The 69,615-nt window shown below is 40.6% G+C and overlaps 8 protein-coding genes across 11 annotated transcripts in view; 7 read left to right on the top strand and 1 right to left on the bottom strand.

The window, feature by feature from the left end:
* Positions 1-591, top strand: part of rbm24b (RNA binding motif protein 24b) — a 4,186-nt gene extending 3,595 nt beyond the window's left edge. Inside the window, exon 4 of the mRNA XM_080039742.1 lies at positions 1-591. This exon is cut by the window's left edge and continues 57 nt beyond it. Coding sequence (XP_079895868.1) covers positions 1-301 — 301 coding nt within the window. The 3' untranslated portion in view covers positions 302-591.
* Positions 592-2,934: 2,343 nt separating this feature from the next.
* grinab (glutamate receptor, ionotropic, N-methyl D-aspartate-associated protein 1b (glutamate binding)) lies at positions 2,935-8,495 on the top strand. The gene is made up of 7 exons (XM_080039463.1): positions 2,935-3,072; positions 3,644-4,198; positions 4,307-4,419; positions 5,013-5,213; positions 5,586-5,714; positions 5,795-5,938; positions 8,085-8,495. Exons 2-7 carry the CDS (start codon positions 3,700-3,702, stop codon positions 8,235-8,237), a joined length of 1,239 nt encoding a protein of 412 aa, XP_079895589.1. The 5' UTR covers positions 2,935-3,072; positions 3,644-3,699; the 3' UTR covers positions 8,238-8,495.
* A 4,668-nt stretch (positions 8,496-13,163) lies between these two features.
* Positions 13,164-14,209, top strand: LOC307259618 (speriolin-like protein; the record flags this gene model as incomplete). Its single annotated transcript, XM_080039558.1, has 4 exons — positions 13,164-13,173; positions 13,291-13,503; positions 13,592-13,716; positions 13,877-14,209. The coding sequence occupies 4 exons, from the start codon at positions 13,164-13,166 to the stop codon at positions 14,207-14,209; spliced, it is 681 nt and encodes a 226-aa protein (XP_079895684.1).
* Positions 14,210-15,235: 1,026 nt separating this feature from the next.
* smpd5 (sphingomyelin phosphodiesterase 5) lies at positions 15,236-20,170 on the top strand. Of its 2 annotated transcripts, XM_080040167.1 has the most exons (9): positions 15,236-15,386; positions 16,450-17,187; positions 17,296-17,676; positions 17,809-17,884; positions 18,001-18,141; positions 18,262-18,351; positions 18,452-18,515; positions 18,648-18,807; positions 19,561-20,170. In XM_080040167.1, exons 2-9 carry the CDS (start codon positions 16,555-16,557, stop codon positions 19,666-19,668), a joined length of 1,653 nt encoding a protein of 550 aa, XP_079896293.1. In that variant the 5' UTR covers positions 15,236-15,386; positions 16,450-16,554; the 3' UTR covers positions 19,669-20,170. The 2 variants fall into 2 exon arrangements, with proteins under 2 accessions (XP_079896293.1, XP_079896292.1); XM_080040166.1 differs by having other exon boundaries at positions 16,450-17,676; positions 19,561-20,169.
* A 517-nt stretch (positions 20,171-20,687) lies between these two features.
* On the top strand, positions 20,688-28,690 carry malsu1 (mitochondrial assembly of ribosomal large subunit 1). Its single transcript, XM_080040107.1, has 4 exons — positions 20,688-21,012; positions 27,489-27,664; positions 27,753-27,834; positions 27,955-28,690. Exons 1-4 carry the CDS (start codon positions 20,733-20,735, stop codon positions 28,107-28,109), a joined length of 693 nt encoding a protein of 230 aa, XP_079896233.1. The 5' UTR covers positions 20,688-20,732; the 3' UTR covers positions 28,110-28,690.
* A 6,043-nt stretch (positions 28,691-34,733) lies between these two features.
* Positions 34,734-35,529, top strand: LOC307259589 (peptide YY-like; the record flags this gene model as incomplete). Its single annotated transcript, XM_080039531.1, has 3 exons — positions 34,734-34,897; positions 34,995-35,084; positions 35,505-35,529. 3 exons carry the CDS (start codon positions 34,734-34,736, stop codon positions 35,527-35,529), a joined length of 279 nt encoding a protein of 92 aa, XP_079895657.1.
* Positions 35,530-36,436: 907 nt separating this feature from the next.
* On the top strand, positions 36,437-46,189 carry pals2a (protein associated with LIN7 2, MAGUK p55 family member a). 3 transcript variants are annotated; one of them, XM_080039131.1, is made up of 14 exons: positions 36,437-36,618; positions 37,978-38,058; positions 38,562-38,659; positions 39,336-39,454; positions 40,328-40,480; positions 41,184-41,333; positions 41,499-41,726; positions 43,160-43,291; positions 43,485-43,587; positions 43,703-43,774; positions 43,890-44,051; positions 44,154-44,356; positions 44,438-44,566; positions 45,021-46,189. In XM_080039131.1, exons 3-14 carry the CDS (start codon positions 38,629-38,631, stop codon positions 45,195-45,197), a joined length of 1,659 nt encoding a protein of 552 aa, XP_079895257.1. In that variant the 5' UTR covers positions 36,437-36,618; positions 37,978-38,058; positions 38,562-38,628; the 3' UTR covers positions 45,198-46,189. The 3 variants fall into 3 exon arrangements, with proteins under 3 accessions (XP_079895257.1, XP_079895259.1, XP_079895258.1); XM_080039132.1 differs by lacking the exon at positions 38,562-38,659 and having other exon boundaries at positions 36,439-36,618; positions 45,021-46,188; XM_080039133.1 differs by lacking the exons at positions 37,978-38,058; positions 38,562-38,659 and having other exon boundaries at positions 36,438-36,618.
* Positions 46,190-46,989: 800 nt separating this feature from the next.
* Positions 46,990-55,130, bottom strand: gsdmeb (gasdermin Eb). The gene is made up of 10 exons (XM_080039243.1): positions 55,046-55,130; positions 54,452-54,664; positions 54,128-54,320; positions 53,216-53,390; positions 52,540-52,660; positions 52,300-52,419; positions 50,139-50,266; positions 49,877-50,060; positions 49,661-49,734; positions 46,990-49,535 (listed from the first exon to the last, which is right to left on the bottom strand). Exons 2-10 carry the CDS (start codon positions 54,654-54,656, stop codon positions 49,308-49,310), a joined length of 1,428 nt encoding a protein of 475 aa, XP_079895369.1. The 5' UTR covers positions 54,657-54,664; positions 55,046-55,130; the 3' UTR covers positions 46,990-49,307.
* Positions 55,131-69,615: the final 14,485 nt, after the last annotated feature.

Raw genomic sequence — 69,615 nt, 5'->3', positions numbered from 1 at the left:
CCATGTGCAACCTTCTGCTGCTACGGCAACAGCTGCTGCTGCCACTTCCCCATACCTTGACTATACTGGGGCAGCGTATGCCCAGTACTCTGCAGCTGCCACCGCAGCCGCCGCCGCTGCTGCATATGAGCAGTATCCCTACGCAGCCTCCCCGGCACCAACAAGCTACATGACTACAGCAGGGTACGGATACACTGTCCAGCAGCCACTCGCCACTGCTGCCACCCCAGGAGCTGCTGCTGCTGCCGCCGCCTTCAGCCAGTACCAACCTCAGCAGCTCCAGACGGACCGCATGCAGTAAAACCATGGAAACTACCTTAAAGGAGGCAATCAGGGGAGGTCGGCTCCTCCCATAAAGGGGGCAAAGTTAGGAGGGGGAAGACCGTAAGGGCTGAAACATGGCTGTCACTCCCTAAGTTTTTACTTAGCAGCCCATCAACCAAAGATACTGATGAAAATCACCAAAAATTTCAAGACAAATAAGTAATTGCTGTATACTTCATTCAAGTTAAATCAGTATTGTGTAATGATTGAATATACAAATATATATACAAATATTTAATATTACTCGGCAGGAAAATATTTAATGTTAATTGAAGTAGACTCACTGTATTTCAACCATTGCTGAATTTTGTATTTATATATATTGCAGTGGAATTTATAGAAAATTCCGAAGTGCATTTACGTTTAATGATTAGGTTTCTTCCCCACTTCTTTGAAAACAAACCAAAACACAATGAGAACAGTATGTTATGTTATCATGCAGTTTTCAGTATTTCATAGTTTTGGACCAGTAATTTGTTTGGCAAAGCTATGCAGACATTAATACAGAAGTCAGTGTTTAGTTAGGATAGATTTCTTATTTTTAATATCTGTTTGGCGTGAGATAGATTAGACACCTCAGCTAGTTCCTTTTCAAAATGTATTTTCTTGGTTGTTTGTAGGACAAAATGCCAAAGAGACAGCCGAAACTGGTAAAAGCACTCCCTTTTCTTCCATTTAAAAAAATTGCATCTCATTTAAGCTTGGCAAAGGGGGGAAACGCTTGTTGAATGTGAATCTTTGACAAAGTATTTCATAATGTGCCTTTTAAATTATGCTATTTATGTATTTATTATGGAGCCTTACAATAATAAACCCTTTTTTTCTATTTTGTTCATGTGAGTATAAAGCCGACCATAATAGAACACGTCCACATGTGCTGCTGCGTAATGATCATGTGGTGGATTTTTAAATGGGGCTTTACAAAGCAATACACTGTGTATAAAGAACAAAAGATGAGTGGAAAGGAAGCAATAAGTCCAAACCATTTGACTGTTCCCTGTAGATTTAATGTTATTGTCTCAAATAGATGCTTAATTATTTAATGTTGCTTTTTATACATGACCAGTTCGATAAAGGACAGGGTGAAAACTGTTAACTTTTAAAGTTTCTCTACATTTGACGTCATTGGACACCAGGTGTTTTCTAATGCAAGGGCATCTTTTATTTCACCCTGCATTTTGTAATGCATGACTAAAATAATGCTAAACATTTATTATTTGAAATAAAAGGAAATTTACATGCAACTTTTTTAAATCTTTTTTTTTTCTTGTGTTTTTCTCTTGTGTGTTTTGTGAAGCTCACAGTCTGCCAAGTCCTGAGGATAATATAGAACTTTAAAGGTGGCAAAATTAATGCACATATAGGCTACTGTAGATCAAAACAACTGCCAACAAGTCGAAACTGACTGGAGGTTCTGTGTGTGTGCAGGGGGGGGGGGGGGGGGGGGGAGCATAAGGTGAACCAAAGCTATTGATAGTCACAAAGTCTTTCTTTAATTAACATCCCTCGGCAAGACATGTTTTTAAAATTTTTTATCTGTGCCTTTGTTTACATTAGAAATTAGGATGTTTTTTTTGTAATATGAATCAGGTATGCTGGGTCTCCAGAATAGGTGAAGTCCCTTGTCCTACATAACAGCTAGCTGTATTTTCGTCTGGCTGTGCAAGACTAAACATTAGTCAAACTGTTTGCCAGGCTCCCCTTGCTGTGAACAAGTGAAATCAATTGAAAAATCCCTGAATAACCTGAAAGTTGTTTGATATTTTTGCAATGTTTAAATTCTGGGAAATTTACATCTTTAAAATAGAAATTAAATGTAGTTGGCGATTATGGTATTCAATTATTTTGACAAAAAGAGATTGTGACAACAAGCATTCATTCTCCATAATCGCTGACTCCACCTTTGACACTACAATGTATTGGCCCAAAACAGATGAAATGCACAGTCACACTCTTGGACTATGGTTCTTTGAGACCCCACAGTCCTTTACCGGTTCTGTTCACCGGCTTGTAATAGTTCACCAATCTACAAGCCTGACCACTTGTTTGGTAGCCTACTACAGAGGAGATGCAGGCAGCTGCACATTCAGGATCCAGGCTGTTAGGTCTAGTCAAATGCTGGTGGTGTAGCCTCCCGACACCTGCTGGTTCCTTTGGGACACTTCTTTCTCTTCCTAGTAGGCCTTCTAAATTTCATATGAACATGCACACTGTTCCCTTTACATACGCTTACCCCACCGACATTACCACTTGCAACACCACATGAAGTTATGTGCATTTGACTTTTGATAGTGACGCATTTTGTGCACCTCTTAATTAAAGCTCTCCGAGTAAACGCCAGGGTATCTTGCTGCGTTCAGGCCATACCGGAGTGTAGTAATTGCGAGTTTCAGACATGCGTTCACGTACATAGATATCAGGTCCACGTTAACTTCCTCGCAGAGCGACTTTTTGTGACATCTCCGATAGGCTGTATCCGAATAGCTGCCTGTAACCAAGGACGCGTAGTTGTCATAAGCATATAGGCTAGCTAAACGCTGCTATTCCGTTGACATGAGCCACTTTCCCACTTCGACCACCTTTCCCGCACGACGCGAACGCTTCGCGGGGGCGGTGACTTCGGAGTTTACTGGAAGTCGCAGGGAAGTAAGGCGACTTTATGAAAGTGGGACAGAACCTGCGATAAAATACAACAATAATTCATTCATAGCAACCCATCTGGATTTTGACACTTTGTTTTTCGACAATGTGAGTAGTTTGTTAAATAGCCTACTTTTCTATGTTAACTAGACTTTGTTTCCGTTTTCTCACGATGTTGGCCAGCCTTATTGTTTGGTGAAACAGGACCATATGTGTTGTAGCTTATATTTTAATAAAAGCACACCTTCAACCCGTTCTTTCATCAAATTATTCACAATGTGTGTTCCTTTTTACTCTCACAGGCTGTTGAGTGTGGCTTATGTGAACTAAATGCCCGTGTCGAATGTGTGGCCTACATTTAAGGAAGTTATAGCGAGAGGCCCTGTGGGAATGTTGTTGTTCATAGGCACATTACATCTGCGGAGCCCACATTTTTGTTTCGCAAGCAAATTAATGTCGGGTTAAGTGGTATCACACCAAACAATAGCCTATGTGCAATGTATTTAATAATTGATGTTATTCAATAATGATATCCCGGAAGTGAGCTTAGTCATGTGACCTCGATGACGTTGTGGACTTCATTGTGGGTGTCTGTCGGCCGTCATCATCTAGCGCTGAAGCTGTTCATTTTACCTTAAGAATCGTTCGTATGACCTCTCTTTATTTAATAATTTTTTAGATTTATCCCAGCGACCCATCTCTCCAGCCGGCCTCTGCTCCCGATCAGAGCCCGAGATGACCACCGAGAAGACGCAGTACGCTCCCGTGGAGGGGGGGGCCTCGCTCCCCGGGCAGGCGTTTCCTGTCGCATTTGACATGAATATGCCAGTCCCAAACACGTTCGGAGGCCCCACTGCTGGTGGTTTCCCTTTACCCCCAATGACTGCTTTCGGATCAGGCATCTCTGGAGCCACCGGTGGTCCCCCTCCTTACCCACCTCCGACTGAGTTTGGTCCCTGTGTAGCTGGGGCTCCTAATGGTCTCCCTCCTTACTCACCTCCGACTGCTTTTGGAGCCGGTGGTCCACTTTCTTACCCACCTCCGACGGAGTTTGGTCCCTGTGTTACTGGGGCTCCTAATGGTCCCCCTCCCTACCCACCTCCGACTGATTTTGGCCCCGCTGTCCCTGGAGGCCCTGGTGCCTTTGGAATGCCCAAAAACCCTCTAGGCGGCTCAGGATATGGCGACAACCCCTCTGCTTCACCAGCCCAGGGCTTTATGGGAAACTTTAATGGTTAGTAGTATCATTAGTAACATTGTGGCATTAAAAAAAATATAATTTGGGGATAAGATTCGCAGTGTCATATAACCAATGTGGTGTTTCTGGTTGTTCCCACTTCAGATGCTGTTTACCACGGCGAGGAGGACGATCCCGATCCGCCACCCTTTCATGAGAATCAAGACTTTGAGTTTGGATTAGATAACAAGAAAATAAGAAGAGCCTTTATTCGAAAGGTATGCAGACAGTGTGGCCGAAGAATATTTAACTTGTGCAGCATATACCTGGGTGCATGGGGGCCATTATAGGTGGCATTTTTGCTTTGTGACATGATTTCTCAAATGTAATTTTTAAATCTTAATGTAAATTGGTTGGACTTAACAACAAATAACATACCTGTCAGATATATTATAATTTTAACAGTTTCTCAACTCCACCAGAAAAAGAATCTATCATTAATGCAATATAAACATATATGACAAACGATTTTATCCATATGGACACCATATGATCACATTATTTCCTTCCAAAGCTGCAAAATCCTGCTAATGTATTTGCCTATCTTAATCATATACAATATCTTGATTTTTTTTGTTTGGATCTACATCTACGGCGTGCAGCAATAAACAATCATGAGATGCACATGTGCAGTAAACGACGATATTGTAATGTGGAAAAACCCTTATGAATGTTTGGTTCCATACCAGATTTGATTGAAAGTTTTTCCTGCTAACTAACCAACAAACAACCTCAAACATAAACTCCTCTGTGGAGTTATGTACTTTGATACAATAGTGTTTGATGCCTAATCATCCACTCTTGCTTGCAGGTGTTCTTGGTGTTGACTGCTCAGCTGACGGTGACGTTCAGCTTTGTGGCTGTTTTCACCTTTGTGGAACAAGTCAAGGTGTTCGTCACGGTGAACACCTGGACATACTTCGTGTCCTATGTGATATTCTTTGTGTCGGTGTGTGTGATCAGCTGCTGTGGAAGTGTGCGGCGAAGACATCCTTGGAACCTGATTGCCTTGGTAATAAGCACGCTCAGACTTTTGTTATTACAAATGAGGAAACGGAGGGGAAGTACAGCCTTATCTCATCTGGAGCATTGAGCTGTAAATGTTCAGACCTTCCAGTTTATAGATCACTTTTTTTCCTATTGTCCTTTGATTGGAAAAATAGAAATGGTATAAACAACAACACATTCTGATGCCTGACACTTTGTGTTATCATGACGTTTTCAGCCTAATGGTTAGATATGACTTAATTGTTCTTAAAAGTTAACATCAGTTACTGTTGTAACTGCTAAATGATTTGCCATTTGTTGTCTGTGCCACAAAAACTGCACTCCAGTCAACCATATGCCGCAGCAGGACTGACGCGTTTCTGTTTCTTGTTTTCAGTCCGTCCTGACCCTCAGCATGTCGTACATGGTGGGGATGATCGCCAGCTTCCATGACACTGACTCAGTGATCATGGCGGTGGGCATCACAGCAGTGGTGTGCTTCACAGTGGTCATTTTCTCACTCCAGGTTGGTATCTGTCAGTCCTCGCCTGTCATGTACATTGCTCACACTCTGATGTCACCGTAACCATAATGTCCCTCCCACAGACAAAGTACGACTTCACCTCCTGTCACGGAGTGCTGTTCGTCTGTTTGATTGTCCTGATCCTCTTCGGTCTCCTCTGCATCTTCATCCGCAACAGGATTCTGCACATTGTGTATGCTGGACTAGGAGCTATGCTCTTCACCTGCGTAAGTCAAACACATTGATTCCCACCTTTGCTGTATTGGCCTTGTTTAAATTAATTCAGAAAATATATATACTATGCATTTTTTATGCACTATTTCCCCTTTTTTAATTTATATTACATAACCTAATATGGTTGCTATAAATTAAACGCCAAATAGCTGATTGTAAGTTATACCTCTGTTTAGATTTTCTTGAAAGAATGCTACCTCTTGACACTTTCTTGTGACATTTGATAGTCTGGCTCCACGGATGTTGTAGAAAGTTTAGATCAGGGGTTCTCAAACTTTTGATAGCTGAGGGCCAATTTAGGAACCCAACATTGGACCGAGGGCCGCCGAAGGAAAAAAAATTATAAAACTGAAATAATTTCAATGGCCAGCGTCTTTGCGTCTTTACAGTTTACATGTATTGGTCAGCATTCAATACTGTGTAATTAACACATTTAAAGTAATAAATGAAGGGCTACACACATTGGGGAACACACATTAAAAGCGGGGGTCTGGGGGATGTCCCCCAGAAAAATTTGAGGTTCGAACACTTCATTTTGTGCATTTTGGTTAATTTTTATGCAGTAATTTGTGTCTTCTGTATTTATTTATGGTGGAAATGTTAAGGAAAAGACAACTCGCTCCCATTGACACACATCTAATGGAATATAAATCAAGGCACTGAGGCATTCTGTATTGCATTCAAATATTTATTCTACTTTATTGTTCAAAACTTTCTACACATTGAAAACGTATCACCTTTTGGAGTGTTTTTTTGTAGGACTCACTACTCATGATGCAGCAGCAGTGTTAACTATTATGACACTATACATTGGAAATAAACAGGGTGGGCTATCAGCAGTCAACTAGGCAGATAGTTCCATGGCTATCAGCAGCTAGCTAACGTTAGTTTGTTAGCTAAACTTTAGGCAAAAGAGTTAGAAACCAGATAATGTTAGCATCCATCCTTAGACACTTGACCTAATCTAATTCACCTTGAATGTGAGAAAGTGCATCGTATTGGGCTTGACAAGCTCACTATCTAACAACTTACATTGGGACCACTACACTGCCTGCTGCACTGCGGGAGGCTGACCAGCCGTCTGCAACGAGAGGCAGAGGCCAGCCGAACTTCGCAAGTTTAATAAGTGGGGAATGAATACAAACAATTAGGAGGGATATTTAAGTGTTTCGACCCCTGTACTGTTTTTACTGTTACGGGGGACGCATCCCCTCCGTGCGTTTCAATAAAAAAAATAAAAAAAATATGATATATATATATATATATATATATATATATATATATTTTTAAATAATTCATAATTCAATGCGGGCCGCCAGATGGCGGCCCGCGGGCCGCACTTTGAGAACCACTGGTTTAGATGATTGTGATTGGTTTAAAGAAATGAAAATGGGCCAGCCCGCTTTTACCCAAAACTCAGAAATGATATAGCATGCTGCCAGACCATACTACGAGCTGTAGTTTGGTCTGGCTGTGCGGGACTAGGCATTGGACAACCTAGTGCGAGGTAAAATCTAAGTTTTTAACTAAAAAGCTTCAAATATGTTCACTACTACAAACTTTCACCCTCAAATGGCACTACAGCATACACGTCATAATTTTAGTGAACCCTGGAGGGATTATGAAGGTCTGGTATTTTTATTTAAAACCAGGACAACCTCAGCATTAATTCATTACCTGTTGACGGTTTTCATTTCAACTTCTTTCCGAATAAATAATTCCTATTGAAAACCGTTGACTGTGGGGAGCCATGGTATCCTGGTGGTTAGAGTGTCCGCATAACCCCAACGTTCAGGGTTCCTTTTCCTTCCTGTTTCTCTCAGCTGGTTGTGAAAATGTTATTTCATTTTGTTTCTGGAAAGAGTGCTGTTGAGTTTTTAAATGTGTTTTATTTTTCCACCTCCATTGTTTTGGAGATGCTTGGCTGAAATATCAGTATCTCAAAACCCAGGGAAATACAACTATAAGTATAGGTAGATAGTATTAGTCATTTTTAATGTTCTGCATAATTTTTTTATCAATATATTAATTTGGTTTCCTTTTTCCAACAAGAACAAGAAAAACAAAAAAAATACAAAGTACAGCCAAACTAAATTTAAAGGTTCTATCATTTGTGTGTGAATTCCTTCCATGTTACAGTTCTTGGCTGTGGACACGCAGATGCTGCTTGGCAACAAGGAACTGGCCCTGAGTCCTGAAGAATACATCTTTGCCGCTCTCAACCTGTACACAGATATCATCAACATCTTTCTTTACATCCTGGCTATCATTGGACGAGCAAGGGGGAGCTGAGCAGGAGGATGAACAACAGATTTTAAAAAATGGACACAAATAGTTTTAAGTTCTCGTCTAGAAGTGAGTTCACATAATCCTGATTTCTTTCTTTTTTTAACTCTGTCTTGTAGAATGCATTGATCACATTGTTTTTTTTTGTTTTCTTCACCTGTTGTAAATTGCATTTTTTATTAAAATATATATAGAGAGAGTCTGTGTTGTAGTTTGGGGGTTTATTAAAGTTTTATGAGGTGTATGACCTGTTGTGCAAAAATACATTTTCCGTTTGGACAATTCTTTCTTGGTAAATATTTGAGCTTTTCAGCAGGAGGGATTTGATCAGTTGTCATGGAGATGAATTGGTTGACATGTGCTCAGTGGCTGTCTTGATTCCATTCCGTTGCATTTGTAGGACTTTTCATTAGCTTAGTGGTTTAACCTCTAGAAAAAGAATATTAAATGTACCTTGACTTGAGTTTGTTTTGTCAACCTACTTTGGCCATGGTCTAGATTGAACTTTCAAGCTTAATCTGTGAACCAACAGGGATGAGCGGTGCTACAAAGTGCAATGGATGAAATCATTACAGCTGCTGTACTTGTATGTCAACAAATCCATCACTATGACAACTGAGCAAATTAAATCAGCTAGTAAAGCCTTGTGTGATATGTTTGAAATCCCTAGACAAAGCTAGTGAATGAGAGCTTGGGTTGTAATTATGTCCGAAGTTTACAAATAAGATACTTGTTTACGTATAAAGCTTTTCTAAGGCTAGTCTCTGTCCTAGTGTAGTGGAGTGAAGAATTCTTACAGAATCTTTTTCCCGCCAAGAGAATCCTGTTCTGTTGTGATTTGATATGTGATTCTGTCAGCAAAGGTTAGGGGCATTTGTGGCTCAGCTGTGAAACTGGGAGCCCCAGAATGGACCTGGAGCAGACTGTTGCTGCCTTGTGGTCTGAAAACCAACAACTGGGGAAGGAGAATGATCAGTGGAAGTTGATGCTAAGTGTTTTCAAGGAAAACCAAGACCTGAGAGCCAGGTTTCAGAGCTTCAACAATGGCTGTACCATGGAGGAATTATCAGGTATGGAAAGTGCTTTTCTCTGTCACTATATGGCAGCCAGGGTGCAGATCAGAGTTGTCAGGGATGTGGGAAGGAATTAGAATATACTTGAACTTGAAATAGGAACTAGAATTGGGTGTTAGACCAGAGAAATAGTTGCACTCCTGTGGTCATGTCAAGTAAATTGTGAGCATGTACAAGTATAGACTTTCAGCTTTCAAACATAAACATTCCTGATGGATAAAACTGGGTATTAGTACAAGAGGTTAGTTCCAAAATATAAAGGAATTGTGCATTTTGTGATAAAAGCATGACATTTGGTACACTTATAGCCAAAGGCATTCTCAAAAGATTTGGATGTGGAGCCATCATGAATTTTCAACATGGCGCCCATGGCAGCCATTTTTCAAAATGTCCGCCAGCAACAACTGTTTTCTTATGAATTATGGATTTAATATGATATTTCAGACTTATTTACCATTCATACTACTTGGTAAATGTCTTTTGGATAGTGGAACATTTTCATTGAAAATTCAAAATGGCCGCCAACTGGTTAGATATGGATGATCTCTATGTTTAATTATACATTTATCTTGATGCAGAATTTGAATTGGGAACTTTGGAATTTCTAAGAATCTTCTTTCTATCTCAAAATACTCATGTTAAGCAAGGGAAACCTAGGGTCTATCACAGGGAAGACTTGTCACACTCGCCTTCACAGACACAAAGGGCTGTGCACTGTAAGTGGGATTTTTTGCACTTACACTGCCCAACACAACCCTTCTTGCATTTGCATGAGACAAGTTCATAACTTGACTGGCCTGCATCTGGTAGGCATGTCCAGAAGGGTTCATAGTCCCCCTCAGGTGACTTTGACCAGCCCCATTCGCACGGTGAAGGTAGTTCTGGTGTTGACACCAGGACTGTACCCCACACGTGCCCTCCTTGGTATACAGCTCTCTTAACATGCTCTTCTAGGGCAGCCTTGGTAGGGGGGATTGTTTGCACATTGTGCCTCTTTGCAAATAACTTCCTCCTTGCCGTATTGATTTCTGTACATGTGCTGGTTCGGTCATAGACTAAGATAACAAACCTCTCAATTGTGGCCATTACCTCCTGTGGTATGTCATCTGGGGCTGAAGACACTTTCAACAGGGCATGTGTAAGTTCTGGAAGCACAGACCATACAGCCCATGCAGTCTTTTTCCCATGGCCAACAAAGCTTGACACAGTGTCACAACCCGTCAATGCATGGAACACTGGTAGTGCACATGCTTTCTCGGGCCTGAGCTCTGCTGCAATTTCATGGGCTGCCAAATATCGAAAATTCTTACCAGTACCGAAAGCCAACCAAAGCTCATCCTCTGGTTGTAGAGTCTGAGCCACTGCCACAGCCAGCACCACAACATCAGTATCAACTGTTTGAATCATAATTTTGTGGTGGCCGTTTCTTGCTGCATGGGCTACGTGCAATAACATGCGACTATCCGTTTCCTCATGCGTGCAAGGAGCAATCGATGTCCTATCTGGGAGAGGTGGCTTGCTAAGGACTTCCATGTCACTTGTGATGACAAGCTGTTTATCCTCCTGCACAAACCATCTGAGCAAAGCCTCCGAGAGAAAGGCAAACAAGTCTTATTGCTGTCAACTCTAAGAAAGTTTTGCCAGTTCCTGGGAATGGCTGCATCACCTACCACACGTCTCTGAATTCCAGTGCCACGCTTTGCTCTCGTAGCAGCTTTCAGAGAGTCAGACAAGTAGCGGTCCCACACCAGATCAAGCCTGGACACAGTTTCAAACTTTCTGGTCAGATATGGAATGAAGATCACATGGGCATAGTCATTGAAGGTGTTTACTGAACTTGGTTTCAGCATCTGGATGATGGCTGCCCCATTTACAATGGTGCAGGTAACCTTTGGACTGTCAGAGTATGCACTGTGAACTTGTTCCAGGCATGGAAGCAGATCACTCTTCACTCCCAGTCGGAGACCTCCCCCATCAGAAAGCGCTGGTGGACATGGTTGGTTCTCGTGTCGAAAGAACTCCTCTAGGTTTCCATCTCGGGTCTGGCAAGCAATGAATAACCTTGAAAAGAGCTCCATGTCCTGTTTGAGAGAGACCATTTTCTGTTTCGGTTTTGATACTCTCCTCACGGTTGAAGTACCAAACACCAGAAGCTTATTTCTTGGTATGGTGTTGTCCACTGTCTTTGTTCTCTCAACAAGGCGTTCTTTGGTGAAAGCTTCAAATTGGTGCTCTCCTATCTGCTTCACCTTTCTGACTACCTCAGCAGCTGAAGGTCCAGCAAGTTCCTTTGAGTGGAGAACAATCAGGTCCTTGCTTTCCTCTTCAAATGGATTTCCAAAGTGTGACTATTGTGGTCACCATTTCTGAGTTAGAAGGAAGCTTCTGGCCAATTGTAAAGTTCCAAATTTGAATTCTGCACAAAGAAAAGGAAATAAAAAATAATACTGGTTTGACACCGAGATCACCCATATCAGACAGTCATAAAAGTGATGGCTGCAATCTTGAAGATGTCAGCCATCTTGAATATTTAATGACACATTTAGATTATCCAAAAGACATTTACCAAGTACTATGTATGGTAAAGAAGTCTGAAACATCATATTATATCCATCATTCATAAGCGAACAGTTGTTACTGACAGCCATTTTGAAAGATTGCTGCCATGGGCGCCATTTTGAAAATTCATGGTGGCTCCATATCCAAATCTTTTCAGAATGCCTTTGGCTATAAGTGTACCAAATTTCATGCTTTTATCACAAAATGCACGATCGTTCTGGTTACCAGCTGCACTATATGTAGTTGTTTCTTTGTCAAAATGAAGGTGTGGATTCATGCTATTATGCCTACACTGCCCATGTGAGCATTGCAACAGGTTACCCTGTGACTGTAACTTTAATTTTATTATTTTTGTAAATTTCAGTGCTTGAAAAGCTTTAAAGCATAGCTTGGCAAACTACCAATGACTTCATGCTGGAAGAAGTAGAACTACAGCAAAGCTACACAAGGGAGAACTTAAGCTATTTATAAAAAGAAGTTCAAGAAGTTGATGATCAAAGTGATATGTGATATAAAATAACACAATATAATACATAAAAGTCACATGCCAGGAAAATAAATTCAAAGTTTATTGCAGAAACTAAAAATTGCCCAATTGTTCTTCACAGGTCATATAACATCATTAAGTTTCAGTAATTAACTACACAAAATAAAGGGAAAAAAGTACTTGAATCACTATGCAACTATGAGGTTAAACTACCAGTAAGCTACTGCAAAATGTAGTACAAGCTTAATTACATGTAGACTATGAGTGAGTAGTGAACTACTCACTAACACAGATGCGTTTATAATCTATAGAATGAATGCACTTGGTTTAAAATATATTTTGTATTGCATAGTCTGATAACCACTCACTTTGTTATGTATCTTAAAAATATACACACAATTATAAACCTTGAGAGAGCACTCGTGAAACCCAAGTTCACTGCCAGGTAGCCAAATTAAAATATCAAGCTTAAACAAATGGGGAACTGTGAAAGAAACAAAAGTAAGAAACTAGATGAGCATTAAATACACAAGTCACAGTAATATACAATAAATAAAAAGACGAGTCAAGTATAATCAGGATTACCTCCCGTATGCTTAAAAGATTTAAAATGTGTTAACCACTCAGCATATTTTATTTTAAAGAGCAGAAATGTAGCAGTACACCCAGGCCAAGAAAATCTTTCAGTCAATCCTAAAACATATTGTGTGTCAGTGCAGAGGCTAAAACAGGCGTCTGCACACCTGAAGCTGTTTGATACATTTTAGATTCAGAAAAGTGAAAGGGATGTTGGGATAATCGAGGTGCTAGAAGATGAAAGCATGTAAGGTTTCTGTGTCTTTAAATAATCCCCTCTCTCATGATAAATTACACATGAAATCTTCTTTTTTGATGAATAAAACAATAAACATGAATAACATCTTCACTTTGTTTTCATCAGTTTGCTCATCCCCTGTAACAAGACCATCCGGCCTGTGGCAAAAGACTCTGGACGAGAGACACTTCAGAAAAGCTTTGCAACAACCCAGACAGGAACACAGATCCTCATCCCCCGTCGACTTAAGGTATTTCGTCCAAAACTCGATGCACACGAACCCAAGTGACAGAACAGAGTCTGAAAGCTGCCACGCGGATATTCCTCCTGAGATCAGAGGTGAGTGCCCCCAACAAGCGCCCTACACAACAAGCGCCCCCAAAACTGATTTTCCTTTGTTGATTTTTTCAAATTCTTTCATTTAAAGGTCCGGTCAGGCTGCTGGGAGAGATTGCCTATCAACTGGACAGGAGGGTTCTGTCCTACATATTCCAGGCCCAAAGGAGGCTCTATGGGTTCACACTGCTCAATATACCAGGGAAGATAATGGAGGTAAGAGGACCACTGATTGTGGACAGTTCAGGAAAAACCTGCTGTGCACTGTACAGATAAGAGATTACATCTGAAAAAGGTGTAAACCTTTACTTGTTCATAAAAACAATACGTTCTATGACGCAGAAGGAAGTCACAAGTCATTCTTCCTCTTTTGCAGGTAAGTGCCCACCCGCTGACTGGAAAGGTAGATGAAGGCTATCGGCTTCATCTGGCCAGGAGGTACGCAGACCTCATGGAGAGGTTGAACCAGCTTGGGTATCAAGCAACACTTCACCCTCCCTTCACTGAGTTTATCGTCAACACCTATGGAATCCTGAAGGAGAGGCCCGGCGAACATAGCAGCCAGGCGATGGACTACAATAATCCGGACTTTTTAAAGAAGCTGATAATGACCATAGCACCAAGCAAACTTCAGAAGGACCTGCTGCTGGTGCTCAACTGCCTCTGCAACATGGCCGCGAGAGATAGAAAGCAACTCATCCTTTGGTAGACTGTAAACAACAACCAAACTGGCAAATTCGCACCCCCCCCCCCGCCCCCTTTAAAGTCGGACGTATACACTGATAAATGAAATGATATGATGCATTATTAGTGTGGCGTTGGTTTTGTGCTCCCAGAAAAAACAAGCCTTCCTATAGTTGGTTAAGACCACAAATGAATATGATGTTGCTACGTATTTGCTTATGTACACTTTGCATGGTAAAACTGCAGGCAACTTTATTGAAACCATAGACATAGAGCATTCAGTTCTTCTCAAACTGATTTAATATAGGCCTACAAAGAAAATGGTTAAACCTGTAAAGAGACATTTTGCAGTGGTGTATTCAACCAAGTCGATTACAAAATAATGGGGCAGTATTATTTCATTCTCATTATGGACCTTCTTTTGGAAAGAGTGCTGTTCAGTTAACAAGTGATTAGTCTTGGGTTGGAGTAATATCACTTGAGAGACTAAAGTCTATCATCAGGAGTTTATTATGGGCCTTCTTGTTCACTCACTACACTATCCAACGGTTCCAGCAGGTGAAATAATCCTTATTATTAATGTATTGTGCAGTAGCCTTGCTACACATGCTCTTGTTGCTTTATTCTCACTATGCAGGGCATTTCTGGTACAAACTGCATGAATGTGAGTGAAAATAACAACATTCTGACAAAATAGAAACAGACAGATTTTGCAAGAAGCATGATAGGCTACTCTATTCATCCGCAAAGGGATATTGTATTGTTGCAGTAGGCTAACTAATAATCCAAAATCAAATGGTACTATGTGTTACATAATACAAAAAAAATGGGATATAAAATATTTTAAAATTTTCCCTAAATCCTTAATTTAGGCCAATAAATGTGGTACTGCTTCCCGCCATTACTGCATATTTATCTGAAAATACTATGCAAAAATAACATTGATAACAGACTGCTACTGTTAACAGGGTGTACCCATACCACCAGGTAAGGTCACGCGTCCGACACTATGACAACGCCTTGGGGGCGTGGCTTTGGGAGCAGGGTGCATTTATGCCATTATGCTCTTGAAGAAATCTCCTCACTGAACTATCTCTCCCGTTGAATATTTGTTATTTTAATAAAACATGCATTGAAGTACATATTAGTGGTTGCTTGCTGTGCGGGTTCACCAGGCGGTCTGTCCCGGCTCTTGTGCTAAGGTAAGACCATCAGGGGCTGCCACGTTAGCTGAACGCTGCTACGTAAGCTAGCTACGCAAACACCACAGTGACCACGCAACGTACATTGTTAATACCGGACGTATTAAGTATGAAGTTTCACCAACCAGGTGCTATAACAACACAGCAACGTTATGCAATCGTTTACTCCCAACGTCAATATAGGTTTGAAAGGCTAAATCGTTTACAGTGAGCTTAGCTGAGACCCCAACTAACCGTCCACCGAGGAGTCTCAATGAAACAGAAAGGTAGTACTACATGACAGTTGAAGTTAGGGTCGTCAGCTTTGAATGGGGTCTTTGCATGAACATATGATGGACCTATTATGACGATTCGGGTGTTCCAGGCTCTTTATATGTCCATGGTTCCAGGTTTTAAACTTCCGGGTTCTGTTCTGTCCTATTTGGTCCAGCTTTAGTTCAGGAGTCAGTGACAAAAGTGCGACTGGGAGTGAACGCTTGAACAAACTCACTTAAAGGGCAAACTCGAACCAAAGTAGTTTTTACATTATGGTGTGACTTTTCATAGCAGAATATATAGTATCCAGAGTCAGACCCCTTGAATTTAAGTCACTATATCACACGTTGTGAAAGTAGGAGATTTAACTTTAAAACATATTTTGTTTGTAAGGTTTTACCTTTGACACACCCAATGACCCAAGTCTATGACTGATATGTGCATTGTGAATACACATGACTAAGGTGTGGTGTTCAAACAGGCTTTTTAATGCAGTGTCTTCTCACCAGTGGCTAGGCTGTTGACACCATGTTTTCCCTTTGCCACTCCTAAACTGATGGTGATGCAATGCATTAAGCATACACAAGTCTGATTTCCCCTTTGCATCTGACTGCATTCTGTTCATGTCAGTACAGCTGTCAATTGCTTCATATAATTTCAGAACTGCATGTGTAGGTATCGCATCATCAGTATGCATGAATGTGAAAGTAAAAGCAAGTGATTCATGAGGGGGCCTCAGGGTAATGTGTATATTGGTTGTTGGAGTAGAGCCAAGTTATAACGTTTTCAATTCTTTCTCCTGTCTTAGTGTCCAGTGGAGCCCATGACAGAACGACTGCAAAAGAATGAGGAATAAGATCTGGAAGTCCTTATCTTTTTTATCCTGATCGTTGCGTAGAGAAGGGGCAGAGGCATGGCCCTGCGGACTTCTCCATTTCCTAATGGGTTTGTTGCAGGCATCCATGCTGTGGGATGGGCATTCATCCTGCCTTGTTTCTGGTTTCTTGATCGCCTCATTGCTGTTTGCAAGTCCACCACCCTGGAGAAAACCCAGAGACAGGAGCAGGAATGTTACCTCCAGCCCCTCAAGGTCTTCTTCGGCTCTATAATCTTCCTGATAGCTTTTCTCCTTGCAGCCCCCTTTGCCTTCCTTGGCTTTCTGCTCTGGGCACCTTTGCAGGCCTTCCGCAGGCCCTTTGCCTACCATAGAGAGTCGCCTTCCTCACCAGAGAGGGAGACACACAGGGGCTTTGAGCTGGTAGGAAAGGCATCGTTTGGATTTGCCACAGCCAACCTATGTCTGTTGCCTGACAGCCTGGCTCGTTTCAACAACCTGGGGCACACCCAGCACAGGGCAACGGCTATTGGTCAGTGCATTGTGCATGGTGTGTGCAGACCCCATATCCGCATCTTTGTCGACTCACCCAGCAGCTGTGCGACTCTAAGCCCCTCCGACAGCATACTCCCCGCGGTCAACTCATCTTCAGATGGGGCACCTGAAACGCAAGCACAGCCCCCAGTGGGTCACCATTCGGACTCAGCTGAGGTATGTGTTTCGATATCACAGTCCAATAACCATGTGGTTTGTTTGCCCTGCGATAACACAGAAGAGTCAGTGACTGAGCCAACTTCTCCCATTCTGAATTCCAACCAGAACTCCAACCAGCAGGGCCGAACAGGTCACTGTAGTGCTCCCCAAACTTTGCTCTCCCAGGGTCTCCGCCCGCAGGACAACATTCCCTGGGAAGTGTCCTCATTGTTTCCAGCCAATGTGGACATAGTGTGCCTAGAGGAGGTTTTTGATAAAAGGGCAGCGCAGAAGCTCATCCAAGCACTAAGACCTGTGTTTGGACACATACTGTATGATGTTGGTGTGTATGCGTGCCAGCCACCGTGCAGCTGTTCTTCATTCAAGTTCTTTAACAGTGGCCTGTTCCTAGCCAGCCGATTCCCGATTCTCGAGGCCCAGTACCACTGCTTTAACAACGGCCGTGGGGAAGACGCACTGGCTGCCAAGGGCCTCCTTTCTGCTAAGGTAACTTGCATTATACATGTGCTAAGCCACTATCAGTTATTTCTTGTCCTTTTTGTTTTGCAGAATGTATATACTGATTACTTTGTCACAGTATGAACACAGTTCAAATGTGATCTATTGATATTTTTTCAGGTGCTTATCGGGCGGAATCAAAAACAGAGGAATGTTGTTGGCTATTTAAACTGCACCCATCTTCATGCGCCAGAGGGTAAGCCAGCCTTACTGATGTGGTCCGCTCTGGTTAACTCACAATTGTGCATTATTCTTTAAGAAGCAAAGATAAGCTAGGTCTGCGACTGGCTGGTTTGTGTTTTCTTTAATCAGGGGAAGGAGAAATTCGCTGTGAGCAGTTGAGCATGGTAACCAAGTGGATTGGCGATTTTCAAGCTGCAAACAAACAGCCCGACGAGGACGTTGTTTTTGATGTGCTCTGTGGAGATTTTAACTTTGACAACTGCTCACCTGGTGCGTTTATGTCTCTGAAGATTTTATATTATTTCATATCATTACATAATCATACAAAAAATTTCTCCCATAAATTGCTTTTTGTATATAATTATTCATATATGTTTTAATTGTGTCTAGATGACACCCTGGAACAGAATCACTGTCTGTTTGAGGAATACAGAGATCCATGCAGGGCAGGGCCTGGAAAAGAGAAACCCTGGGTCATTGGTGCATATAATTTTAAACCATTATACTACAGTTAACACTGAAAAACGTGCAAGACAAATGATGACAATTCATTGGTTATTTAATAGTTTTGCATCTTAAGGTACTCTGCTGGAGCAGCCCACGTTGTATGAAGATGACATTAACACTCCAGAAAATCTGCAAAGGTAAACTCTGTTCCACTTTACCAACATTGTGTAGAGCCACTAATGTGATAAGACAAGAACACCTTTGTACTCTCTGTTTATTCTCCGGAGATAACTGAAGACCAAGTCTGTTTTCACTGTGTGTCTGTGTAGGACTTTGGAGAGAGAGGAACTGAGAAAGCAGTACATCTCCCCTCCTGTTCCAGCAGAGGGCCGCCCGTTGGTTTACCCTGAGACTGACGAGCCTTGGATCGGACGTCGGATCGATTACATCCTGTACCGCGAAAGCTCCCTTTCAAAGCACTGCCAAACAGTACGTGTCCCTGATGGTTTTTACTATTTCTTTCACTCAAGTGAAGTGACGGAGAAGCTCAAGGCAGTGTGTGGAGCAGACTGCTGTGCTCGCTAGGGTGAGAGGAAGAGTGTCCCGAAAATCTACATGGTTTTTTGTGATGTGATTCGTGTCAGGTTGCTCTATAGCAGTTTTTAACAAGAAATTAAGACCAGAAAAGTAGTATAATAGGAGATCTTTAAAGCAGAATAAAGCAATATATTTTTGTTAATATACATTTTACATTGCTCTATATTTGTACAGCAACACAGGTCTCTGTGCGCTCTGCAGTAAGCAGCAGAGAAACTTTTTTTTCTGGGATCCTACAACCCTTTATCCAATCAGGAGAGAGAACTCTAAAAAGAAGCGGGTCTCTGTGCCAGGGAATGCAAACGTTTACCCTCCTACAATGGGGAGCAGGTAAAAATCCTTCCCAATGTTTGTTTTATCAGTTTTTAATTGTACTTACGGATCTGAGGTGACGCTAGGTAATTCGCTGTAGTGGTATCTGTCAAAGACCGCTGCACGTTCATGTGGTGACATTGGGAAGAGGGAGTGGACTGGGAAGAGTGAAGTTAGCTAAAATGATTACATCGCACTTACTTCTGCTTTCAGTTGCAGTGTGCAGGGCTCTCCGAGCCACCGTAGAAAAATGTCTTACAACACAAGTCATCCCCCATTGAGGAGAATAAAGGATTTTTTTTTAGAACACACACTGTCTTTGTTTCCATCTAGGAAATCGAAGAGGTGACCTTTGTAACCCAGCTGGCAGGCCTTACGGACCATATTCCTGTGGGCTTGAGACTGAATGTCATTATGGACACTGACCGTTCGGCTGAATAAGGACCAAAGTGACTGCACGTCAAGTTCACACAAAGGGAACAACACACTACACAAACATGTACATTGCTCGGTTGCATGTTTATACTTTGAATTTACGATTTCAATGACTATGTACTGTCCAATAAGATGACACCTCAGGAATATATATTGATTTATTGACATTGTATAATGTTTACAATTTTTATGTATCTAGACATCTTCAGGCCAGCAGTATTGATTTCTTAAAACTATGTGTTTTTCAATCACAAATTTTTCCTACAGATATAAATCTAAAGAGTTAATTGTGTACCATGTCTCCTGCGTTTCCACCAGTTATAGTGCCCAATTTGTGTGTGACACAGCAGAGGTTATTCACCACATACAGCTTTACAGCAACAACATTTCACTATCTCATTTGAGCAATTTTCTGCACAGAGGGTCAATTTACAAAGCAGGAGTGTATGAAATATCCAGAGATTTTTTTTAATTAGCACATATCAAACATGATGTTTTGTTTTACTGATCATAAGCAGAATCTCCAGGATGAAGCAAACTCACAGTTCAATGTATAATCCTTACTTGTGAAATACAGGTTTCTAATATACAATATCACACAATATATAGATTTAAAAAAAAATGATGAATATTTTTTAACTTCAACACATTATATTATGACATTTTCTCAGATTTTTACAATCAATTGATATTTTTTCGTAACAAAAAAATCACACCTTATCAAATAAAAGGTTTTACATAATGATGTAGATATAGTGTAGACATGAAATATCATGGGGAAAAAACAGATAACATTAATGCAAGAGCAAGTGGCTAAAGTAAATTGTATTCAGATAAGACTATTAAGTTTTGGGGCATTTGGGCTTTTTTACTTTTTATAAAGCATTTTTTAAATACATACCATTTGCAGTCGACAGGGGGAGAGTTTGCTTTAGTTTAGTCCCAGAAACCAACGAAGAAGCTGTAAAACCAATCAAAAGCCAAGGACGAGGCTTGCTTCCTGTTTTTAGCCCATGGTAGACCCGTCCGTGTTTAGCACTCCACCGAATGTGATGTACTAAATTAGAATCATGACTTTTATCAATTGCTCTAAAAAACTGGTATCATCTGTGTTTAAAAGTTGCGTTTTGCTAGAGCAAAGGTTTGTTTTTAGAAGCACGTGTTCGGTCCCCGGAGCTCGTCACAGTCTGAGATTGCCTCGACATTTGCCTGTGAATGTCTCCAGTCAGCACCGGTGGCATCATATACCCACCAGTCCCATCGACAACAAGATATTATATAAACAGATGTGTAGTGTAAGCAGTGATTCAAAGATGAGCACTGGCCTGTTTCAAGAAGACTCACATCAGAGTAAGTAGCAGTTATTCGATCAATCAAGTTTCCCATTTTTATGCAGTCAGAATCAGTTCAACAATTGGACAATGTTCAATTCATTTTTTATGATCTTTAGAGTGAGAAGTTGCTTTCCTTTCTTTACTGTAAATAACAGAAAGCCGAATGTCTTTGGTTGAACCAAACAAGGTATTCTTATTTGAAACTTTTCTGAAATGTAATAATAGCCTAAATATCATTGAGAATAATATTTTGCAGTCTAATGGAAATTATGGTTGCGTTCCGAATCGCATACTCTTTCTTTTTTCTATTCTACATACTACATCCGACGATAAAAAGAATCTAGTTAGGATGCAGTAGGCATACTATTGGGACATACTTTACTCTCTTATTTCATCATAACATTGCGCCTTGATCTTGCCTCTTGCTTTTATATCCGTCGCATCCCCGTTTGTTTTCATAACATGGACCTATAGGCTTCGTCGATGTTACGTCACTTCACGTGCGCACTGGATTGTGGGTCAGAATCGCCCAAATAGGATGCACTTTTCAACACTAACAATCTTGGCCGCATGAAGTAGACCATCCGGGTATTCTAACCATCCTAAATCTGGCCACAAGAATCGGGACATCCTAAATCTTTTTTCTACATACTATATAGTAGAAAGTATGCGATTCGGAACGCAACCTGAATATCTTTTTTGTATTATTATTATTATTATTATTATTATTATTATTATTATTATTATTATTATTAGGGCCCGAGCACCGAGTGGTGCGAAGACCCTATTGAAATCGGTATGATTTTTATTCCGACTCGTTTTTGACACTTTTCACCCCCTTCCCGTCCTGCAATAGCTGAAAATATTTTGAATGCAGATCAGACCTGCAAAAAAATTGAAGTTATCGTTGGTTTCGAGACCGGGCCAAAAAAAACGGCGCCCCCTGTGGCCACAAACAGTTTTTCAGGAAATGCGTGCTCCTGGGCCAAAATCAACAGGAAGTCGGCCATTTTGGATTAAGTGCCTAAAATCATAGGCCGTGTCCGGACTGCCATACTAACGTCCTACTCATACTCATTTTGACTGCAATTTGAGTATGTGACGGTTGGGTATGTGAGAAATTCCCGGATGAGTACTAACTTCCGGGAACAACCGCCCCACAATGCATTGGGTCAATTCTACCCGCCCAGGAAAATTAAATATTTTCGAGCAAGTTGCTAGGCAACAACATTGTTTGGGGTTCCGCGATCTGACAACTGTACGTGCAGTCATTCATAAACTCTTACAATAGATAAGAGATGAAGATAAATACCTAACAACATTAGAGTCACTAAGTGAAATCAGGGTTCAACATAACTTTTTTTTCCTACTGGCCCGCCGGGCCAGTGGATCCGAGTTTTACTGGCCCCTTGTATATTTTCACTGGCCCTGCACACACTTTTTTTTTCTTCATAATTTAGTGTCAATAATTATAATACCTGTATTAGAAAAATAAAGAAAGATAACCAGATCTAAAGAAATTTAGATTTGGTTATTTTTCTTTTAGTTAATTATATGAAATGTTGATATTGCTCATACACATAATATAAAACCAGGCAAACATATTGAATTAGAAGCCTACAACTGAAAGTATGTTGAAAGAGTCGGCCAGTATTTTAAAGTCCAGTAGTTTGATGGTTGTTTTTATTCTTGAATTTGGGCAGTTTAATGAATAGTTCACCTGCAGAAGTCATGTTCAAACATAAAAAAAAAATAAGAGATGAAGGTCTGATCATTCTTTGTGGTGTGGTAGGCTGTTTTTATTACTTTCTCTATATGCATTAGGGATGTGAATGTGTCGACCGAATGACCGGTTTTCCACTTGCGCTCAAGTTGACTTTAAAAATAGAATAGAAATCCGAAAATCAGTGGGTTATGCAGTTTTTTTATGGGAGATTTCACTGTGTACGGTTCACGTCTGGTCGTGAGCGCGCTGCAGGAGTGTCTCTTCTCCATGAAGTGTCAGCTTCACATAAGAGTCCGGTGTGGGTCGGGACCATTTTTTCAAACTATTGATTAGGTTTATTATATTGAGTCTTAAATAAACACTGCTTTCATTCCGACTCTCAACGCGCATTTCAATGAACCATGATGTAGTCTACAAAAAGATACTGAACTGTGATTGGCCAGTCACTGGCCCGGGCGGGACAGTGACTGGCCAATCAACTTGCCCTGCATATGATTTTACTGGCCCCGGGCCATCTGGCTATACGTTATGTCGAACCCTGGAAATGAGTGAAGTGAGTCTGATAGTGGAGAGAGATTAGAACAGATCGCTGTTCCACACACCGCGGCTCGTCCAGCTCAACTCACAGACAGCTGAGTGCTGTCTGATGAGCCGGACAGAGAGCGTCGGAGGGATCCTCCGCCTCAAAACATAATTATTATAAAACAAGAGGTCTAAAACACAGATGATGAACACAGGACTGTAAAAATCTAGTTCAATATCTAACCTGTAGAGGGCGGTTATAAGCTTAACAGTGTCTAAACTGCCTGAATCTTATAAGAAGAAGAAGAAATTCTTCATTGCTTGAGTATACTTCAACTGAGAACGTTTCGACGCAGCTCGCATACACAATCGATCTTTGAGTAGAGAGTATGCAGTATATAGATGGTGAGTATGTAGGATGTAGGACGCTAGTATGGCAGTCCGGACACGGCCATAGACATTATAATGTCTATGCCTAAAATCGCCATATTACATCATTTCGCATTTCGACGAAAGGCTCCTAGAGTTTTTACGGCAGGGCCGTCAAACCACTGCTCAAGTACTCAAGGCGCTTGCCCGATGTTATATTATGGAAAGATTTCAAATTTTGCATAGTACCAGGGAGTTAAAGGGGGTCAAAGTTGACGTACACATCACAAAAAACGAACCTCATGAAACTTTAATTCATCATAACTCAGGCTGTGTTATACCTAGCTGCACCAAATTTAAGACTGCAGGATTGCAGAGTAAAGTGCACACATAACAACTTTTTGTGCAAAAAAAAATACGATAGGGTATGTCCTCCGACATGGAAGATGATATACCCGAAAGCTCGTTTTATCCGGAACTACCGTCTTGCAGCACCGGCGCCTCATTCGCCAAAAAACATCAAAAACGGACCTCATGAACCCTTTAATTGATCATAACTCAGGCTGTGTTACACTTAGATGCACCAAATTTTATACAGCAATGTACAATCCCAGTACAAACAAAAAAGCCTCTTGACGTCCCGCCCCAAAATCAACAGGAAGTCTTCTATTTTGACGTATTCGCCCAAAAAACAGGAAGTTGGCCTAACTCCACCATACATGGGTTGCGTTCCGAATCGCATACTTTCTACTATATACTGTAGTATGTAGAAAAAAGATTTAGGATGTCCCAATTCTTGTGGCCAGATTTAGGATGGTTAGAAGTACCCGGATGTCCTACTTCATGCGGCCAAGATTGTTAGTGTTGAAAAGTGCATCCTATTTGGGCGATTCTGACCCACAATCCAGTGCGCATGTGAAGTGACGTAACATCGACGAAGCCTCCATATGAAAACAAACGGGGATGCGACGGATATAAAAGCAAGAGGCAAGATCAAGGCACAATGTTATGATGAAATAAGAGAGAAAAGTATGTCCCAATAGTATGCCTACTGCATCCTAACTAGATTCTTTTTATCGTCGGATGTAGTATGTAGAATAGAAAAAAGAAAGAGTATGCGATTCGGAACGCAACCTTTGTCTCTCATCTGCTCGCAGTTTTAATTAGTATTATTATTATTGTCAAAAATCCCCTTGTGCTCTTGGAAATTGATTGGACTGCACACTAGAGCTGCAACGATTAATCGACGAATCGATTATTAATCGATTATTAAAATAATCGCCAACTATTTTGATAATCGATTAATCGTTTCGAGTAATTTTTTAATAAAAAATGTCAATTCTCTGATTTCAGCTTCTCAATTGTGAATATTTTCTGGTTTCTTTAATCCTATTATGACAGTAAACTGAAATATCTGTGTGTTTTGGACATAACAATGGGCTTTGGAAAATTTATCAAAATTTTTCCACCATTTTCTGACATTTTACGGACCAAAACACTAATCGATTAATAATCGATTAATCGAGAAAATAATCGACAGATTAATCGATTATCAAAATAATCGTTAGTTGCAGCCCTACTGCACACACAATCACAGGTGTCTGTCTATATTATGTATTAATCTGTTGATTATCTTCCCAATCAATCTAAACCTGACAAAATGTCTTCAAATAACATCTTTTGTCCACAGATGTTAAGTTTAATGTCACACTCTTAAGAGTTTGTGCTTGGAAAATGCCATTTAAATGACTATTGTTCAAATAGTTCCGTGGTTTTCTGTCAATTAATGAATGCTTAATTGGTTCAGGTTCAGGCTTTGTGAATTTTGATTGCTTTCTGATGTTTAACCAGGACAATCGAGATTAAAGCTGGGATGGAGGATTTGGGGATAAAATGGCAGTTGGGATAGAGATTCGAATCCAAATACAATCATATGAAAAAGTTTGGGAACCCCTCTCAGCCGGCATTATAATTGACTCTGCTTTCACAAAAAAAATATAAAAGTGGTATGTCTTTAATTTACCAGGAACAGCTAAGTACTGGGATGTTTTCCAAACAAAGATTTTTGAAAAGCAGTATTTGGTTGTATGAAATAAAATTAAATGTGAAAAACTGGCTGTGCAAAAATATGGGAACCCTTGTGGTTTTGTTGATTTTAATGCCTGTAACAGCATGTAAAACTGATGACTTTAAACACACAGTTGGTTGGATTATGTTGTTAAGCCTTGAACCTCATAGCAATGTCTGTTTAATCATGAGAAAATGTATTTTAGGTGCCTAAATGCAAGTTGCACTTCTCTTTGACTCTCTGCTGAAGTGAGACAGAATGGGATAATCAAAACAGCTCCCAAAAGATCTGAAAAACAAAGATTATTCATTGTCATGGTTTAGGGGAAGGCTACAAGAAGCTTTCCCAAAGGTTTCAATTGTCAATTTCTACTGTAGGGAACGTTGTCAGGAAATAGAAGGACACAGGCACAGTTGCAGTTAAACCCAGGTCTAGCAGACCAAGAAAAGTACAAGAGCGGCATATGCGGCGGATTGTGAGAATGGTTGCACACAACCCATAGATCACCTCCAAAGACCTGCAAGAACATCTGGCTGCAGATTGTGTATCTGTACATGGTTCTACAATTCAGTGCAATTTGCACCAAAACATCTGTATGGCCAGGTGATGAGAAGGAAGCCCTTTCTGCGCCCACGCCAGATACAGTTGCATGGAGTATGCAAAAGCTCATTTAGACAAGCCAGCTTCATATTGGAAGAAAATGCTTTGGACTGATGAGACAAAAATTAAGTTATTTGGTCTTTATAAAAAGCAGATGTTTTGGTGCAAATTGCGCTGAATTGTTGAACGATGTACAGATGCACCATCTGCAGCCAGATGTTCTTGCAGGCCTTTGGAGGTGATCTGTGGGTTGTGTGCAACCATTCTCACAATCCTCCACCTATGCCGCTCCTGTTTTTTTCTTGGTCTGCCATGCCTGGGTTTAACTGCCACTATGCCTGTGTCCTTCCATTTCCTGACAACGTTCCCTACAGTCGAAATTGACAATTGAAACCTTTGGGAAAGCTTCTTGTAGCCTTCCCCTAAACCATGACAATGAACAATCTTTGTTTTTCAGATCTTTTGGGAGCTGTTTTGATGATCCCATTCTGTCTCACTTCAGCAGAGAGTCAAAGAGAAGTGCAACTTGCATTTAAGCACCTAAAATACATTTTCTCATGATTAAACAGACAGTTATATGAGGTTCAAGGCTTAACAACATAATCCAACCAACTTTGTGTTTAAAGTCATCAGTTTTACATGCTGTTACAGGCATTAAAATCAACAAAACCACAAGGGTACCCATATTTTTGCACAGCCAGTTTTTCACATTTTATTTTATTTCATACAACCAAATACTGCTTTTCAAAAAATCTTTGTTTGGAAAACATCCCAGTACTTAACTGTTCCTGGTAAATTAAAGACATACCACTTTTATATTTTTTTTGTGAAAGCAGAGTCAATTATAATGCCGGCTGAGAGGGGTTCCCAAACTTTTTCATATGACTGTACCTCAACCGCTCCCCTTGTTCTCTTTGGTCTCGCCCCTATGGTCCCAACACCAACAAAGTCGTGCCACAGTGAATGGACAGTCCCAACAGGGAATCGGAGCCTCGCTCCGATTGGTCAAAGTGTACAGCTCATGTTAACTTTGACCAATCAGAAATCACATACCCCAGCTTTAAGTAACTGTAATGGATTAGGTGCCTTATTCACCGTGACCTACATAACTTTAATTGTTTTCAGCACAAATAGCATATCACTATACACAAGTCGACCACGCACTGTAGCGTTAACAGACTAAATGTTTTGCTCATTGTTTTTCCAGGATCTCCAGAAACCTTCACTCTAGACGTGCTGGTGGCTCTTCTTCGTCAGGAAAATGCAGTTGACATCTGTGTGATTAAAGTACAGCAACAGATCAAATATGCAGAGTACTTCATCGTTGTCAGCGGTGTATCGCCGAGACACCTCCGCGCTATGGGACTTTACGCCATCAAAGTGGTAATTACCTTTCATGTGTCTCATTGTGAAACGTCGAGCAACCTGTGTTTGATGTTAAACTCACACAGAGGATGATTCTTTCCTGCAGCACAAGTTTATGAAGAAAGATGGAACACCTAATGTCAAGATTGAAGGAAAGGATACAGACGACTGGATGTGTATTGACTTTGGTATGTAGAACTCCTTATTTCCTATCTTCTAATGTTCAAATGTTTTGTATACTGATGATGATTGCCACTAGAGTTGCCGGTGGGTAGTGTTCACTTTGCTCCTGCTCCTCTCTGTCTCAGGGAATATGGTCGTTCACTTCATGCTACCAGAGGCTAGAGAAGTTTACGAACTAGAGAAACTCTGGACTCTGCGCAGCTATGATGAGCAGCTGAAGAGCATTCCTGCTGAGACGATACCAGAAGATTTCATATACGACATTGAAGTCACAAAGTGACTTATCTTTCTAAGCTGTCCACAGACTAGACTACTTATTTGTAACTTAAAGCCCAGTTCAGACCAAAGATTCGCCTTGCAACTGCTTGCGACGAGACGGTTTTAGAACGTCGCGGGGGAGAAATCGCAACGCTGTGAACTGCTCGTTGCAGCGCGTTGCAAGCCGTTGCAAGGCGTCGCAGAAGATTAAACATGTCAAATCGCAAGGTCCAGTTTTAGAACGTCTCAACCATCTCGTCGCAAGGAGTTGCGAGTTGCAAGCAGTTGCCAGGCGAATCTTTGGTCTGAACTGGGCTTAAGACGCATGCTTTGCTATCCCTGTGAGAAGTAATAAAAAATGTTCTTCCTTATTTTTAAATTATCTTTGGACAAAAAAAACACAGTTAAGGAATTTATATCACACAACAGCTTTACTTTCCAAATTCCTCCCCAAATAATAATCACTAACTACACCTTTGCTATTTGACCATTACCAGGTAGCAGATGGTATTTGTTAAACATGATTTATGTTTGAATGATTTTTGAGTCTGCTGAAGAAAATGTGTATGTTGTAACATATTTTGACAGTTAAAAATAAATTATTTTAATACAATTTTAGATGTCTTTTAAATTATTATCTTCATATATCCTATTATTGTGAAAGGGTTTTTAGCTGGCCAAATATGCATTTTTAGTTGTGTAAAGACAAGTAAACACATATCAAAAGCTTATCAACGTACTTTGAGTCTTTTTAACCAGCTAAATGCCTGGGAGTAGAAATCTTGCATTCAAATTTCAAGCAGTACATGTTACATCATTATTATTATTTTATTTTTTTAAATGCATTTTCAGCATGTTTTTTTTTTTGGGGGTGGGGGGGCATTTTTAAAGTTTTATTGTATAGTATAGAGTTGAAATGGGGTGACAGAGAGAGAGAGAGGGGGGATGACATGCAGTAAAGGTCCATGGGTTGGATTTGAACCCGCGACCACTGCAACGAAGGCCGGAGCCAATATGGTACACGCTCTAGCCACTACACCACCGGAGCGCCCCATGTTACATCATTATTAAAATTATAAGTACTTGTAGCTGTCCCACTGGCAGAGTGATATTTTTAACAAAATAATGACAAAATATGCAGTAGAGATACAATTTCATGAAAAGGAAGTATCCAAGAATGTAGTTCAACTTGCACCTGTAGTTCCAAATCACTTTTATGTCTCCAAATCAAGTTTCAGAAACAATCTTCCAAAGGTGTGTTTGTGTGGGTGGGTGGGTGGGTGGGTGTGGAAGCCACTCAAACTAGCTATTCCATTTGATGCTTTCAAACCAAATCAGTTGTAACCAATTACCCCATACAGGCCAAAGTATTCATCATGCATTCACTCTGCACAAAAGATTGCTCAGTGAAATGGTAGCAGACAGCTCCATCTGCAACTGTGCTGTCTTTGGTAAATAACCAGCATTTAGGAAACTTTATTTAGCATGTATTGATATCGCATTGAAATACGTTGATAAATTCTCAATTTAAAAAGTGCACCTTTTTTTTAAAGCTCCAAATACCTGCATTTGTGTGGAGCATCAGGGCCTGAAAATAAAATATTATAGCCTCATCACTTCTTGGCAAGTGACCATTCCACTTAATTGACTTGCTGTAAGTCCTGCTGCATCAGAACCATTAGCTAAATGTAACAATGTAATGATGCCTAAACAGAGCCTGACAGGATTTGGTTGGTTTGTTTGAATTTTTTGAACTTATGTTCTGAAATGAAGAATTATTCTCACTACTGAGAGAATAATAAATCTCTACAGCATCACTTGATAGGCTTTGCTACTTTAGACCCATCAAAAACAAGATAAAATGCAACTACACCATGTGGACTCAAAATTGTTGATCATAATCACATGTTTAAAGTGTATTTAAGAATGATTGAATGAACCAATCAATGCAATCCCCTACTTAACCTTAACTAGACCTTTTTTGTAGCAAATACTATAATAAACCAGCTGCTTTCAAGTGGATTTGCAAATCAAACTGAATGAAAGGAAAACGTGTGCTGTGTTTGACTCCAATTTTGCTACTGTGGGAAATGTTCTCATTTGCTGCACAGCCATTTTACCCGCCGTTGTCAAGCCATTAACATGGTGTTAATATGTTCTATGAAGGGGGAGATTAGTTTGTCTTCTGGAAACAGGCAATAGCTGTCTGGCAAGGTTGATTTATTGCTGTATCAGGCAACGATTGAGCAGCACATACATGTTCATTTAATTTCACTTGTTTTCAAGTTAATAAATTAGCTATTATTTGCTGATAGAATTTAATCTGTGTATGTGCATCGCAGACTAATGCTGCACAGAGCAAAGAGCACTGGAACTTCCTAGTATGCTATAACCTGGGTTCCCAGCAACCCCTTACCAAGATATTCAACTTTTGTCCCATTCTAAAAGCCCATCGACCCCCTATGCTGTTAGCGTTCTAATATTGCAGTTGCAAAATAAGTGATCCTTTGATATCAGTCTGTGTCGTGCTGCAGGTGGGTTGGCACTTGGGTGCAGTCTTTGGCGAGCTCTCAGTGGAAGATGTTTATGACGGGTATTACCAGAGAGCACATCAACTAAATCAGACATGACATTTAAAGTGTCCAGGTGCTATATCCACCTGACCTTAATTTGGTAACAATGGGCTCTAAGTATTTAAATCAGGCACTTAATACTGACCATTTTCCATTCAGAACAACCATTATTCAAAACCACAGGTAATGAATGTTAGTTAAGTAAAATTTCACAGCGACTGTGGCTCAGTTGTTAGAGCGGGTCGGCTGATGATCAAAGGGTTGGAGGTTTGATCCCCGCCCTGCCACCTGTGTCATAGTTGTTCCTTGGGCAAGACACTGCACCCACCTTGCCTCGTGTGAATATCGATAGTTGGCCTGCTATCGGTGTGTGAATAGTAACGTGTAAATGGGAACAGGTCTCCCTTGCAAAAGAGTCTTCAGACTCAATGGGATATACCTGTATAAATAAAGGTTTTAAAAAAAAACAGTTATTGTTTTACGTGCTTATAATTCTACTAATTATAAGATCCTCTTGGTGGCAGGAGGAGTCACTGCTGTGGAGAAAAATAAGGACATTTAGTTTTTCACTGCATATTCAATTTATTTAGGCCTATGTTTTGGTGGGATTTCATTGTGACGCTCTCTAGAGGTTATGGAGCAGGCATGTTGACAGTATTGTATTGCCATCAGCAGGATAACTTGGGAGTCATACTTTGATATGGAATGGTATATCATTCTGGCATGTTACATGCAAATACCAGTGCCTAATGCGTAGCTGAAAATGTTTAGTTTGTGCGTAGCTATGTTTCCTGCAAAGCAGTCTCTCCGGAATAGAGTTCTATGACTGTCAGAGGAAACAACAGCACCAATCTACTGTCAAATTTCCGCAGAGTGCTCTTCAAAGAAAATAGTTGCCATTAAAGTCATCTTACCAAAATGAGGCTTTTTGTGTCCTCTATCAACCGGGATTGAAAATGTATGTGTTTGAGAGTTTTACTGCCCTTTCATGTATGATTTGGTGTAATTTGGAGCTATGCTTGCTGGTTTGTCCAAAATTGTTTAGTAATTTTCTTTAGACAACTGTATTTAAATCAGTCAGTCATGTCAGTGGCTAAACATGAGGGTTATACAGTAAGTACATTCAACTGGATCAATTGTATATCATTAATATCCCAAGACTCTGCAGTAAAAAGCCACTTCTATACTAATGTACAGTATTAACAAGGACTATAACTGCTCTTTATGAAACAGATCATATATTTCAGATTATTTATGCATACTTAAATAAATGTTTTTTTTGTTTCTTGATGCAGACCCCCTCTGCATATACAGTCAAGTGCGAAAGTTTGTGAACCCCTTGAGCCTTTTGGAATTTTATTTATTTTAACCATTATTAATTCATTTTTATCAATACCAGTATTTTTTATATGAAATAACAGATGTTTGTTTATCAATTCAACATTTTTATTTTCCAGAAATCAATTGTTAAAACAGATAAAACAAATTATTTGACGAATGTTGTATGTGCAAAAGTTTGTGAACCCTGAGCTGCATTGCTTAAATCGAGCAAGGTAAACACAATCAGGTTGGCCAAATTGGTTGATGAAATAGACCAATGTAATGAGAGATCTTTAGGAAAGAAATTGGGTGGCACTAGATAAAACAGAGATAAAACCAGGTCAGTTTAGGCTCACCAAAGTGAACCCATACAGGTCAGACATGCTAAAAGGGAAACAAATCTCAGAGGATCTCAGGAATAGAGTTTTGATGTTACACATTTGTCTGGGGACAGTTATAAATTCATTAAAAAAAATTTGAGCTCAATCGGTCCACCGTGAGGCAAATCATCTACAAATGGAGAGCTTTAAGAGTGACATCTGCCTAGAAGTGGACTTCCTTCAAAAATATCCTCAAGCGCCACAAGAAAAGTGATTTTTCAGGTAAAAGCCAACCCAAACATTACACCTGGAGATTTGCAGACAATTTGAAACCACCATTATTCACTTGGGAGAAGGTTCTCTAGGTGGTAGGCAGAATTGCGTTTTTGCCCAAACATGGCGGTTTTGGTTATGACCAAACAGTTCAATTTTTGACTAATCTGTCCACAGAATAAGACTTCAGGTATCTCCAGGTGCTCTCTGGCAAAGTTGTGACAAGCAGTTTTGTTCTTTTTTGAGAGCAGAGGCTTCTTCAGCAACCATCCCATGAAAGCCATGTTGACTGAGTTTTCTTCTTATTGTGGAACCATGCACATCTGTCCCAGATGCTGCAAGAGAGGTCTGCAAATCACCAGATGTAATGTTTGGGTTGGCTTTTAACTGAAAAATCACTTATCTTGTGGCGCTTGTGGATATTTTTGAAGGAAGTCCACTTCTAGGCAGATGTTCAGTCACTCTTAAAGCTCTTCATTTGTAGATGATTTGCCTCACGGTGGACCGATGGAGCTCAAACTTTTTTTTAAATAATTTATAGCTGTCCCCAGACAAATGTGCAGCATCACAACTCTATTCCTGAGATCCTCTGAGATTGTTTCCCCTTTTAGCATGTCTGACCTGTATGGGTTCACTTTGGTGAGCCTAAACTGACCTGGTTTTATCTCTGTTGTATCTAGTGCCGCCCAATTTCTTCCCTAAAGATCTCTCACTACATTGGTCCATTTCATGACTCAATTTGGCCCATCTGATTGTGTTTACCTGCTCCATTTAAGCAATGCAGCTCAGGGTTCACAAACTTTTGCACATACAACATTCGTCAAATAATTTGTTTTATCTGTTTTAACAATTGATTTCTGGAAAAGAAAAATGTTGAATTGATAAACAAACATCTGTTATTTCATATAAAAAATACTGGTATTGATAAAAATGAATTAATGATGGTTACAATAAATAAAATTCCAAAATGTTCAAGGGGTTCACAAACTTTCGCACTTGACTGTATCTGTTAAATGGAAACATTATCTTTCCAAACACCTGGGGAATCCTCACACATTACAGCTAACGTGAAAACGACATACCAGTATCAGCCATTTGAAGATACACATCATCGGTTTTATTGAGACGTCTCCTGCTGGTTGTGACTCTTAAGTGGACTTTGAAAACGAAAAAATGTTTGGTCTCCGTTTGTGTAAGTGGTTTATCCAGATTTTAAATTTGCCTTTTTTTCTTCTTCTCTTAGTTGTCTTATGATGTCTCCTTTTCTTTACTCTTTAGCACTTTCAGATTATTCTTAAGCAATGAAAAGTGCATTACAAATAAAATGTATTATTAATTACATTTCTTTTTTAACTAAAGGGATATCTGATGCAATTAATTTGAACACTTTTCTACCCTGACCTTCCTTTACTGTACCTAATGACGGCGGACGAAATAATGACATGATGAATGTACATGAGTAAATGTTGTGTGCCTTTCTGTATGTGTAATCAAACTCTTTATTTGCTGCAAACAAGTTGATCATGTTGTAAAACACACATTTGTGGTAATGTAATTCAGAAATAATGAAATCCTCAAAACACACATGTTGACCATCTGCAGTACATTCCTAATGCAGTTAATTTGTATATAAAATACACAGCATGTACAACATCAAGTCAATTATTAACATCTGAATGACTCGCATGTCGTGACACCTTGTTGTTCTGTCATGTTTTGCTCTCTTTGCCATAATGTAATTCAGTATATCCATTTGTTTCACCGCCTAGACTTTCAGGGATTACTAAACTAATGAGGCACTAGATATTTCTCAGGAGCACCCTAAAAGTAAATGAAATGACCCGCCTCCCTCTCCCCATCTGACTCACTGTATAAAACACGGACAACGTTGTGAATCTGACAGAGTTGCCTTGGCTGGGAAGAAGACCAACTGCACAAGTATTTTCCAGTATTACATTATAACGTAAGCAAAACTTGTTTTTTTCCTTCTTTAATTGACAGACTAAAACTCAGAATGGTATGTTTGATCTGGCAGTCTTTATGGTGGAATATCAATCCAATATGGATGATATTCTGATTTTTGACACTGTGACATTGTTGGATAGTTTGAAATTTGACTTATCATTTGCCCTTTGATCCAGGATTCGCTCCAGTGTTGGGATGTCGCTGGGTATCCTTGCTATCTGTCTGCTGGCTTGTATTGACTCTGGTATGAATGCATATCCAGTAAAACCTGCAAATCCCCGGGATGGCGCACCACCTGAGGAGCTCGCCAAATATTATTCAGCACTCAGACACTACATCAATCTCATTACAAGGCAGAGGTTAGTTCCTGAATTTTCTTTACAATACTTTTCTGAAAATGATTGAAAGTATATGCACATTATTGAGATGTTGCTTGTCTCTTTCTTTTATGCTTAGGTATGGGAAAAGAGATACTCCAGATACCTTATTTTCAGAAGTGTTGATGAGGGAGAGTGCAGAAAGTATTCCAGGATCAAACTATGTCAGGTAAAAACATTTCAAAAATAACAGTGCCAGGTTATTTATAGGCCTATCTATTTCATAATTTGTTTGTTACTTCTGAAATGTGTGCTTTGTCAATTGTATGCTATGTAATGTAAGGTATAGCAAGTTACAGTATGTCAAATGAAATATCAGAACAATTCAAACTTGCACACTAATGTTAGTCTTGTGTTAATAAAAAAAGCAATGCAATAAATACCTTCTTGTGGCGCTGTTAACATTGTGTTTCTGAAACGTAGAAATGTTTAGGGTTCTAATTGAGGGTCTATTGCATTGAATGAAATAGTATTGAGATATGTTTCTAATACACTTACATGTTATATATGAATAGGGGAAAAAAACATTTTAAATAGTTTTGGTCAAAAACACACATTTTACTTAACGTGTGATTTCCTCACGCTGCAGGTATGATGGGCTGCCCCTGTGGTGATGCTGCTGTATCCGTCGTATCAAGGCTGACTACCACAAAGCTGCTGCCATGTCTGTTGCTGACATGATTTTAACTTGTGCTGCATGGAATAAACATTGTGATTTAATGCAAACACTTGTGGTATGTGTGCCCATCATCTTATAGCTATTATTACTTAACCTGTTAAGTATATGCAGTAGGTACCTATGTTAAACACTGATGGAGTAACAGTGCACTCTACTGGTTGACAAGCACCTAAGCATTTTGGGATTTCCCCAAGTGGGTCAAATAGCATGATCAATGCATGGTTGCTGCTGTGTATGAGCTACTGAGTAATGCAACATGGATACTTTGGTTAACTCTGTTGAAACTCCTGTCCAAGCTGCACACGCTCTATAAATGTATTGGTAAAGCTGGTTCCTTAGGCAGATGATGGGTGTGTGGGTTATAGCAGGCCATAGGTGCCATTCTACAATAGGTGTATCTTCATCATGGGGTAAGAGACGAAATGTGTTATTAATGGTAAACTAGGACAGTGATAGTCCACAATGAAACAATCCAATATAACTAGCCTATCTATTCTGATGGCAGATTGTTCAGCTTCAGAACTAGTCTATGCTACTATGGTTTAAAGTCCTGGTAGCTGGACAAACTGAACAAGGTCATATGGCAACATCAACTCACAATCGTGTTTGTGTGTGTACAGAGTGAACTCAAAAGCAGCCATAGGGTATTACACATTTCTGTTTAGGGGTCATTGAATTTGATGTGTAAACAGTGTTTGACGAAACCACGGATGAAGCCGCGCGCGCGCGCGCGCACACACACACACACACACACACACACACACACACACAACTTTTCTGGATCGATATTTATTTCAGAGTAACGTTGGCGTTGCAAGATTTCAATGGCTACGATAACATGAGCGGCATTGGGTGTCATTAGCATTGCGCGGTCTCTCTGAACGATGAGCCTATAGGGCAGGGACGGAGGCAGACACTGGAAAATACACTAACAAGTTACTGTTGCGCAAGTGATCTGTGAATAAGGAAGCGCTGAAATGAGGGGAAGAATTAAATCGTGATTGGAGGCGACTGATTGAATTAGGTAAAGTATTGTCCATTCATTCATGTTACCAGACACTTAAGTAAGGCTCTCATCATGGGACCCCCCCCCCCCAGCTTCTCGGTTCGCTTTTCCACTAGCTAGCCTGAACCACATGATATCACTGCTAGCTACTGGCTAAAGACTACCTCGCTGCTACTTCGCATAGGATAGTTATCAAGTGAGATTCGCCGGGTCATTTTGTTGGCTTCTTTGTTAGTTTGTAGTAGCGGTGTTTGACATTCTTAGAAGTTACTTTACATGTGTTAGCATTGCTAATTAGCTAGCACCAACGTTGACGGGACTAGCACACCGCTATTATGAACACTAATGAGAACGTGGCCGCATGTTGTTGCATATTTAAAATAATATCGGCCCACTTTGTGTTAACGCATCATAGCACGTGCACTTTCTACCTGGCTGTTCCTGCAATCAAGGGCTTTCGTGTGGTCTTGTGCTTGTGTGCCTTTTGCTTCAACTGAGCCCCATTCATCAAGCCTTTCTTAAATACGCTCAAAATGGGCGACTGATACACATTACTCTAATGAATTAGGCTATCTTTGAAGAAATATTGATGCAATACTAATGCATCTTGAAACTTCGAAGCCCGGTACCACGAAGTTATATAATGGCAGTAGGCCTATGGGCCTTCTTTGCGTTTACCCATATGCAAATAAGTTTCCCAACCAGTGGCACATTAGAAAGTGGTCCGTCCTACTAATGATAGCCCGATTGATGCTGGATTTTTAAGGCCGATACTTGTATTTCATATTCGATATTTGTGATAAATACATTTAACAAACTTATATTTAACCATCTTCATAAACCTTCATTAGATTTGAGAATTTTGCTTTGTGTGTATATAAGGGTGATGACACTGTTTCTAAATTACATTTCTGTAGGCTACTGATATTGGTTGTTGCTCAAAGCCCTATATGTATACAAATACTAATAGATATTCACTAAGAAACAACGCTCCATATATCAACCCACCAAATGGATCGGTCTGGCTCTCTGACAGCAACTGAAACAAGCTTCATGTTTATTCACTAGGCCTGAATATGGCCAAAGAAACTTCACATGAAGGACTTTGTTTGGTTACAACTTTTGATCTTTTAAAATCTACAATCTCTGAGCTGAGCTTCATCTGCGTGGTAATAATTTTTTATTTTTTTTGCAGAATCATAATGGCTGAATTGCTTTTTTATTGCTAATGAATGAACAGAGCGAAGTCTGGGAGTTGAATGCAGGTTGGGATAGGCTCACTTACCTGCATGAACTCGGGCTTTTAGCCAGTCTGTCATAATTTCATCAAGTAAAAAGAATGCAATTACTATTTTTGTCTTTTAATTTTTTCTTTAGTCCTGTGGTACCAGATGAGTGCTTTTTAGAAAATGTGGCTTCGCCGCAAAGTGCTGCACTGATGATTTGAACAGTCTGTAGGTGAGTTTGTGTCTTTCTTGTATCTTTTTGGCTCTGGCTGATGATTGACCTGCCTTTTCGCTGTCTTAGTTGACATTATGTGCATTGTTGCCTTTTATGACGTTATACAATTCACAGTTACAGATGAACTGGGCTGCCTATGCTCAGAATGCCCATACTTCTGTTTGTCCACCTACCCCACCAAGGCATTGCAGGCTGTTTTTGCCTCACTCTGTTTGGAGATGATGTTTGTCCAGGGGCCTCCTTGTGTGTGGCTGGTACAACCTTTAGCCAGAAGGATGGGAGAGTCATCCTTTGTCCCACAATGGCCCTCTTTGTCCTTCCCTCTGTGTTAACAAATGTTTTCTGTACTATTCTGTGCCTCATGCTTCCCTACTTTATCTGCATTTGTTCAACAGCAGCAACGCATGCTAGTGGATGATGAATCATTTCATGACATAGCTTGTACAGTATGGCGAACATAGCCACTACAGTATACTGACTGTTACTCTGGTTACTGTTAGTGGGCAGTTGTGCCGGTTTTGACCGTGATAAGAGAGTACACCGTCCCGAAACCAAGGAATAATAAACATGACTGTGGCCAATGCAAAGTCTGGCACAGGTAAGCTTTCAAAGAAAAATAAAATCCTAACTGATTTTTTGCACTACTTTGTTGCAAAGTTTTGTGCAAACATTTTTCATTAGTAAGTACTCGGCCCACTGCCCAGAGATACAGTAGTTGTGTGGGTGTTGACTGCTGCCTCTCTCTTGGCTTTCATGGTGACTTTAATTATTTATTTGAATCCATCTTTTTACATTTTGAAAAAATTAAATAATATTCCTGTTTTAACGGGAAAGATACTTACTGGGAAGTACAGCAAGCTATTATATTATTACCACTCTTGTTTCAAGTTGGCTGATCAATAAAGTGGCTGGCTGTGCTGTATGTGTCGTCATTTATGGCTCCAGTTTCTTGCTGTGTGCTCTCAGCCTTTACAAGGCAGATCTGTTAGTAGAACAATTCCTTTGTTACTCTATCTGCTTGTTGCTGTTGTGATGGGAATAAGGGATGTTCTCTGTCAAATGGCCCATTGAGTGACTGTACACTTCTTCTTCTTGCCTTGTATGCTTTTATTGTTTTGTTGTATTCAGTTGCTCAGAATTCTAATTAATTTTCATTTATTACTGACAATGAGTTTTGTTTCTCAAGAACATTTCTGCCTGCATTCCCATAGCTGAAATTCTAAACACTCAAAGTAAAGTAGCCCAGTCCTTGAAGTCTATTTTCCCCCCCACAGCCATGCAGCAGGTACTGGACAACCTGAAAGACCTGCCATCAGGCACAGGAGCCAAAGACATTGACCTCATCTTTCTCAGAGGCATCATGGAAAGCCCCATCGTCCGCTCCCTTGCAAAGGTAAGACACACACACACACACACACACAGCTACTCCAGCGCTATGTAGTAAGTGTGCGCACAGTTCTCACACACACAGAGGTGTTATCTCATTAACTGCTCGTCAAGCCGTAGCTACACTTGAGAAGAGTGGCAAATGTAACTGAGCCAGAGGAATTGAAGGTGTAATCTGTGTTACATGTCACCATACAAGGTGCTGACTCACTCTTCCTGGCAGTTTACTTCTTGAGGCTAAACAACATATTTGAGGCAGTATGGTTATTGGCAAGTGCTTATTGTTTTGTGGGCTTGTATGAGCCTGAAATGTTCATCCTTTTTTTAAATGTAATAACTGGTCTATGATGTAACCAAATGCTGAGCCCATTACTTAAATACCTATCTTTGGGTCATTATGGAGCGAGCTAAATATTTTTCTCCTAATAGTGTAATAATTGTATTATATTATAGAGTGAGTCAATCATATGAATTAAAGGGCTAATTGCGTCAATGTAGAGTGTAGTATCAATACAATTGTTCTTTCAATAGTTCTAATGTAATTCAAGGCTCAAAGTGTTCATACACAAGCTTTGATACTATAATACAAAAATATGTGGCTCACTCTTTTATGTAAATAGTGTCCTAAAATGTCATAAGTTGCTAGATTATTGGCAAAAAGTTGTTACATTTTGGGCTCAGCATTTTCTCACATTATAGACCAGTTATTACATTTTGGATTTTATGATTTTTTTTTTATACTACATCTCGGCTTGAGCGACAAAGACTTAGTCTAACTGTGTGGTGAACAAAGCTCTCTACAAACAACGTGTGTGTGTGTGCTCGCGTTTACCTGTGTGTGTTTGTGCGTTTACGCGTGTGTGTGTTTGCATGCGTGTAGGCCCATGACCGTCTTGAGGAAGTTAAGTTAAAAGCTGTGCGTGATGATAACGTTCAGCTGGTAAATGAAATCCTGGATTCTCTCAACAACACACCAGTAAAGGATGCTGCCACCACTGAGCTCGCCAACATCCTTCAGGAGCCTCACTTTAAGGTATGCAGGACCTTATTCCTCATGTGTACAATCGTTGCTGGGTTACACAGGGCTAAAAAGAGACCGGAGATTTTTGGTGTGAATGGTCCAGCTCGAGTTCTGGTTGTGGTGGGAACGGATTTCAGAGCTGTTTACACCAAGTGTTGTCTGTTATTCTCTGATGTGTACGGTGGCCATGCTGCTATGTCTCCTTGTCCTTTATATTTTCTCCACCAGTTACAAGCTGTGGTATGAGAAGGGTGGGGGTGTATCTTCTTGGGCCAATAGCAGGCTGAGTTATGTGGGTAAAGTCGGGGGGGGGACAACACTGTGTCACTTACTGTTTCAGTAAATCCTCACATTTGCCGATGCAGTTTGTAGTCTGACCAATTTCTAACTGTATGTTGTGGCTGCTAGGGTAAGAACATGACTTACTTATCCTCTCTATAACTATTTATCTATATCAATAAGTCATCTGTCAATACATTCATAAAATGCTTTTTTTTTATGAAATAATTTGTACAGTAAATGGATTTGTCTTCATTCTTACTCTCTGATATGTCACATTGTTACTTGTTTAGTTTTTTGAACCACATTGTAGCAGTGATTGTTGTCTTTTCTAGTCAGAAAAAGGGCTTGGCTATGTATTTTACAGAGATAGTGAACCAGATTGTGTCTCATTTCTGTCTCGACTTCTCTCTCGTCTGCTTTTTCCCTGCCTCAGTCTTTGATAGAGGCTCATGACAAAGTGGCTGCAAAGTGCTATGAAATGCCCCACGCCGCGGTGAACAGCGATGCCTCGTGGACGAGTACACTTATGCCAGCCGATGCTGTCAGGATGATCGGCATCCAGAAGAAAGCCGGGGAACCACTGGTCAGTTGGCCAGACATTTACAGTAATACCACGTGATGCTCCTAGTAGGCTGCTAAATGGAAGTGGCTTCTCTCCAAGTTACCGAGGCCAACCACTGAAGTAGACCTCCCGTATGATTTATGAAGTGTGGATTTACGATACCAAATTACTCTCACTCTCTTTCAGGGGGTAACGTTCCGCGTGGAGCGAGGAGAAATGGTGATTGCACGGATCCTGCACGGCAGCTCGATTGACAGGCAGGGCATGCTGCACACAGGGGACATAATCCGCGAGGTGAACGGCAGTGAGGTCGGTAGCGACCCCAGTGAACTGCAGGAGCTGTTGAGGGACTGCAGTGGAAGCGTCACGCTCAAGGTCCTGCCCAGCTACAGAGACACACCGCAACCTCCACGGGTGAGGAGAAATAAGGCTGCGTTTATTTGTGTGCCATGCATTAAGCGCAAAGGAATACAGGATGTGTTGAAGTGTAGGTCCAGGTGTGCAAAAGGCTGTTTGCAGTCGTACTGTACCTGTCAGGGATTGGCTGGGTTAGCTGCCTGACCCGGGTGATCTCAGAATACCAGGCTTCTGAAAATTGAGCCCCAAGGAGGGTCTATTAATAACAGTCTACACACTATCTGGGACATGGACGACTCTATTCACTGGACTCTATTCCCCCCCCTTTACAGACACAACACACACACACACACACACACACACACACACACACACACACACACACACACACACACACACACACACACACACACACACACACACACACACACACACACAGCAGCTGACACGGAGTATAAGTATGTGGTGTTATGTCAGGAGGAAATTAATTATTTAATTCTCCTGTTTGGTTAGGTGCTTGTGTCAGGGTTTATTTTAGAAATGTAGGGGGCGCCCTTAGCTCAGTTGGTAGGGCGTCCCCCCCATGGGCCTCGTCCAGCAGCGGACCCGGGTTCGATTCCAGCCCGCGGTCGTTCTCTGCATGTCACTCCCCTCTCTGCCCCATTTCAACTCTGTCTCTACACTATCAATAAAGCATAAAAATGCCAAAAATAAATCTTTAAAAAAAAGACGAAATGTAATGAATCTACTGGTTTGGTTAAAAAAAACTTTCTCAGCTGCTCACACACTGGTCTATTTTTTGAAGTTTTGGTCAATGTTCATCCACCTCATTCTTGATCCTGCTCCTGCTATTCATTTAATCTATTTATTTACGGCTTGTGACCATCATATCATGGTATGGAGCATAAACACAATATAATCACAAAACAAAACAATGGCGTACGTCATGGTCAAAATACAACAGATATTACTTAAACAGTGTGAGGACAGATTTCAAGAAAGCAACTATTTAACCAACAACGTTTTACCTCATATATCTGACCTCATAAGTAATTTAAAAATAGATGGGCAATTCACATAATACTCTGGCAGGTTCTGATATTAGTCTCCAACACAATTGCCAATTCCAAGGTTACAGATCCTCTTGTTTATATCCAGCCCTTCATATTGTCCAGTGACCATAGGGATTGTGGTTTTATTTTTTACTTTGAAATTACAGAAAGCCTGCATGTACTTTTGGTTTTTATAGAGCACAGACAGAAAAAATCTTCAATTCAAGCCTGATACTGAAAGAGCCCTTTACTAAATAATCAAACATAACAGAACAACTGCCAAAATTAATATGAAGAGTGTAAGTGCTTAGTTTTTTTTCATCACAATTATCTATCCAAATCTGACAATATATTTTAAAATTATGAATGATGGTTTTGCTCCGTCCGGTTGTGTATGTTTCTAAATGTCTGATATATTGGTCACACCTTACCTTTCAGGTCTATCTGAAGCCACACTTCAACTACAATCCGGCTACGGACAACTTGATTCCCTGTAAAGAGGCCGGCCTGGCCTTTTCCAAGGGAGACATCCTTCATGTAGTCAACAAGGAGGACCCCAACTGGTGGCAGGTGAGTAGGCACATTTTGCACAGCAGTGGTAACACACAGATCGACCAGAGGTGCACAGCTAATTAGAATTGGGGTGGGAAAATTGACTGTTGAATACGTAGGCTATATGGGGAAGAAGATAGTTCATTGGCATATTATTCTTAGTCTATGTGAAATCTTCTCTCAGGGCCTCTGCACTCTGTTTTACACATAGGCATGCAAAGTTGACGGTGGAGCAACAGGTCTTATCCCCAGTCAGTTCTTAGAGGAGAAGAGGAAAGCCTTTGTGAGGAGAGACTGGGACACTTCTGGTACAGGTCGGTACGAATCCTGTTCACACAAGTGAACTCTTTCATACCGTTATAACAATATTGTCAGAAAACCACTGGCTTCGGCAGCACCAATTGTCACCCTTTTTAAAAAAATTCTCAGGGATGCTCTGTGGAACTCTTACTGCAAAGAAAAAGAAGAAGAAAATGATGTACCTCACTTCGAAGAATGCAGGTGTGTAACTCAACCGGTTCTACCTTTCCTACGTACAAGAGATAAAATGAAAAGTGTTAAATTGTAAGTTCATAGACAATGTGGTACTCATTTATCTATGTATTGCCTTGAACAGAATTTGACCGTTATGAGCTGCAGATCTATGAGGAAGTGGCCAAGATGCCGCCATTTCAGAGGAAAACGCTGATAGTGATTGGAGCCCAGGGAGTTGGTAGGCGGAGCCTGAAAAACAGACTCATTGTCATGAACCCTCTGCGATACGCAACCACCGTACCCTGTAAGTATTCGAGAGAAAGACAGCTGAGGCAGTTGCGTTCAATGCAAATAGTAGATTTACTGCAAGGGTACATAAAAACCTGTCCTTTTAATTCACCTCCAGTCACGTCACGCCATCCGAGGGAAGAGGAGAGGGACGGCCAGAACTACTGCTTTGTGATGCGGGAAGCCATGGAGAAAGACATCAAGGAGAGCCGCTACCTGGAGCATGGCGAGTACGACGGCAACCTTTATGGCACCAAGATCGACTCTATCCACGAAGTGGTGCAAGCAGGCCGTACTTGCATCCTGGACGTCAATCCTCAGGTGTGTCAAAGGCTCACACTCCCAACGTGTAGATATTTTTTTCCTGAAGCTTTGGTTTTTGACATTGCATTTTCTGCCCAGGCCCTGAAAGTGTTGAAGACTGCTGAGTTTATGCCATTTGTGGTGTTTATTGCTGCTCCAGAACTGGACACTCTAAGAGCTATGCACAAAGCTGTGATAGATGCTGGACTTACTACCAAACTACTCACAGTAAGTTTTTAGAAGATGTAAGGTTCCATACATACTTAATTGATTTTCCAGTCGTCATGACAGCTGACAAATGGTTGTTTTTCAACTTTAAAAGACCTGTGTGTGTGTTTGTGTCTCTGTCCTGTGATTCTCTCGACAACTTTTCATCTGATCTACTTCACACTTAATGAGTGTATTGCTGAGGACCTTAGGGAGTGCAGTGCCGAGTGTGAAGTGGTTTGGATCAGCGGTTCTGTAGAAAACTGTGGAAACCGGGTCATGCCAGCCGGACTTTGGTGCACATCTAGCTGTGCTTTTGCTTTAACAGCTCCTTGGAGCCTCCAAAATGGACAAGAATGCACCGTAACAGTAACAGCACAATAGATCCGCACCAAAATTCAACTGGCGGCACGGAAACATCCTAAACAGACACTACACTAGTCATCCTAACAGGCTGCATCCCTTTCTGTAATAGGAAAACGATTTGAAGAAGACTGTGGACGAGAGTGCCAGGATTCGCCGGGCATACAGCCACTACTTTGACCTGACTATTGTCAACGACAATCTGGACAAGGCCTTTGACAAGCTGCAGGAGGTGGTAGAGCGATTATTCATAGAGCCGCAGTGGGTTCCTGTCAGCTGGGTCTACTGATGTTTGACCAACTACTGGACAGAAATGGCTGTCCAAGCTTACAGGACTGGGAATGAAAGGGGACATCTGAAGGAAGGAGGACACTGTACTTAAAACACAGATAAAAATGTTCGACATCCGCACTGTGTTGGATTTTGGGTCTTGCACAATGCTGTATGAAAAACCTGCATTGAGTCACCTTGTCACCTCGATCTGAACTGCCAGATCCCTTTCTAGCACACTATGCCACTCGCACCACACAGGAAGTGTACTTATTTATTGGCAAAATATTTTTTAAAGAATACGTTATATTCATGTGGATGGAAGAGAATACTCAACCCTTGTTTCTGTATGTTTTAAAAGCAAATGAGATATTTTTCATGCCCTGTTTTTAATTTTACACCCGTCTATAAGATATGTAAGTGTATTTATTCTTTAAGAATGAGAAGGGCTTGCTCATTGAACATAACGATACCTCAGTGTCACGGTTTACAGTGCATATGCCTACAGTAATTCATCTCTCTTTGTCACCAATGTATAAACATTCACACTCATTCATGTAGAATAGTGTCATGAGACTTTATTTTCCTCCTCCTGGGTGGTGTTTATGACATGTCACTTCTGCAGCCCAAACTCATAAATGACAAATGTCATGTCAGTCAGTTAGATGTGGTCAGAAGAAGTTATTCATACTGCAGTGTTTACCTATTGTTTCTCTTTCACTCAATCACAACAGATTACATTAATTCTGTTGATTGTTTGTCAGGCATTTGGATCATGTTAGTGTCTCTTGACTGTCCAACCCAGCTGTATGGTGCTGTGTTTGTGTTTGTTTGAAAGAAAGTAAAACTTTCCACAGGACTCTTAAATAGGGTACTGCATCTCAGTGAACCATCCCTTTTTGATGTGATTTATAACTTATAATAAAACCAAACTCTTTGAAATAAAGTTCATATCGACCTATAACAGGGTATATTTTACAACATTTCAGCAAAGATGTATTTTCAGATGTCAAATAAATAACTGGTTTTCTAATGATTCGCATAGGTTTGCTGTGTTCCTCTTGTAGAATTACGCAATACGGTACTTTTCTTTCTTTCTTTTACAACAATCACAGGTGATGTTTATTTTTTTGTAGTGCAGTGTTGGGGAATCTACTTAAAAAGCATATAGCTTCTTTGCAAAATACCCATTAATTCCCACTGGAAGAAGTTGAACACTACTTGCATTACTTTGACATGACACTCACTTTACAGTTGCCTACATCAGCTAAAGGCCCATTCACACCCTACGGTAAATATGGATAGGGACCCTTTCGTCCAAATCCGGAGATATGAATCCACCTTAACTCCTGCTCCTCTCGTTTGCACACAGTCGGACTCATTTGACTGACACACTACCGCTCGCTCGTTCACCCAAAAAAGAAAAAAAGATCCAATTGACGTAAGTCTACAGGTGATGTGAAGTATAACTAAATAGAATACATGTCATACACATGCCAGGTAAAAATGCCCATTTCGCTCCATTAGCCATGGAGGAGCAGCACTAGTGGCTTCCTGACAAAAGCAATAATGCTTTGCATTGACATGTCTTTGCAGCAGTTAAGATGAAAGAGAAAGGAGACGTAGCTCTTCAATAGGGGTGCAGTTTGAGAAGCAATAGGCAAATGAAAATGTATTCCTTGATATGGCAGCAAAAAAGACTTTATTTTAAAGACTTTGAACATTTTGACAATTACATACAAATATGACTGTATATTGGGGTGGGAATCTCTTGGCACCTCACGATTCGATTCGATTCCGATTCAGAGGTCAACGATTCGATTCAAAATCGATTTTCAATGCATCTCAATGCAAACATTTTTTTATGTACATACCCATGTGTGAATTTCAAAAATATATTTATATGCACATCTGAGTTTGCTACTCAGAGTTTGCTAATCACTTCCTACTTTTGTGATGATCATTAAAGACAATCAACAGATGAATTGCCTTCTCTAATATTGTATTAAGAGACAAGCTTTTCTTGTCACAAATATGACTTTTTATGAACAGTGAATTCAGCTCTCATACAAAAACGTAAACAGAGATAAAGCCGGTGCAGGTCATGGGTTTGCTGCTCTCAGCCCTTTTGAAGCCACTTTGGAAACAACTCGCACATGTGTGGTGTGCATGCGCAATGGCGCAGGAAGTATTAGTATTTACAAAAAGAAAATTAAAAACATTTTTAAAAAAAATTATTAAAAAAAAAAAAAAATCGATTATTAACTTTTCTGAATCGATTCAGAATGGTTCGAGAGAGAATCGATATTAATCGGAAAATCGATTTGTTTTCCCACCCCTACTGTATATAAAGTACAATTACATGAAAAAAGGTGATTGTTCTTTTAGGCACAAAGCACAAATGTGTTTCCATTATGCAAAATGAAGACGGTAAAAACAAGGGGCCTGTCTTGGACCCCTTTTCCTAACATTTTCCCTCAATCATTTGATTACATTGATGCTGAAGCCGTCATTAAAAATGTAAATTCTAGTCAAGGTTCTAAATCAAAGATTTTGCAAATTAATTGGGGGTTTAGTTATTACCCTATAACAGTAGCCTATATCTTTGTTTTAGATATTAGTTCTTTTTTTTAACTATACACAAGCCACTGAAAATTCCAGGTTTCTATTGGCTAGGTGTGGAATCACTTTTAATAATGAATAATCTCAAAGTCCACCATTCTATTGGTTTTCCATTCAAATCAGAAATCAGTGAAAATTTCCCCTAACCATTTACCATACAAAGGGCGTGTTCACACCAGCTTTGTTTAGTGCGGTTGAATATACTATCTATGGTTGAAACAAACCCTGAAGTGTGTAAGCCCTTGGTGCGTTTAATGTGGGTTGGTTTGAACGCAGTCCAAGACTCTGGTGCGATCTCAACAAGGGGACTCTACTCCGCTTGAAAGAGGTGGTCTCGGGACGTTTGCAAATGAACTCTGGAGCGGATCATCTCTGGTGTGAACCCTGTCCGCACTAATTACAGGCAGCGTAGTATGAAAGCATCATGTCGCCACCTATTGCATAATGTCTTTCATTAAATGCACGTGTTAAGTTATTCAGTGCACGTTGTAAGAGCATAAACGCATATGCTCCGCCGACTACAGTCTGCTGTTATTGTAACATGGGCTGAGAGAGGAAAGTAGCACTACATTTAGTTTCGAGCGATTTAAGTAAGCAATTTATTTATGTTAATATAAGTGTTAAATCGTTCTTTATTCGTACAGAGATCACTTATATAGTGTGCGCGTTTCATAAAGCTGATCTCTCAATCACTCGCTCTGCATGTAATCAGCAAATAAACTTTTCGGGGATCCCGAAACTGGTATCCAATCAGAAGAGAGAACGCACGTGCAGAGCGACAGATGGGTGAATGTGTATGCGCCTATGGCGCAGCAGGTAAAATTCCTTCCCATTGTCTGTTTTGATGGTTTTTATCACACTTATGGATCTGAGATGATGCTAGATAACACGCTGCTTGAAGACCGCAGTGCATTAATGTGGTGACGTAGGGACGAGCGAGGGGACTGCTAACTGCAGTAACTGACAGGAAGTTAGCTAAACTGACCATTCCGCTTACTGAACCTTTAAGCATGAAAATAAGTGGCCGATGCTCTGTGATGTAGGCGACGGTTGCATTTTTGGTCGCAAAACTGTCTGACAGCATTTTTGTGCACGTGAATTTTGTTTACAATGTATAGCCCGTTTGAGTTTTGCCTTTGTGAACACGAACCGAAACATCTATCAAACAAAACAATGTATCCGCTCTCAACTGGTGCGCACCAAAGAAGCGGACTATTGGGTGTCAACACGACCTTAGATGAGGTCTTTGAAATGCTTGTTTCGTCCAACACAAAAAGGTCCAAATCCAACGCCTGAACTGATTTGATTGTCTGTTGATTGACTTGTGCGTTGATTGATTGTCGTGGCCACAGTGCCTTTATACAATTACTAAGTAAAATGTAAGTATTTTAGAGAATTTACTGCACTAAATATAGTTAAAAAAAGAAAACGGTGATAACACCTATTTACGTGATGCTAATTTCAGAGTAGTATTTCAAGTTCTGGTGAATGTATAGGCGCCTTTAGTTCAACTGCAGCAAGCCAATGATGCAAGACCTCTGACAACAATACAGAGGACCAGAGGAAGGTTTCCTGGCTGCTGGTTTATCTCTGTCCTCAACGTGTCCCCATCTCTCCTCAAGGACACATTAAAGCAGGCAAACAGGGATCGAGTCTTTTCGTAGTCATCTTCTATAAGTGCAGCTAGGCCCGCACTGTTCAGAGGCAGCTCCTTATTCTTAGACATGCACTGCACCTGGAACAGGTGTGAGAGGAAGACGAAAAGGCAGCTAAATCAATGTGATAAGTTGAAAGAAAAGCGTCACAAAACATGTTGTCGAGTTGAGTTCCTATTTGTAAAAAAAAAAAGACTTTACTTACCAGTAGTTCCAGTGCCTGCACCACTGTTCGGCTGCAGCACATTGCCAACAAAGCAAGGCAATCACTGGTCATCTCTGGACAACAAAGACCCAGGATGAAGACAGGAAAATTAGGTTCACGGCATACCTTGGGAGCTCATCATTATCATCATCATCATCATCATCATCATCATCATCATCATCATCATCATCATCATCATCATCATCATCATCTCACCATCCATAGCACTGGCAATGAGGTGAAGGGCTGTGAGGACTGATGTGGACTGGCCGTCCTTAGCTAACTCCACCTGACCAGATTGCTCCACAAGGTCCAGAACTGCCTGGATGTTCTGTTTTTGAGACTCTGTGGTTGTAAGGTCACACAGGGGAGGTCTCTTCTCCTCACACATCCGGTCCAACTGAGACGGAGGAAGACTCTTGTTAACAGCTGTTCCTAACGTTTTTTTGTGCACATTAGACTTATCGATCGCGCTCACCACATTTTGAAGCAAGTTGACGGCCCCTCGGTCCTCCATTACTTGTGGGATTCGCTGGAGCAGAGAGGACCTTATGGGGGTGGGGAGAGACGAAAGCAACTGGAAATGATGGCTGAGTTGCTCCAGATCTGGAAACGGAAAGAAAGAAAGAAAGTCACTGACAGCACAATATGGGCTAACCACATGGATTCATGGTCAGAGCACATGTTGACAGACAGTTTTTTTTTTTTAAAGATATTTTTTGGGCATTTTTATGCTTTATTGATAGTGCAGAGAGACAGAGGTGAAATGGGGCAGAGAGGGGAGTGACATGCAGAGAACGACCGCGGGTGGGAATCGAACCCGGGTCTGCTGCTGGGCCCGGCCCGGGAGGGGGACGCCTTAGCAACTGAGCTAAAGGCGCCCCCCTGACAGACAGTTTTCACATCGCTCTGATAAGGAAGCGCCAGGCTTGTAATCTATAGAAGTCCTTGGTTATTTATCAAAACAACATGCATTGCTGGACACGTCATCAGCCGTGAGCAAAGTCTGTAGTCACGTAGTCTGGCTGGCCGGATATAGACAACTAGGATCGCGCTCCCACAAAATGAAGCCGGGAGCAACCGGGAGCAGCCTAGTTTATGCTTCACTCAGAACCGGAGACAACAGAAAGTGCGAGTGTGTGTTTGATACGGTTTGATAGTATCCAGCTCATAATGTTGCTGCACACACGCCGCGTGTCAGTAACGGTGTTGGTCGGCATCTTTTATAATAGGTCCACAAAGTCGGTATCAAATTGCACTATTTTGAAAGGACGCGTTGCGGCTTCCTGGGCTTAGCGCCGCCCAAGATGATTGGGATTTGTTTAAAGCTCCCATATTATACACTTTTCGGTTCTATTATACACCATATTATATGGTCTTAGTGATCCCTAATACGTTTTTCTTCAATTGTTTGCTGAAAAAAACTTTCAGATAATTTATTGTACTATGCTGATGTTCAGCTAATCTCAAAATGGCCTATTTTTTAAAAAGAGCTGCAGCTCCCCTCGTAAATATACAATCTTTGAGCTCCCCCCGACCCCTGTCCGGAAGCGAAGCCAGATACGCCTCGCCCTCTGTCTGTTTGTAAACTATGATGACGTATAGCCTGTTAGCACAGTTAGGTTTAGCCTACCCATGAGAAGAACCAAGTCTAGTGCTAGTAACGCACTTTGAACAGTTTGACATGACCTATCCTTGTCTACATGAAAGACTATGTTCATACAGATGCACTGACAGCCACACGCTAATGGAAACGGCATGTTCACAATAAAAATGCTGCAAAAGATGGTGGCTACTGCGAAGCTAGCTCGGGAGCTAGCTGCTAACAATACCACTAAAATCAGTGAAAAAATTATCTTCACAGTCAGACTTCTTCAGTATACCTTCCAATCCTTTGTCCTGTTAAAAACGAGGCATTTCCAGACTGGTGTGGGGAATAGAAATATGTTTTTATGAGCAAAAGCTGAATGCTTGTCCCAAAGCTAATAGCTATACACCAGTCAGGCAAAAATACCAATAAAAACATTTATTTCAGTTTCACTGTTTGAAAAAAAGCACAAGTACCTTCCTATCCGTTGTGTTATTAAAAACGAGGCTGCTGTGGTTAAGATAAATTAGTGGATTATGCAACATTCATCATGTTTTGCCGTACTACAGGCATCTTGTCGCTTAGCAACAAGCAAACAACATGGAATATTTTTCGAGAGGATCTCGAGGCCGTGGACCAATAAGAAATAGGGGGGTGGACTGCACAGTGGAAGCTTCTGGCTTTCCAGTTTTTGACGTCAGAAACGGGGAGAATTCTGACTGGAGTATATTGGGTGGAGAGGTGGAGGGTTTCAGAAAAGGGGAGAGTGAGAAAAGGAGAGAGCATTCTTTTTTTATACTTTGGCAGTCTGTAGGCACACCGTAGACCCATAATTATGTTCAAAAACATTGGAAAAGTGCATTTGCACAATATGGGAGCTTTAAGGAAATTATAACAGGCCAGACCAGTTTTCACCCTCCAATCCCCAAAATGATACAGCGTACTTCCAGACCATACTACTAGTTGTAGTTTGGTCTGTCTGTGCGACACTAGTAGTCACGTTTCAATCCTTCAGAGGGGAAAAGCTAAATAAGTGAAACCAGTGACTGACCTTCTCCAAGGCAGGTTTTTTCAGAAGCGTAGGCAGGTGCTCCCGAGACACCCATCAGTTCTCTCCTAGTGGGGCCATCTACTTCAAAACCTCCTGTGGTGTCAGACATCAGACAAAGCTCTGTGGAAAAATACATTATGTTGCATTAGAAAAGCCTAATATAAAATGCAACTGCAGCAAGGGTTCAATGAGCCGTCATCAAATCTGCAAAAGACTGTCCTTTATTGAATGAGTTCTAACCATAGCGTCCATCATGCTGAATCTCTAGCTCAATGAGGGCATAGGCAATGGTCGTCTGGATGGGAATCTCCATGGTTATGTTACTATCTTTACTCAAGGTGGCGTTCTCCTTCAGCGAAACCTGCAGATTTGTGACAAGGCCGCAGACATGTGAGCCCCAACTCAGAAATGTCTGTGTTCAAAGGAAATTTCCACAAAAAAAAAAAATAATAATTAACTGCTGCTGAACAGTTGTTGGTGATGTAACGTACATAAGTGGACCCATAGTGCTGTTGTGTGTGAATCCAAAGTGCACAAGAACAAGAGAGAAGGACCAATATTTTTCCTCCTCTTTCTAGATTTATCTTTCTCTCTGATAGCAAGAGGAAGATAAATCTAATCATTTTGCAGTATAAATGGCCCAAGTTCTACTTCTTCAACTTCTTCTTTTCTGCATGCAGAACCAAGAATCCTTCCGTGAAAAGTAGGAAGCCAGTAACTGATGAGAAAAAATACCCATACATATTGACGAAACAAAAAGGAGAATTACTTCATCCCTAAAAACTACTGGAATAACATATGTTGATGACGTATCAGTAAAAGAGGGATTTATTTTGTTGCGAGTCCAAGCCTTACGCCACATTAATTTCCATTTCATCAGAATTAACAAGATTTTCACTGAGTGCCAATGCCTCACCTTTGGGCTCTTGCTCCCGCAGAAGCTCAGTCCTCCTCCACACTGTCCTCCCTGCTGCACGTCCTCTATGACAGAACAAGGCTGAGTTGTCACAATGCGCTCCTTCACAATCCCAAATGCCTGTTTGTGTTTCTCCTTTGTCTGCCGCACCAGACCATGAGACATGTCCAGGACCCTGACACATTGAAGGAACGTGTTAGGATTCACATGGACCAATACATTTGAACTTGTATTGGAATTCTGCTAATATTGTCTCAAACTGATTTAAAATTAAATTAAAATTCATCCAAAACAAAAACAAGCAGTTTTCTTGAGAGTGTTAATATTTAACCAAGCCTCCTGTTTTGGGTGCAACTTTATGGTTGGACAAAGATCACTCGTGTTTGCAGACCTTTAACAGACTGAATGTCCGGCGATATCACAGTGTTTCTTCTTTGATTTTAGCTGCAATTAAACAAGCCCTATCAGACAGAACCATATTTATTTCCTCTACGAACGTGTTAAGATTATAGCAGCTGGTACAGTCTGTAGAGCAGCAGCACAGCGTGCTCGGCACTGCAGCAATGCAACACTTCATTCAGCTCAGTAGTTTCGCCTTTTATTTTTCATCTTTTTTTTTGCTACAATAGATGGAGAGAAATGATCTGTTGATTCTGATACACTGATTCTGTTGAAACTCAACATCTTTTAAGTGTAGCTTATGAAGTGCAGTGTAGATAGGTCTACTTTTACTGCCTCTCCATATGTCAGCGGCCTGATATGCACAACCTCCCCAGGACTTCAGACCCAGGTGGAAACACAGACAACAACAGGCCACATGAACCTTTATGTTCCTGGAAGATGAGTTCCTGGAACCTTTAGTTCCTGGAACTTTCGGTAGAAACATGGCTTAGAAACAAGCGGGGAACCAACCTGTCTTTCGAGTCTCGAAGCAGCTTCTGCACATCCACTTCCTCCTTCTTCAAACTGCCAAAGGACGACTGGAGTTTTGAAGAGTCTTTGCCACCCAGGCTCACGTTAGACTGGACAAAGTTTGTGCCCAGAGTTCCCTGGATGTTGTCACAGTATGTCCCATTGTATTTGATGAAGTCTGTCTCTATGACCCCTGTTGACAGTGGAACATTCGTTTTTTTCTGTGATCTTAAAATAATAAATCAGTTCAACTCACTAACTATGCTAAATGTAGGCCTACTGCACCTAAATCAGAGGCATAGTAAAAATGGTTTTGATGTTTACCTGGCTTCACAGGTGTGTCTCCTGTTAGTATGTCATTAAGGGTAAAATCAGTGGGAAGATACTTGGGCCTCTGCCAGATCCAGAAACGCTTGCGCTTCACCACCACTGTCAGAAGAGCAATAGTGTCATTCAGGCTGGACACCGGGATCAGCGAACCTCCATGATCCACCTCCTCCACAAAGTTTGTGGAAGCTGTGGAGAACATCTCTCCCACTGGATCAAGCCAAAGAAGGTGATAAAGAAGACACGTTTCAAAATGAAATAAAGTAAACACCAGCGCTCTTCATGCTAAAACACTGACAAGTGTAGCCTATCTGACTGCATGGTTCAACATTTGATCATTCACCGCCTTCATTCCTCGCAACACCACTACAGTTTATTTCTGACACTCTCTGATCTTGTACAGCAGGCATAGCGAATTAATGATGAATACAGACAACTTAAGCACACTGCCAACGTCACAATGAAAACGTAGCATATAGCATCAGACAAAACACCGGTTGTTTTGATTGAGAGTTCGTCTAGTCTACTATGATTAGACAAAAAAATAAGCATAGCAAGTTAAATGAATTAATGCAAACAGTGTTCGCTTACATGTGGTGCGGGTGTTACCAGACGAGAGAGTTTCTCAACGAAATCGGACAATGTTTCCTCACATGAGCCTCGGTTACAGTGAAGCCAGTGAAGCTAACTCTGTTTTGGACAAAAATTGTCCGACGCCCCGCCTTCTCAGACATCAGGTCGGCAATCAGGCCACGCCCCCTTTGGGGGGAAAACAAACCGAACGTGCCATTGACTATAATGCAAAATTGCGGTCCAAAACAGCACAAAAAGAAAACGATCAGAGGTAAATAAGTTAAAATTTTACCGACCGACACAATGCCAAAATCCTTTACAACAACTCTGCTGGCTGGATAACGTTAAAGACACTTATAAATGATTAATTTGGTCAATCTAAAACCATGTCTTTTTAGTCTCTCAGCATCAAGCTGGCGCAATGATCCGACCCATTGGCCAGAGATATCATGCCCTGATATATATCTTCACCTCACTGAGTCTCTATGTAAGCTGATTACACGTGAAATAATTGTTATTTTAAGTTTTGTTGTCTGTAATAATGCTTACTATATTAATAGTATAGCGCTATGCCTTGACTAGACTGTACCAACTGTTCTAACGGCTCATTACGATAGCAAACTCCCACTGAAATGCAGAGCACGGGGGAAGCCGGTGTTCTGACATTTTCTGCTCCCTCGTCAGATTTTGCTACCTATCAGAACATGCTACCCTACGTCATGGTAGCGTATAGACAATTACCTCATCAAACGATGCATCCACTACAGAATCACGTTATTTTACACCACTACTCACCCTATGTAGGCCTACACACAGTGTAGCCTACACTGTAGGAATATGGGGAGCATATTTTGATGCTGTTAGTGTTTAATAGCCTATATCAAATTATGCTACCCTATCAGAAAATTCTACCTCACGTAATTGGTAGCGTATTTGATCTGTAGACCCATTAACTATCAAATAATGCTCCCACTACAGAATCACGTTACTTACAACACCACTACTCACCCCATGTAGCCTACACTGAAAGCTGTATATTTTTATGCTACTTTATAACGTTATTATAGATTTAGTAGGGTATAATGTGAGATCAATTGTCTCTATCAAATAATGCTCCCGCTACAGAATCACGTTATTTTACACCACTACCTATGTACACCCCACCCCCCCTCCCACCACCGGCGAAAACTTTCTCCACTCCGAGTCTGGTAAAGTTAACACATAGAAAAGCCTATCATTTTATTTCTATATTCAGCAGCAAAGCCAGTGTCTACATGCTCACAGGTCAAAAGGCACAATTTAAACATATGTGTAGCATAATTACGCAGTTAAAAACATGTTTTGAAGAAAATACTCGATAGCAAAAAAAGGTAGCAGAATCTGACGGCTGCTCACGCAGGATTGTTATTTTCGGAATGCGCATGCGCAGAACAACTAGGGAGCAAAATCTGACGGGTAGCAGAAAATGTCAAGTCACCGGGAGCTTCCTACTGTCATACAGACCTTATTTAGGGGAATTTTTGGGGAGGCATGGCGAAGGAATAAAACCATGATGTTTGTTTTTTACCATGTAAACCACACAACAGCTCAGGACATTGCAGATTTTAGCTATAACGGCTTATTTTGAATGATCGCGCTGTCTATCTCTATGGAGTAAGCCGTATTGTTTTCCCCCAAAGGGGGCGTGGTCACGAGAGTTCAATCCAGATGACGTATTGCCGACCTGATGTATGCTGCATTCCACTATAATAACCAATAACACAACTCGGAAGTGGAGGATTTCCCAGCTGCAACCTCCGATTTCCGACCCCAAAGTCGGGGTAGATCTACCTCTACTATCTATGCCTTAGATGGATATGCTCCGAGTAGCCTATACGAGTAGGAACTAAGACTTTAAACGGCGTTACAGTCGTATTTTAAGAGGTAGTAGGCATGGACCTAGGCTAGCTAGGTAGTAGGTGGAAAAAAATACGACTTCCCAGGTGTGTCTGGAACACTTTGAGGTCGGAATTTGGAAATCACAACAGGAAAATCCTCCACCCCCGAGTTGTATCGTATGGAAGAGAGTTAGTCAGATATTGCCAAATTGTATTCCTGAAAAAACTTCAATAGAAAAAATAATAGTTTTTAAAATGTTTTTAAAATGTTTAATTAAAATGTTTAATTAAAATATAACCAGAAAATAATAGGTTGAAGATGTAATGTTAAGTTAAATTTGATGTATATATATTTATTTATAATATTTTATGAACGGCAACAAGCCGGTAAATATTGACACGTCATGTGATTTACGTCATCTGAGGTGGTTAAGTGCGAACGGTCTTCCGAACATGGATTACTCAAATGGATTACTCAACCGTTAAATGTAGAGTAGGTAGTAGGTAGTAATTAGTAAACCGTTTCGAACAGACCCAGTGTCATTTAAATTGAGATTTTAACCAATCAGTATTTTGACATCTAGACTGGTGCATGAATTAGAATTTTTAATTTAGTGAGGAAAGTAAAAAATAAATAAACACATAAATAATAATTAACCAGGGTTAACAATGTATTGTGATACCTTTCTTTCTTTAAATCTGTTTATCATTCGGCTACATTGGTCAACTCTCTCCTGCAATACCAGTCCTGTAATTGATGTAGTCAGTAGTTGAAACCACACTGGCTTATTTTGGCTTTTGGTTAGACCCTTTATTAAAGAAGTGTTATTTGCGGCTCTACCTATTTTTTCTTTCGTGCAGCACTGCTGAGTGAAATAACCTTAAATCGGAACAGGCACTTCGTGGCGCGTTATTGTTCAAAGTATTTTATCACAGAAGACTGAAATGTTCACTGACTGATCTATTTCTCTTATGTGAGAAGATAGTAGAAAGGCCCTGGCTAAGGAAACCTGGAGGTGAGGATATCCTGGAAGAGTACTAGTCAGAAAATATGTTGAAGCACAGCACCCGGAGACACCTTGTTAACATTCTGGCTAGCCATATGACTGAAATGCATGGGTACGTGGTCCTTAAATACATTTTATTAAGAAACTTTTCTGTTTAGAAATGGTTTATTACAGGGGGTTTCAAAGTGTGAGAGAGTGAGCTCCCCCTCAGAGAACACATTTCAGCTGAGCCCCCCCCCCACCCCCAAAAAAGTTGTAAATCCCTGTGTGTTTTGAAAGATCTTTTAATTATTTTACACATTTTAAACAACTCTGTTCCTATTTTACACATTTAAACATATTTTTTAAACATCCTAAACATCTTTGTGCGTTTAAAACATTTTAACATTTTTATCTAAGTATGTTTTTGTTTTGCTTTTTTAAAATACATTTGAACATCTTAAACCAGTGGTTTAATCCTGCTTCCTTTAAGCATGGTGAGTGTGCAGCGGAGTGAGAAAGACAGGCAGACAGACTTGCCCAAATATCTGAGTATTATTAAATGTCCTTCACACACCCAGTGTTTTATAGCTAGTGCCTCCAATGTCCTGCTGGGGAAAATATTAGCCAGCGGAGAACCAGACCTTCCTAGGGGGGTCCGGGGGTATGCCCCCCCGGGAGATTTTTTTTTTACCTTTTTAAAGTGAAATGCATGAATCTCTGGTGCACTTTGAGAGGAAAATTAAGAGGCTAAATATGAGGAATTTTGTGTGAACAAATAATTTGGAGACACTGGGTCAGATGAATTAGAAGCTATTGAAGAAAGACACATACATTTTCCATAAAAATATTAATTTAAAATAAAATATTATGCAGGGTCCTCTGGGTTGGGCTTGGAGCTCTTTTTCTTTAACAAGACATATTTCTCTGTAATATAGTGAATGCATTTAAATGCAGTGAGAGGAACGAAGCAGAAGAACTCTTGTCCAGCAATCTTTATTTCCAAAGACAAGGCTGAAATAGGCTATAAACTATACACAGTGCATGGGAAACTGAAGGCAGCCCCATTTCCAAATGTTTTTTAAATAAACTCAATACACACTGTGCTAGGACGTGAACCTCGGATTATCTCCCAGATGATCTGATTCAATTATTAGGCTATTAACTATCTAGACCAAAACATTGTAGGGGAGAGTGGCCTAAGTTGTGCATTTTGGAAGTTGTGCCACCCCTTGTTTCTAGAAAAACACAAGGAATAAGATATAAACACATTTAAGCTCAAAAAACTGTGTTTTGCCTTTTAAAGTAAAATTTCCATGATCAAGGTTTTTTGATTATTGTGTCTGAACAATTATAGACAAGTTTGAAAACATTTGACACATGTTTTAGTGCTTTGGTATGCTACATTTTGAGTCTATACAGTTAGCACGATGTCAGCCCTAAATTGCTGCATCATGCTTATTATCCAAATTCCTGGGATTGGGGTGATTTGTGCCAAAGGGCCTGGGTGAGTTATAAGTAAGTAAGTAAAATGTATTTATAAAAGCACATTTATGACAATTTGCACTGTCCAAAGTGCTGTACATAGTGCATTCAGTAGGTAAACAATGAAGGTAAAATAACAATAACCAAAATAAAAGACGTAAAGCCCATACATCCACATAAACACAGATAGTAGTGCACAGGTAAGATAGTTAATGGGGAGGAAACACCAGGGTGTACATATGGGTTTTGAGCCTTGATTTAAAGGCAGAAATGTAGGGGAATCACATTTGTCAGGTGGCAGTTGGTTCCACAAGCACGGAGCAACTAGTGCAAAGTACATTTCTGAGAGTTGTGCCAGTGGCATGGCTGTATACGCTGGTCACCAAAAGAAAGTGATTGTCTGCAGTAGCTCAGAAGAGAGTGACATCTCAATTCCACTTACAGTTTTTCACAATTGCTTGAACACATTTCCTGATAGACTACCTCACTTTTTCAAAACCCTAAACACAAATTTCAAAACTCAAACACAAAATGCTAAATCCTTCACTTCTCTTGCAAAAGCACACTTTACCCTCAAAACAATGTTAACTCTTCACTAAATGGTGTTTTCATTTCAAATGACAAACACACACATCATATGACTAGACATTTCTAGCACTCATTGAACACTGGTGTGCAGAATGGAAAACACTATAGTATAAATTCAAACCACTATATGAATGCTTTATCAGTAGAATTATGCCAGCAATTCAGTGTGTCAGTATAAACTACTGTAGTGTACAGTAAAAAACAATTACAGTAAAATTAGGGAACAATGGTAAAAAAAAACAGCGTTGTAAGGAATTGGGTGGTTGGATTATGAATCCTTTTATGGATACCGCCTCCTGTTTGCGTCTGGCCACATCGCCTCATCAACATCACACTCAATGTCATCTTTTGAGAAGCAACAGGGAAAGGATCATCTGATATCCAGTCTAAATCTCCTAATTATGGAGCGACTCAGGTTGGGCTGCACTCTCTGTCCAGGCTCCCTCATTGATAGGCCATGATCTATAACATGGTCCACTATAGTGTCCCTGTTGTATGTGTCTCTGTCTGTTGCCTTCTTTGTCCTCGTCCTCCTGTCGCTCTCTCTCCTCCTCTTTCCTTGACTCTTACTGTCTCAGAAAGGAGCTGAGCTCACCTGGGGTCTATTTGTAGTGCTAAGGTTTAGACTGATTGGTATTCAATTATTTATTTATTTTTTCAAGAAGTGTGTTGGAGAATTTCAAACACAGTGCAAAAGGGTTGTAGGGTTGATGCTTTGGTTTAGGGCATAGTTACAAAAGTTAGAGGTTGTGATGCTGTGGTCATAGCAGTCACTTTTAGTGTTTACAGTATTCGGCAAAAACTGTATTTGTACCAAAATGTGCAGTCTACTGTAAATCACAGCAACCAGGAGCTCATCTCTGACCCTTCTATAGCTAACTGCACAAAAGCCTTTTGAGTTTAGAAATTTGATCGGCAGTGTGTTCTGTGTGAATACCATGAGAGAGAATTCAGGAAGAGTGTGCAAGATATAGAGAATTGTGTGTAGTGTTGTGAAAAATGTGTGTTTTCGAATGAGAATATGAGTCTAAGGCAGGAAATGTGTTTGGAGTTCAGCAGAATTGGTTAAGCAGTTGGTAAATTAGTTTCAGATTGTGCACATTGTGTCTGATGTTCCAAAAAATGTGTTTAAACAATTGTGAAAAACTGTAACGACACCACTGATGAGAGTTCAGATGGCCAGAAAGATGATGATGGTGACTTTGTCATTGTGAGCTTTGCAAGTAAAACCATTAGATCTGCTAGGGCTTGTTTAAGAAAATTGTCCTTCAATCTTTGTCAACTATTTACTTTATTTACTTTAAATACACCTTAAATAATTGATTGTCTAATGGATTTGTCTTGCATTACAGTTTATGACATATATATCAATGGCACAATTCACCCCATGGTATTCTCTCCAACCGCACAACTTACACCACACCGGGGGCAAGTTGTGCATCAAGACAACTTTTTTTCCGAAAGCTATATTTCTTCAACAGTTTATTCCAGATCCAAAGTTTTTATTGCCAGGGATGCACAACACCCTGAAATATATGTACATATTTGAGTTGGAGACTTTACTGTCAAGGCCTTACTTTAAAGTCACTTTGAGTGAAAAGTTGCACAACTTAGGCCACTCTCCCCTATTCCTTTTTATTTTTTTACATAGTCATCCGCGCCCCCCCTGCCATAACTCCACGCCCCCTGTTTATTAAGAAGGAATGTAATGCATTTTGAAGTAACAGAGTTATGTTGCTATAGTCATCAGTGGAGCATTTGGATTTTGATGTTGAATTGTTTTTTCTCTAAAGGAGGATTCCTTCACGTCAGCAAAAATGCCCTGGGAATCATTACACTCTTTCCCTCACTGAAGGATCCTTTTTCTCCAAAGGAATAAAGTTAAAAAAAGGTTACCTTCCAATAAAGTTTTACAGACGAGCTTTGGGGTTTAGCTTACATGATTGAATGCACTGTTAACTTATAAAAACAAAAAAATTGTTTTGTTATACTGATCTAAAAGCTGCACGACATAGTACCACTGAGCAAAGTTTGCTAAAAACTGAAGATGGTCATGAAGACGAAAAATAACTTAAGATCAATTAGTGATAGGCCTTTTTTTTAAATCAAAATCTCTTTATTTGGTTTTATGGTATGAGAAGTGCCAGGTTGTTCCTTGTTACACACAGGTTGAAATGAAAAGAACAGATAAAAACAACTTATGACACTTCAAAACAAACAATAAAAGACACTGTGATAGGCCTTTTTAATAGTTTTTTAAAACATCTTCACAGGAGCACTTCTACGATGGGGTGAAAAACACAGGATATTTATCATGGCGCCTCAGGACCATGTCCAGGAAGAACCAGGCGACGGGCAGTCCACAGGCAGCCACAGTGCCTCAACTACAAGGACCAAAGCGGCAAAGACCAGCCGCAACAGAGCCTCTGCAGCATGATGGAGATGCTTGCAGGGAGGCTATTTCTTTTCTTGTTCACTCTCCTGATGAAGCAAGTGTGTTTGAGAAGATGAAGTTGACCTTACAACATCGCCAAGACCTAGTGCGTGACGCGCAGAGATCTGCCGATGTCTTCAAAACATTTCCCCGCTTTTTAGATGTCAAAGGACTAGTGAGTTGTGAATTTTATTTAAAATCCAGTCTTTAAACTCTTGTCTTTAATTTGGTTGGTTTCCAGCTGTTAACTATGCTCTGACCATTAGCTTAAAGGAATACTTCACCCATATGGAACCAGCGTTCTATCATTATAAAATCACTATTATAATATAATGAATGAGGTTTTTCTTTCCTCATTCTTCCCTCAGTCTTCCCTTGGCCCAGCTGTCCTGTTAATCTTGACCCTTACTGTGATGTCACAAGAAGGAAAATGTAGGGTTAGACAGTGAGACCATAAAACACTCTTTCTGCCTTTTCTCAGGCTAGGATGATCCGATTTCAATTTCTGTTGCACAATTATAGTACATAGGATCTCCGAGTTCAATACACCTTCATATTCCAACCGGTGAAGTAGGTCTTTAATGTATTTACATGTGTGTATGATCAACAGCTGAATCAAGATTTCCTGCTGCTGTTTGGTGGTGAAACAGCATCCAAGATGCTTGAAGGGTGGGACACAGCATTCAAGAACAAGGTTATCAAAGAGGCCAAACACCTGACTCAGTCAAAAGAGCTGTGCCGACTTCTGAATGCTGCTGAGAAACCTACGGAGAATGATGACACCAGTACGTTTGCAGGGTTATTTTTTTATTCCAAATATCTAGTGCTCTTTACTTTGTGCCTTCCAAGTAGATACTGATGACTTGTTTTGTGTTGTGTCTCCCCCCTGATAGGCTTGGACAGTGACATGGCTTCTTTGCTGCTACTCCTTCATCTCTTGCCACCCAAAGCTGGACGGAAGAGGAACAAAATCAGTCCCAGTGATGCAGTGGACAAAATGGTTCACTTTCACAAGGTATGGATGTCTCATCTGTTTTTTCCCCAGAAATAAAAGAGAGAACTAATCTAGTTGGCGGCTGACCAATATGGGTTTTTCAAAGGCTGATGCCTATTACTTAGCGAGCAGGTATGCCATTGAACAGCAAACTATTGAATAACATTGTAAAAGGGGGAGCACTAACATGAAGGTGTTCATCTTATTCTGTTTTTCAGTCGTGCTGCAGCATTGATGAACACTTGCGTGGGAGAAAGGGTCAACAACCGTACATCCTTGCTGCTGGTCGCACTCAGAACAAGATTGACACCTTCTATATCGTCGTTGACAAACAGCTCATCCCCTGCCAAGCCACCAGCTCCTTAGGTGCTTTTGATGAACTGTTCAAATCACACTACGTGTTCAACCTGTCATACGAGGAGACCCTGGTCCAGCTCTACACATTTGTGCAGACAACAGTCTACAACATCGATGTCACAACAACAGACGAGTCTCCAAGAATCCGTGAGTTGCAGGCAAAACTCCTGAACTAGGATTAAAACATGTATAAGTGTTTCATATGTGAAGCTGTACACCAGGCTGTCCAGTCCTTGGTAACCCAATTGATCACAGTTACTATCGTAGCAGCAGGTTTAAGTTGGTTTGTGCACAAGATCGTTGTAGGCGTAAGTTTTTGTCATTTTCAGGTTTCAAAAAAACATTTAATGAGGGTTCATGAGCAGCATTTTTGTCAAAGTGGTAACGCAGCAAAGCTATTTGTCACAGTGTTAAAGGTCCTTCAGAAGTTGGTGAAACAGGTGTCCTACAGAGCTTTTGAGGACAATGTATCTGGGGCCGGTTTCCCGAAGCCTTCTTAAAGCCTTTTCGGCTCTAAGAAGGCATTCGTAGCCACTACTTAGAGTTCCTACAAAACATTTCGCCTGTTTCCCAAAACGTTCTTTGCTACGAATCTCTTTCGTACGTCATACGTTGGTAAGGTTGGTCTGGAGCGCCCGCATAGCCTTCTTAGCTCTACCGTAGGGAGGTTTCAGCTCTCACTTGTTTCATTTAACTAATACATCTGACTGTATTTCATATCAAACGGACACAGCGATGACTGTATTTAATAACAAACTGTTAAAAACGATCCGACTGTATAGTGTAGCCTATATCACGTATATTTAAAGTAGGCTATTTGATATTTTAGCAGAATACTATTCACTCTGATTCACAAAGTGTTCAAACTATATGAACAAGTACTTTTTAGTCATCTAACTGACTTGCATTAACTGAATGGATGCGATGTCCGTCAATATAAAAATACTTTATACGTGGTATAGCCTGCAGTCGGATCGTTTTTATCAGTTTGATATTTAATACAGTCATCGCTGTGTCCCTTGATATGAAATACAGTCAGATTTATAAGTTTAATGACACAAGTGAAAGTCCCTGCGATCACTGTGGCATCGCCAGAGATACAGACCCCCACATTTCCTTCCGTTAAAGCACCATGCGTAAAACGGACACGAGTGACATCCCTGTTGCGCATGGAACTGCCACACATTCGTGAAGAAAATAATTGCTGAAAACAATCTTAATCTTAATCTCCTCCGCTGTTTCTATATTTTCTATATCTTTTTTTAAATCAGTAGGCCTATATGCTATGGTAGTATGTTCGACCATGGTTAACACTAGAACCTCTGCACTGTGTTCCACATGGCTCGTCCGGCTCAGCTGTCAGCAGCCGGGCAGAGTGCGTCGGATCCTCCGCCTCAAAACATGTAAACGTGTGAAAAAATTCATTAATAATCAATTAAAGCTTCCCTTAAAATACTGTTTCTGTTTATTGTATTTAGGATTTTAGCTCATTTGGACGCTGTTTTGGCCGTCTGTTTTTATTGATATAGGCTATTGGCGATCTACTTTCAGTTTCCTTACTGACCCACCACGAAACGTGATTAGTGTTCTTAAAGATACTTAGATTATAAAACAAGAGGTCCAAAACACAGATGATGATTAAACAAACTAATTCATGACTTTATATTACACTAGAAATGCACGGGTAGATTTGATTATGCAGCATATAAAGAGAACGCTGGCGCTTGTAGTGTTAAGGCCAGGACACACCGGCCCGATAATCGCCGTCGGAGAGTCTGGAGGGGGCGGGGACACAAATCTGTTTGATGTGTGCCGTGACGTCGGTCGTCGTAGATGTCGTCAGGCTTCTTTTGAGCGTCTTTCAGTTGGAGCAATTTGATTGGTGGAGGGCTAGCGAATCAGTGAAGCCCGGAAGTGAGGCGGGTAGCACAAACAGCTAACAACAGCTAGCCATTGTTTTAATTTGTTTGTTTGTTTCGTTCAGTGAGTACTCACATGCATCAACCCTTGTTGACTGCTCAACACCATGCTCGACACTCTCTGCTAAAAATGGTGCTCTTTATGGTCCATAAATATAAATACGTATTTCTATCTATGTTTATGGTCTTCCCATCACAGCTTTCCCATCATTTCCGGCTTCCGTATTTTTTTTGGACCACAATACAGATTAGCGCCGCCTGCTGTTATGGAGACATTACGTCCCGCGCAAGCGCAGAGCGTACGGAAAGTCAGCAGTCGGCTCGGTGTGTTCTATGGCACTTTTTTGGCCGCGACGGGCAGACTGGAGCTGCCTGAATCGGCAGACTCCATTTTTGGGTAGTCGGACCGGTGTGTCCTGGCCTTTAAATAAATGTTTCGGCCTAGAAGGATTTCTAGCAATCTTTTATTCGCAAAGACTGCAATACGTTTTATAATATAGCCTAGTGTTGTCATGCAGCTGCGCATGACATGAGCAGGAAATGGAAAATCAAACTCTGAGCAATCGATTTCAGCAGTGTACGAACAACGTAAAGAGTGTTTCTCCTAAGAGACCGTTCGGGAACCACGACTACAGAGGTAAACAACTTTGGTAGTCATAAGGTAGGAGTCTTCGTAACTCGCTAAGAGAGGACGTTATCGGGAAACCGGACCCTGGTCTTTACAAAGAACATAGTAAAAATATTTGTGCTTCAATTGTTGCTAAACTTGGCAAATGGCAAATAGTGTTGTTTCAACAAATGTTAGTGATTTGGAAGAACTTACTGCTGGACTGCACTCCCAAGTTCAGCAATGCATACTATCTGCTGTGGCTAAAGACAATCCTATCAGATCTACATGAGTCTTGATACTTTTGAAAGCCCATTTAAGCTATAATACTGAAACTAAGAGACTGTGCCTTTGTTTTTCATTTTAAATGTGCATATGTTGTGTACATATCCTATTCCTCATGCGCTGGTTGTCCTGAGGGGTATACTTCGAAGCGAGATTAAGGGCTGAGCGAGGTCTGTTGAGTCTGAAGCCAGAGTTTTCAGTATCACGAAAGGTGGCTCCCTTTCTACCTGGCTAGATCACCGTGGTAACAGAGGCTGCACGGCTAACCTGCCCAGACCAGTTTTTGTTGCAGAGTTTGAGCTTAAATTCGGCTCTTAGAGCGCTGCCCTTTATGGAAACTACACATTTTGAAATCCCGCGGACCTGACTATATTGTCTGAGCGATCCTTCTCACTGAGTAAACTAGTTAAATCAGTAAACTTATTGATCAGTAAGTAAATGAACGAAACGAGGCCGTGGCATAAGGCTTACATTAGAGTGAATTGTAACATCGCGCTGCGGCTTTTTGCCACATGCATAGTTATTGATGCAGAAAATGTAAAATAGCCTAGCCTAGTATGCAGCGCCACTCTATGCTCTCACCTCAAATGATTTTACCTGGCGATCTACACACACTGGCTCTTAATGAAGCGTTCTATAAAATCACAGGTTGCAACATTATTTCACTGTAGGTTTCTTTCTTTTCATCAGTAGCGATTACAGTTGGGACGTGACAGGTGACAGCTGTCACAGTTCGGACATCGCTGCAGACTCGCAGGTTAAGCTTCTCACAGTAGATTCATATTTGTCCGGAAAATACAGACTACAGGTTTTGTATCTAGGCTATTTATTTTAATGGTATTTATAAGATGCAAATAAAGGGCTATTAGCCTAAATCAAAATCAAAATTGTATTAATTTTGATGTGGCCCAAAACTACAGTGGTTTTCCACATAGGCTATGCTATTCATTAGGGACAGTGTCAGACTTAAATCAGATTATTAAGTGTAGGATTATCATTCAACTAGGCTAAATGGTGTACTGTTTAAATCAGAGTTCAACCTTTAATTGCTTTAAAATCACGTTACGCACTGCGAAAACGATCTGTAAAATAAATTAATCAATTCAGTAGCCCAATTTTCTGACAACATTCCACTCTCTCCTTATTTGCAGTAAGAGTTTTTTTCTGTGATAATTCAGACTGACAAACTCTTCCTCTTGAGTGAAGTCAGCGAAGTCAGCTGCTTGCAATCAGTCCGTAAGTGTAAAGTTAGCGGCACAAGATCAGTCCAGTCTGTGCGGAAGCAGAGTCAAATGACGGCCAAACGCCCCCTCTCATGGGGACTCGCACAGCGCCTGAAGCTGAAACCCTCGTTCAACATAAGAGGTTGTTAACTGCCTTCGTGATACCGGTTAGCTCTGAGCGAGGGTATGTGTTATGTTGAACTAGATCAAAAAAAGAGCCGGGCTCTGTTGAGTTTGTTTCGTAGTATACCCCTCTGGTTGACTACCTTTTTTTGTGTGTTGTCATGTCATAATCTCAAATGTGTAAATGTATTTATTTGGGCCTCTGTCCTCCTCTCATATCCACACTGGAGTGGTACAATAGAGAGAAGAGTGGAGGAGAGACATAATCTGTCAGCATGTGTTTGATGCCATGGATCTTATGTGCAATATTGTTAATGAGCTGCAATGTTTAATAAAATAAAATAAATACTATTTTGTTCTATTATTTCGAATACTTGTCAACATACTCTATTTCTACAAATGTAAACACAGTAGATGTATCCTGTAGCTATGGGGTTTTTCTTACAGTTGAGTTACAGTTTTTCACAATTGTTTAAACACATTTTTTGGAACATCAGACACAATGTGCACAATCTGAAACTAATTTACCAACTGCTTAACCAATTCTGCTGAACTTCAAACACATTTCCTGCCTTAGACTCATATTCTCATTCCAAAACACAAATTTTTCACAACACTACACACAATTCTCTATATCTTGCACACTCTCCCTGAATTGTTTGCAGAATAATGTAAACACTAAAAGTGACTGTTATGACCACAGCATCACAACCTCTTTTGTAACCATGTCCTAAACCAAAGCACCAACCGGACAAACACGATATATGCTTTGCACTGTGTTTGAAATTCTCCAACACACTTCTTGAAAAAAAATTAAACCACAGTAATTGAATACCAATCAGTCTAAACCTTAGCACTACAAATAGACCCCGGGTGAGCTCAGCTCCTTTGTGAGACAGTAAGAGTCAGGGGAAGAGGAGGAGAGAGGACAAAGAAGGCAACAGACGGAGACACATACAACAGGGACACTATAGTGGACCATGTTATAGATCATGGCCTATCAATGAGGGAGCCTGGACAGAGATTGCAGCCCAACCTGAGTCGCTCCATAATTAGGAGATTTAGACTGGATATCAGGTGATCATTTCAGGTGATCATTGGGACGTGACAGCTGTCACAGTTCGGACATCGCTGCAGACTCGCAGGTTAAGCTTCTCACAGTAGATTCATATTTGTCCGGAAAATACAGACTACAGGTTTTGTATCTAGGCTATTTATTTTAATGGTATTTATAAGATGCAAATAAAGGGTTATTAGCCTAAATAAAAATCAAAATTGTATTAATTTTGATGTGGCCCAAAACTACAGTGGTTTTCCACATAGGCTATGCTATTCATTAGGGGACAGTGACAGATGTAAGTGTAGGATTATCATTCAACTAGGCTAAATGGTGTACTGTTTAAATCAGAGTTCAACCTTTACAGTTTTTGCCTAATGCTTAAACACTAATAGTGGTTGCTATGCCCAAAGCATCACAACCTCTAACTTTTGTGACCATGCCCTAAACACAAGCACCAACCCCACAAACACAAAATAGGCTTTGCACTGTGTTTGAAATTCTGCAACACACTTCTTGCAAAACACTACACACTGTTTTTTACACAAGACACATTGTTCAAAAAGGAAATCTCCTGCAATCCTTGTGAAAACACATCTATTTAAAATTCAAAACACAACTAAAATTGGAAAAGCACACAGACTCACACACAT

The sequence above is a fragment of the Ammodytes marinus genome, assembly GCF_949987685.1.
Source record: "Ammodytes marinus genome assembly, chromosome: 13".
In the NCBI taxonomy this organism is placed as follows: domain Eukaryota; kingdom Metazoa; phylum Chordata; class Actinopteri; order Uranoscopiformes; family Ammodytidae; genus Ammodytes; species Ammodytes marinus.
Note: the sequence above shows the minus strand (reverse complement) of the source record. Positions and strands in the feature narration are given on the sequence as shown.

What these genes read in the sequence shown, in the direction of transcription:
- malsu1 (XM_080040107.1), top strand. Translation starts at nt 20,733, where the DNA reads ATGACTTTTATCAATTGCTCTAAAAAACTGGTATCATCTGTGTTTAAA. An exon ending in GACTTTACGCCATCAAAGTG is followed by an intron (nt 27,665 to 27,752) that starts GTAATTACCTTT and finishes TCTTTCCTGCAG; the next exon opens with CACAAGTTTATGAAGAAAGA. An exon ending in CTGGATGTGTATTGACTTTG is followed by an intron (nt 27,835 to 27,954) that starts GTATGTAGAACT and finishes TCTCTGTCTCAG; the next exon opens with GGAATATGGTCGTTCACTTC.
- grinab (XM_080039463.1), top strand. Translation starts at nt 3,700, where the DNA reads ATGACCACCGAGAAGACGCAGTACGCTCCCGTGGAGGGGGGGGCCTCG. An exon ending in CTTTATGGGAAACTTTAATG is followed by an intron (nt 4,199 to 4,306) that starts GTTAGTAGTATC and finishes TTCCCACTTCAG; the next exon opens with ATGCTGTTTACCACGGCGAG. An exon ending in TGGTCATTTTCTCACTCCAG is followed by an intron (nt 5,715 to 5,794) that starts GTTGGTATCTGT and finishes TCCCTCCCACAG; the next exon opens with ACAAAGTACGACTTCACCTC.
- gsdmeb (XM_080039243.1), bottom strand. Translation starts at nt 54,656, where the DNA reads ATGTTCTCCACAGCTTCCACAAACTTTGTGGAGGAGGTGGATCATGGA. An exon ending in CTTCGAGACTCGAAAGACAG is followed by an intron (nt 53,391 to 54,127) that starts GTTGGTTCCCCG and finishes TCAATGTGTCAG; the next exon opens with GGTCCTGGACATGTCTCATG. An exon ending in TGCAGGCACTGGAACTACTG is followed by an intron (nt 49,536 to 49,660) that starts GTAAGTAAAGTC and finishes CACCTGTTCCAG; the next exon opens with GTGCAGTGCATGTCTAAGAA.
- smpd5 (XM_080040166.1), top strand. Translation starts at nt 16,555, where the DNA reads ATGGCCCTGCGGACTTCTCCATTTCCTAATGGGTTTGTTGCAGGCATC. An exon ending in CTTTGACAACTGCTCACCTG is followed by an intron (nt 18,142 to 18,261) that starts GTGCGTTTATGT and finishes AATTGTGTCTAG; the next exon opens with ATGACACCCTGGAACAGAAT. An exon ending in TTTCAAAGCACTGCCAAACA is followed by an intron (nt 18,808 to 19,560) that starts GTACGTGTCCCT and finishes GTTTCCATCTAG; the next exon opens with GAAATCGAAGAGGTGACCTT.
- pals2a (XM_080039131.1), top strand. Translation starts at nt 38,629, where the DNA reads ATGACTGTGGCCAATGCAAAGTCTGGCACAG. An exon ending in CTGGGACACTTCTGGTACAG is followed by an intron (nt 43,588 to 43,702) that starts GTCGGTACGAAT and finishes AAAAATTCTCAG; the next exon opens with GGATGCTCTGTGGAACTCTT. An exon ending in ATACGCAACCACCGTACCCT is followed by an intron (nt 44,052 to 44,153) that starts GTAAGTATTCGA and finishes ATTCACCTCCAG; the next exon opens with TCACGTCACGCCATCCGAGG.